Source organism: Arachis ipaensis, chromosome B10, assembly GCF_059453495.1.
Source record: "Arachis ipaensis isolate K30076 ecotype BB chromosome B10, ASM5945349v1, whole genome shotgun sequence".
In the NCBI taxonomy this organism is placed as follows: Eukaryota; Viridiplantae; Streptophyta; class Magnoliopsida; order Fabales; family Fabaceae; genus Arachis; species Arachis ipaensis.
In genome coordinates, this window is record NC_142435.1 from 55,618,247 (window position 1) to 55,690,335 (window position 72,089).

Here is a 72,089-nt window from a genome sequence, read left to right on the forward strand (position 1 = left end):
TACAAGGCTTTACTATACAGCGAGTAGACAGCAGATAGGACAATGTCTGAGTTAGCTACCGGATGTGTCGAATTCTGGCAAAGTAATTGACACGTGAGCTCATGGCTAGTAGGACAGACATGCATCATCTGAATTTGATTCAATTGTTTAGGTTTGCTACTTGTCATGGTTGTGCTTGTATTTGATAACTGAGAGGTCTCTCATACTGGTGTCGGTTGACGCTGAGGGCTGTCTTTGTTGATATGAAATGACGAAATGATTGAATAATAAAGATAAATATTGAATGAGATGATTTGAGATCCCTGGGTAGATGCAGTTGAGTGATTCCACTTGCTCCGGATGGAGAGTTGATGTGTTGATATAAAATCACTTAGTCGAATTATCTGAGGGCTGTTCTGGTTGAAGTTGGACTGGTGTGGAAATAAAGAGGAAAGTAAATTAGAGTAGAATCCCTTATGATTGTAACACCCTCACTATCATAATGTCACGCTTCCGACTGCGCCACTCTGATAGCAAGTAGTATTACGACAACTTCATATACTCAATAATAAAATATTAGCCTTTTACTCGAAATCATATTGCTAATTTCTTTGAAAAAATTGAAAAATACTTTTAAGTAAAAAAACAAACAGGCAAATAAAACTAGAACTCAATCACATTACTCATATACATATATACGTACTAGACTCCTTATACAAGTATTTACAAATAAAAATACATGCGTTTTATTACAAACAGGTTTCCTATCCCTCTTACAACAATATAATATTAATGGCGAGGGAAGAATAATATCTAAACTAAAACATCGTATAAGCAAAATGCAATGAAGCTCTTTGTAAGCTTCTTCCTCCATTTCTTGAAAAGATAAAGCTATAGGGGGTGAGAACCTAACCACACAGTCTCACCACGGAGTTTTAGAATTGTCATAATAAGATATTTAAAGAGAAATCTATCTTCAAGCTCAGTAATTATCGTTCGTCCTATGAATCTTTTAAAAAACAACGACTAGTCATCCAAACATCCTATTTGAAAATCAATATTTAAATATCCAAAAATCCAAAACCTTTCTTTTCTTATAAGAAAATCTTAATCGGTTTTTTAGACTGTATGAATGATCAACCTGTTCCAAGCATAGGTTCATTAAGTCTATGCTGAACCACCTTGATTTTTCATACTTAACTAAAACCTCAGTAAAAAACTAACCATGAAATCAACCAACACAATCATCAATTCAGCACTAAAACTCAATCTCAAAAGTAGCACACCAAGACAAACACAGGCAAAATAGACAAGGAAAGCACATGTTTAGATAGCAGTTATAGCAAATAGCTCAGGTAGTAGTTAATAACAGTTTAACAATTAGACAAACCAAAGCAAATTCAAACTCAAGCAAAGCATACAAATGCATATGATGCATGCCTATCCTATGGCTAATGAGCTCATCTGTCAGTTATACAGTCAACCCGACATGTCCTGGTAGCTAACCATTGGACAGAACACCAAACACGGAGCAAGTGGGACCTCGCCTCAACCTTTGCATCTTACCTGCGTACCCAGAGCAGGGGACAACTTCACCCTTCCTCTTACCCAGGTGGTATTACAGTTCTCAACCTGAAGCAAACGGCAACAGAAGTCAACCCTTGCATCTTACCTGAAGTCTCGAACTCTTATCCGGAGCAAATGGATAACACCACTGCATCTTACTCGGTTACATATATCTCAATCAAAATTCAATCTCATTTTCAAATCCATTCTTAATATCATTCAATTCAATTTCATAATTCAAACTCATTTTTCAATATTCTTATTTCTTATCTTTTTCCCGGAGCAAGCGGACAAACGCCACTGCCTCTTACCCCAAGTCTCAACTCTTAATCAAATTCACAAATCATCATTTTTGCAACCATAATTCATTCTTTACTGAATAACTCAAAATCAAATTACAAGATCCTAAATTAAAACCCAAATCCTTCTAGTAAGCATTTCAAATGAAACTTTCGATTTTTATAAAAATTTCGACAGCGTCTCCTCTAAAACTCGGATTCTGCCACCTTTTTTGGGTCTCATCCAAACATTCCTCAACCATTTCTAAATCTCAATCCTTTTCCAAAATTCAACCAATTCTAATATCAAATTATTTTCAAATAGAACCAATCCCAATAATAAATCTTTTTCAAAGTCAAACCAGCACCAATATTAAATCATTTATAAAATCAAACTGCTTCCAAAATCAATTCATTTCATGTCTCAAATCATTTCCAAAACCGATTCATTTACATTATTAAATTAACTCCAAAACCAAGAAAAATCACTTTTCATAATATTCAATCAGATGACTTTACAAATCAAGTTTTTATCAACAACCATACATCTCTTAGCAATCAGTATTTCAATCCAGCAAACAGTCCCATTCATAAGACAAATATACTCACAGAAATATATTTTTCATATAAATATCTATTTATAACAATTCTCTAATATAAATAAATTTTACGAAAAACCCCTACCTCAACTCGTCAAAACTCGAAAGCTATACAGCGCGTCAAAACCCCTTCTTCTCGGCATGTAACCTCGGCAGCCACAACCTCAACTCCAACCAAATTCCACAACAATCACAGCAACTCTAATCACAACATAGAATAACTGAGACTCAATCTTATAGAAATTAACGCCACAAAATCTCAGCGTAAGGTAACAGAATAATGACTAAAGGGCTTTTTGAAACAGAAACACTTACCGCAACCGAGAAGAAATAACTGAGCCAAGTAGCGGCAGCTCTAGTGTTGGTGTACAACAGAAAACTCACGATAACCTTAAACCTAGTACAACATCCTCATCAACACGCTCACGGTAACAACGGACTTAACGAATAGGGAGATTTGAAAGCAAGGTTAGAGCTTATCCAGACAGAGGCTTCAGATAAGCGGCGGTTTTTGACAGCCGGAACAGCGGCAATTCGTGACGGTGATGCGGCTCTAGCGGCGAGACAGTGGCGACGCAAGCAGCAAAATGGGTTCGACGGTGATGAAGGCGTGACGGCAATGCGCGATTCCCTGCTTCACGGTTCTATCTCCTCTCTCGTGTGTTCTCAGCGGCGGCAATGACGGAAGATGCGATGGCGGTGGAAGCTGGTAGCTACCTCGCAGGCTCGTGATGAAGACAATGGCGGTGGTGACTTTCCTTGGCGACGACTGTAGCGGTGGAATAGGACGCGTTGGCAACAACCAAACATGGCGGCATTTTCTCCATCTCGGCTGTGGCTCGTGTCTTCCTTTCTCCTCAGCGCCGCTCATCCTCGGCCTCCCTCCTACGTGTATCACGACGGCGCAGTGGCAGCGACGCTCGCCGGCGCCGTCCTCCCTCTTCTCTCCTCCTCCTCACAACCTTTCCTCCCTCTCTTTTCCGTTTTTCTGTGTGTGTATGTGTGTGTGTGGGGGGGGTTTGTTTTGCATGTGATTGAGGAAGAAAAGGGTAAAAGAGGGTGAATGGCGGCTGTGGTGTGTGGCGATGAGGTGTATGGGTGAGGATGAGGGTAGTGAAGTTAAGGTTAGGTTAGGGTAGATTAAGGTTAGGGATAGAGTTTTGATTTGGGAATTAGGGTTTAATTTGGGGCAAATAAAAATTAGAAATTTTGGGTAAATTGAGATTTGGTAATTTTTTAATCAAATCGGGATATAGAAAGTATTAATTAAAAATCTAATTTAATACCTTCAAATTATTTTTTTTAAAATATTATTTAATTATCAATTTTCTAATTGGCGTTTAATCAAGTATTCTAATTTAAAATTAGAGATAATATAATTTATTTTCTTTGTGTCTAAAAATTAAAATATTAAATTTCAAAATTTTAATTATTTAAACTAAATCATATAAAATTCTTATTATCTTACAACTATTAAGTTGTATAATTTAAATATATAAAATTATTCAATATTTATGAGATTAAGTAAAATTTCTAATTTAATTATCAAAAACTTGATTTAATTACTTTTAATAAAATAATTTCTAAAAATAAAGACTTTAATGAATAAATAAATTGAAATTAATTCATTATAATATTTTTCGAAAATTCTGGGTCTTACAATGATAGTTGCCTAATTACGAATTAGTGAGAACCCAGGATGGAAATATTGATGCATGGAGATTAAGATTTCTTAGTGAATTTCATATTGTCTTAGATTGTATTTATTTGGCATTTTTACTGTACTGGGAACCTATGGATTGGAGGTTCTCATTCTGTATATCTCTTTTATTTTTCAGATGTAGGTCTTAGTGCTCAGCAGTGAACTGTAACTCATCTGAAAGACAGTAAAGTTTACTTTGATTTCTGTTTTGTATTTTGTTTAGCATCTCTTTTCTCTTATTTTGGAAAACTTATATCATGTAGTTGTTTCCTATGAAAAGTTGCCTATAAAGGAGTACGATGTATTCGTGGAGAGACAGGTTATGTTTATCAACTGTTTTACTTCTGTAACTCTAGCTGGTTTAAACTCTACTGCCGAGACTAATAGATATTATACATATATATTTATACATGTCTCCTTATTCTATTCTTCCGTTAAGTTCTTATTTTTCTCTACTTTATCGATCGGGCGATGTTCGATACGTGTGTGTTTGTGCTCGCGATTTTATTTTGTTCCTTTTTCAGGCTTCTCGATTAATAAATTCATAATATATATATATATATATATATATATATATATATATATATATATATATATATATATATATATATATATATATATATATATATTTAAGTCGTACCACCTTGTTATCATTGACTTATAACTCGAGTCTAAGGATTTGAATGATAGAGTATTACACCATGAGTGTGATACATATATAATAAAGTATAAATTATATCTTTTTGTCTCTAATGTATCGAATTTCTTTAATATTTAATTTAAATAAAATTTTTTTAACTTTGAAATAAATTTTTTATTTTATTCTTTAATCATATCAATTTTTTTTACGATACATAGTTATTCAATTATTTTTTAATCACAACTAAGTAAATTACTCTTAATCACGTTACTTTCATTTTATGTAAATTTATCTTTTTTTTTTATTTTACTCTTAAAAATTTTTACTTATCATAAACTGTTTATAAAATGGCTAGTATATAAACTTGCAGAAAAGAAAAAAAGAGCAAAGTACATATACAGCAAAATATAAATGATACCATTTTGATTAAGAGCAATATTAAAAATAAATTGAATAATTATCTGTCATAAAAAAACTAAAATTATTGAAGAAAAATTAAAATTTATTTAAAAGTTAAAAATAAAATTTAATTAAACTAAATATTAAAATGTTTGATATATTAGAAATTAAAAAGTAAAATTTATATTTTATTGTATATATACCATGTTCTTTTTTTCTTTTTCTAAATATTTATATACTAGTCATTCTATAAGTATGAGTAAAAATCTTGAATCCATAATGTAATTTATTCGTAATGCAATATATACCATTAAAATTGATTGTCACTTTACTTGATTTGGTAATTTTTCTAAGAGTAATGTATAGTTTTTACCCCTAATATTTTTGTCCTATTTTCGTCTTAACCTTAGGGACCAAAATCATATTTAACCCTAAAAAACTATAAAAATTATATTTGTATAGTTGATAGTTTTTTATGATTGTGTTAGAAAAATAAAAAATATTTAATTTTTTTAATTTTACACGTACTGTCAATAAAAATTGATCAATTTTTTCTCTCACATTTTTTCAATAACTACTAACAAAATATAAAAAAAAAAAAAAGAGAAAAGAGATTTAAGGAAAAAATAACCTACAAAAAAGATATTTTTTCTTTCTTCTTTTTTATTGCCATTTTTGCTTGTAGTGATTAAGAAAATGTGAGAGAAAAATTAATCTATTTTAATTGGGAGTGTGTGCAAAAATGAAAAATTAAATCATTTTTATTTTCATTGGCACAGTTACTAAAAATCATACAAATTTGATTTTTGCAATTTTTGACTGTAAAAACAAAACTAAATTCACAAATTGATAAATTTTGAATTTTTAAGAAACCTTTTATTAAACCAATTATATTCGATATCTAATTAGATATTATCTGTAAGGTTATGGACCGAATTCAAGCCTAAAATATACAGGTATTAGATCCAATTTAATTTGATAATTTTAATCTAAATTAAATAGAGATTTTGACCATTTTTAATTCGATCCAATTTGCATATATTCCTACATACACACACCTATAGACAAACGAACGACACCAATTTTTGATACCTATATTAAAGTAATTCACACAACTCCTATTATGCTGCTATAATATATTTATTTATGCATCATATTAAAAATAATTTACCAAATTTTATTTTTAATAGTTGTGCTATCAATAGTGAGAGAGTGTCTTGAGAGCTAAGCTAAAGGGCTAAAGCTACGTCGACTTTTGGTTTGAGCTCTAAAAATAAAAATATTTTTAAAATAATATATTGTTGTTAGTACAACAATTCGACATACTGTGATTCGACCATGATAAAAAAAAAAAAGCGCCGATTGCACTATGCGTGACACGAGTCAAGTCGAAAAGTACAGAGGTTGAAGTTTACTAGTGACACTTGAAAAAAATTATTTAGCTCGTGGTAAATAAAGAACGTGAGGATAAAAGCTTAGTGACCAAGATAAAGCAGAAGATGTGGGGTTTTCGGCTTAGAGAACAAGGTTTATTATATTGGTCATCAAAACGAGATCATGGGTCACAAAAAGTCAAGGGAACTAGATCATGGAAAAGAGGAAAAAAATAAACAAATTAACATCATTACCAATAAATAGAAGACGTTTAGAAAAATAAGGAGACTTAAATCAGAATACTTCATAATTACACTAAAACTTTACAAAATATAAGTCACATTGACGTCAAAAAAAATTACTGAATGTAAGTGTATGAGTCAACTTTTAATTTATTTTTTATTTTTTTTCTTTTAATATTTTGTATTCTTTTAATTTCTATTTGACTTTCACATTTCTTTAAAGATTTCATTTATTTTGTGTATTTCTCTTTGTTACAATTATTTACAATATTTACCATAATCTAGTATCAGTAATATTTCATCTCTTTTTTATACAATTAACTTTTTAATATAAACACTTAGTAAATTTCAGAGCAAATTTCGAGTTTTAAGCAAAATCGTATTTACTTTTTGAATTGATGAGATTTTGATACAAATTTGATTGGATACTATGTCAAAATTGAAAAAAATCAAATAAAACAATTGTAAATATATAAAATTAGAAAAATAAATAAAAAAGTAAAATATAATAGTATAATATTATTTAAATTAAAAATTATTTTAGTTAATAAAATTATTAAATTTGAATGACTTATTCAAAATTACAATATCAAAAAAAATTAAAAGTTAAATTAAACTTTAACTATTTTATATTTAAGTATATAAATAAATTTTGGAGAATTCTCAAATAAAAGGATGGAAGATATTTTTGAATAAAATATTATAACCAAACAATAAAAAGATGAGATATTGCCAAACTTTTATTACACCTTGAAACCAAAGGGCAGAAATGACTAAACCAGTACAATAGCTTAATCAATAAAAGTTCTGAAAAAATAAAAAATAAAAAGTCCATTTTCTTGTTGCTTAGTTGTTGCTGGGTCACACGATGCTTCTTTCTAAAGGCATTTTCAAGTATGCACCACTGGCAACTTTTATTTGTTATAAACCGACGCTTCCTCCACCTACTCTCCTTCCTAAAACCCAAACACTAATCTTCTCTGCTCACACACAACACACAAAAATGGTCACCACCGCCCCACAAGAGAAGGAGGTAACACACGAGTTCCCCTTCTTCCGTGTCTTCAAAGACGGCACGGTGGAGGTCCTCCGTCCTCCACCGAAATTCCTTCCTCCCTCCGACGACCCCGCCACCGGCCTCCGCATCAAAGACACCGTCATTTCATCCGACCCTCCCGTCTCCGCTCGTCTCTTCCTCCCCAAAATAACCAACAATAACAAACTCCCTGTCTTCCTCTTCTTCCATGGCAGCGGCTTCTGTGCCAGGTCCGCCTTCTCTCCAGAATACAGCAACCACGTCGCCGCCGTCGCCAACGAAGCCAAAGTCCTCGCGGTTTCCGTCGAGTATGGCAAGTTTCCAGCCCGACCACTGCCCGCGTGCTACGAAGACGCCTGGAGATCCTTCCAGTGGGTCACGTCGCACGCGGACGGAACAGGGACGGAGCCCTGGCTGAACGACCACGGCGACTTCCAGCGTCTTTTCGTCGCCGGAAGCAGCGCTGGCGGGAATATCACCCACACGTTGGTTAGCCAAATCGGAAAAACAGGATCTCCGCCAGGAGTGAGGGTAGAGGGTGCGATTATGGTCCACCCTTTCTTTGGTGGAATAGGGGACGATGCGCAGTGGCTGTTCATGTGTAAGGATAACAAGGGGCCGGAGGATCCGAGGCTGAAGCCGGCGGAGGAGGATTTAAGGAGGCTTGGGTGTGAGAGGGTGTTGGTGTGTGTGGCGGAGAAGGATTCGTTGATGGTTGCCGGAAAGAACTACGTTGAGGCGTTGAAGAAGAGTGGTTGGGGTGGGAGTATTGAGCTTGTTATTCATTGGGGTATGACACATAGTCAACACGTTCACTTCCCAGATCAAGGGAATTCTCGTGAAGTTTTGCGAAAGTTTGCTTCTTTCATCCATCAACAACCATGAAGGTCATGAACGAAATTCTTGGTATGCTGCTACTAAATTACTATTGATGCGTATCCTTCCTTTCTTTTTATCTTTTTTCTCTAAGTGAGTATAAGGCCAATAGGAGACTACTCACTAAAATGACTAAAATTGATGGTTTGTCTATCAAGAATCTATAAAAAGCTATATAATTTTCATTCATATGTTACCTGGTATATCTCATTCTTTAATTTTACCCATATTAATTCATTGTAAAAATGTGTATGGTACGAATTACATGGTAAAAAATGAGTGTGTAGATCTAGTGTAGAAAATATAAGTGAAGATTCACTTGCTCAACAGTATTAACTTGACTAGTAACTAAGACATTAATTCGATTTTGTGATTTAAAATTGTGAGACTAAGTTGATAATTAGATGGATCTAAAGAACTAATTTAAGTGTTATTTCTTTTTTTTTTTTTAATTTAAAGGAGTGAAACTCGAACTGAAATTTATAAGTGAAGATAGAAAAATTATGTCTTGATCTATAATTCATTGGCTAATTTAAGCATTATTTCATGCACCAATTTTTTAAATAAATTATAAAAGAAAATTTATTGATTTACAAATTAATTATTATATTTAAAATATATTTAAAATGAGTAATTTCTCAAATAATTTTGTTAAATTATTTCATTTTTTATTTAATTGTATTTACATATATTTTATAAGAGTTTTGCTAACTTGTGTCCTAAACATATAGATTTAGCATAATCCTAATCATAAAAAGAAATGTTTTATAGGATAACTACCCACTAAATAAAACAAAATAAAAACTAAAATCTTACAGCGTTAAACTAAAACCACACGATCATCGCAATGATATAATGGAAGAAGAAAAATTGTTCTCTGATTAAATAATAGGGCAAGGATTAGATATTGATAATTGATCCACCAAGAGAAGAAAACTGGAACAAAAAGTTGTTGGGCGAGACACAGATTTAATGCATGAGTAGTTGAGTACCGTTACTATTACAAGAGACAAATATAAATTATCAACGCTCAAATGAATAAATTATGATTTTTGATTATAAATAATTGAGAAATAGTTTTAATTATAAAATAGGTTTTGCTATCGTATGCCCCTTAGAACATAAGTTAAGAAACATTAATTGTATTAATTTGTATCCACTAATTATAAATTTGTGTGTCATTTAGTAAGTAATTGACTTAATTAATATCATTTTTTTTCATATTTTTATGACTAAATTAATTCTTAAAATTTTAATTATATTATTAAATTTTTTTCAAAAATATTATGAGTACAATTTAATTTTTACTCAAATATATAAATTTTTTTTTTATTTTTCTTTTATCACAACAACATAATATCTATATATTATGAGTATAATTTAATTTTTGATTCAAGCTTAAGTATTTTTTTTAATCTTTCTTTTACACTACAACGTAATATCCATAAGGGAGTAATTAAAAATAATAATTTTACAAAAATTGATATAAATATATTAAATTATCATCTAGAAAAAATCTTTTAAAAAACATTATTATAAAGATTTATTTTGTATAGATTATATTTTTGTGGTTGAAAATAGCTACACGTATGTATCATTTATTAATAAGTGTCACTAGTATTATTAAATAATAATTTGTATGGTTTAAAATGAATATCTGTATTTTCTGCATAAATTTACATCTTTATACTATAATTGACCAAATTCTTAATATTACAGAAAAATAAACATAATCAGTGCAACATGATAACAAATAAGATTAGAGCTAAATGTAATTTAGTTAAAAAAATATAAAATAACAATAATTAAAAATATTACTTGATCTTTCAAATAGAGTATTGAATTTAAATTAATATCTTTTGAAGTGATTTTCTTTTTTTTTTTCAGGGGTTGAAAAATATGAAAAGGTCTCTAATTTGGCACTAATATTTTAGACGATAATTTTAAATGAAAGTTTATACATATGTTTGAGTTAAAAATTAAATTGTATTCATAATTTTTTGGAAAAAAATTTTAATAATGTAACTAGAATTTTAAGAGTTAATTTAACCATAAAAAATAAGAAAAAATCTTATTAATTAAGTAAACCAAAAAATTATTAATTAATATAAAAAAATTATAATTAATAGATATAATTAATATTTTTTAATCTGAACCTAATAACATAAGATAGCGAAATCTTTTTATAAACTCTTGTAAATTTTTACAAAAGTATTATTTATACTTTAAAATTAATCATTAAAATTAATTATTAATATATTTGTATATAAATATATATGTGATTTAATTTATTTTTAATATATATTTATATTTTAATATATATTTTATATTAATTTTTGATTTTAGTAGTTGATTTGAATGTACACGTAGTATTATTCAAATTTTTATGCTGTGTATAACTGTATATCACGTGTTCGAAGAGGGCCGCACCAACCACCCCATGTACCAAACATTTCTAGCCAATTATAAGTTGCCAGGTGTCTTGGAATTAATTGCCTCAAGAACTTTTGGATTCGCATATCTAAAGAAATGGATCCTTTTAATTTGTTTACAATTGAGAGAATAAAATAAAATTTTTTATTATTAATTTTATAAATAGAATAAAAAATAAATATGAAAAAAAATAAAAAATTAAAGATTATAGTTTATATTTTTAATTTTTTTTAATAATTGAAAAAATTTATTCACATAAATCTAATTATTCAATTGGGCTTTTAATGTATTCTATGCTTACTGTTACATTCTTAGATCATTTTCAGTAGAGAACTCATCTCAATCTCTATTTATACCCCACCTGCTATAAAAAATAATTTTACATAAGCTTTTGCGTCATAAACAGTAAATAGGAACTCAAAGCATCTCTCTCTTTTCTATTAGGAAGAACTAACTTTAGTCATATTGTGGTCCTACTTAATTAATTAATTAATTAAAATACTTAAAATTAATGTAATTATTTTTTTTAATAATATTATTTAAATTTATAAATTTAAAAATAATTCATTATTAAAAGATATTAATATAAAAAAAATCATATATAACAATAAATAGACAATATATAATTCGAAATTATACTAATTTATAAAATTACTTATACAAAAAATATAAATAATTAATATAAATTATTAATTAAATAAAAATTTAATTATTTAATCTAATTAATTATTATAATTATTAATATAAATTATTAATTAAATAAAAATTTAATTATTTAATTTAATTAATTATTATAATTATTAATACATTAATTATAATTTAATTATTTAATTAATTATTATTTAAATTATTAATATAAATTATTAATTAAATAAAAATATAATTATTTAATATAATTATTTAATTAATTAAAATTTTATATAATTATTTATTTTTATAATAAGTTACCAAATTACAAGTTATTATTGGACAATATGAATTTGGATTTAGATGGACTCATTCTCTTTAAAAGCTGTGCAGAAATTATTTTTTCATCTTTTCAACTGTAAATTTTTACTCCTATAAAAAATAAAGTCTCAACTTCTTGCTCATTGGAGATGCTCTTAAAATTCATATTTGCATTTCTAGAAGGAAGAACCAAGTTTTAAATTGCCTCAAGAAATCGTCGGACTCATAAATCTAACTCTTCTACTGGCTTTCAATGGGTGCTTGGCTTACTGTTACATCCTTAAAATTCAAATTTGCATTTCTTGAAGGAAGAGCCAAGTTGTTTAGAGAATCTTTTGCTCCTCGAATGTGACGTGGCTTTTGGCAGAGGTGTGGATGGATCCAATGAACTTGGATTTATTCTAATTTAGATTGCGCTTTTTTTTTTTTTCATGTGAGAGAGAGGAGTGTATTTTACAATGATGTGAGAAGAGATGAATTTTTTACGCTAGTATAGTTTAAATAATTTGGATCTTTCAATTTGTTTCATTTTTTAAACCAATTAGAAATCGGACGATTCGCTTTGTGATTTCGAAAATAAAAAAAAATTTAATGTTAAAATCGGATCGTCCGATTTTTATTTTAAAAAATAAAAAAAAATATAAAATACAAAACGGACATCTGATTTGTAATATATTTTTTTCTTCAAATAAATCAGACCCTCTGATTTGTAGTTTATTTTTTTCATTAAATAAATCAGACCGTCCGATTTAAATAAAACACCATATAAAAAAAACACCAAATCTTTCAATAACAATGTATTACGTATATATTTAAACAATATAAAAAAAATTAGCCTTTAGATTGACCTTAAAAATTTATTGGATTTAATTTTAGATTTGAATTCAACTTTAGATCAGATAAAATTTTATTATATTTGGATTACAATTATACCAGATTCAAATTAAATAAAAATTAAATCTAAAATTACTATAATTTATAAATACAAAATAAAATAAAATGAAATTTTAAAATAAACGGTATAAATGACAAAATCTAACCTAAAATAAACAAATATAAAAAACATTTAAGAGTGAAAACTCTAGAATCTAAACACTAATAAGAATTTATAACTGTTATAAAAAATAACAACACTAATAAAAATCCAACAAAATACATATTGTATTGTCATATACTCATAGCACAATTCATTAGCATTCCAAAATATAGAAAAGTGAGCAGGTTAGTTGTAAACAATAAAAAAAATAAATTTGGATTCTTAAAACCATGAAAAATACGTAACAACAATTCGAAGATATAAACTTAACAAAAAAGTGAAGAAGGAACAAAAAACCCTAGAATTCTTATACCTGGTCGGGTCTAGGTAGTTCGAGCTTTGTTCTAGACCTGATTAAATTGGTTTACGAAGTTGGTTTTTTTGTTTTTGGATTTAACCGGATTGCTCTTAACGGAACCAAAACTCCTCTAAATTCTTTAAATTCAGACTAAGTCTTTGTATCGGATCAGATCATGTACACCCTTCAAATGCACATTGAGGCCAAACTAATGTAGACATTTACTTTTACGTTCTTATATTTTGAGATATTAAATTAAATAATATATCAATACCTTATTTTAATTAATTTTTAAAATATTATTTTGCACATTTAAGAAATTATTATTAAATTTAAACAGACGTATTATATTTGTAGTTTTACTTTGTTGTTTATATACTTTTTGTATTCTTAAATTTAGTATGTGCGTAAGTATAATTTAATTTTGATTTTCAAATAAATTTATTATTAGAACATATATTTAGCAATCTTATTGTTAAAATTTAAATTTAAATACTCTTCAATCAAGTAGATTTTATATTTTATTGTAATTATTTTATAATACCAATACTAAATACTTATTCTAAAATTTTTTAATAAAAATGATTTTTTAATAAATTTATATAATTTTTTAAATGGTATTAATACTGTTTTACATAAATTGAAAAATAATATAATTTTACTTAAAGTAAATATGATTATTAATTGTATGCTTTTTGGAAATTACATAATATAAAATTTTTTATTTTTTAAACCATAAAATAATATTTACTTTTTAACATATTTCATTTTATTGTGAAAGGTAAATTACAAAAGTAATATAAAGAATAATAGAAATTATGTCAATTTAAAAAAATTTTGCATTCCAATGTAATTTTGGCTAACATAGTCTAAATAATATTCATTTTTTACTAATTATGTTTGACAAAAGGTATCTAAACATAAATTATATTGATTTTTTAATTTAGTTTTCATCAAATTTAATTCTGTAAAAACACATTTTTACCAACATCAGTTTGTAAACATTAATATACCAAATCTTCTTATTGCATTGATCAAACTGTTTTTTCTAATTTACTTAAAATTCAATGTATTATTATTATTATTATTATTATTATTATTATTATTATTTTCTCTTTGACTTTATAAGTATACTTAAACAATAAAAACTATTATTTTAGATTTTTTCATAGAATAAAGTAATACTTTGTAGTTGTTGGAGGGTGAAGTAATGTGTTGGTCTGCATGATTTTTGCTTAAATTCAAAATTGTTTCCAATAATATTTTATTTTTGATATCATCACTAATATTACAATAAATTTTTAAAAGGATCCTTCGATTTATAAACATTAATTTTGGGACTGAATTGCCCTTGGTGGCATTGTCGTTTTGTTTTCTTATTTCATTAGTATAAAATCTCCAATTTCATTCCCGTTTTCAGTTAACAAATCAACACACTTAGTCACTTGGATACATCAGTCATAGAAGAATGAAAACTTAAAGCCTTAGCGCTGGAGATGAACAGTACATATGAACTCCTGAAAGAGTACGATTAAAAACGTGTTTGGATGAATTTCCAAAAAAAAAAAAAAATTAAAAGTCTAATATTTATAAGAGTATATTTGGAATAAAATATTTTTTAATTGATTTAATTTAAAATAAATTAAGTTAAAAATAAATTTATTTAAAATTAATTATGTAAAATAAGAATTAATTTAAAAAATTGTTATAATATTTTAATTTTATATTTTGACTATTTATTTAACACACTTTTTAAGTTTTTATCAACACCACCAATAAACCGTAGTTGACTAAGGTCACTTGGGGGTAGGTCGGGGGCTCTCAAGTGCAAGCTGGTGGTTGGCTGGGGCTACTCGATGTATTAAAATATTCACAAATTTAAAATTTAAGATTCGTTCTAGATATAATTTTAAATTAAAATTCAGTGTTCTTCAAAATTTAGTAAAAGTGTCACACAATTTTAAAATAATAATTGAAAGTTTAATTTCGACTCATTCTTCTTAGAAATCACAATCAAGTGCATATCATTGCTTATGAAAAGGAGTTTGATCACGATAAACGAAAATATAAATAGCAAGAACTTAAAAGAGCAAACAATAAGTAAATATAAAAAAAATTAAAGTAGGAGCAAGTAAGAAATAATTAAGAATAAGAAAGCGAATATCAAATACTAAAAAGATTTTGACAAGGGCTAAGAGTTAAGGATCATTATCCTTGCTATTAACTACAACATAACCACAACATGATAATTACAAAAAATATAAATTTAATTCGTCAACCTCTACGAATGGAAGAAAGCAAATTAGGCTTAATTAATTCTAATCTATAAGTTCTAACTAACTTACTAATTAAATTAGTAAAAGATTAGTGTCAATAGAAATAAGATTAGTTAGCATCTCTAAATTATCAATCAACTTGGATATTAGCAACTCAAGATCGTCCAAGTTTTCAACCCAAGCTAAGAATGAAAAAATCTATTTTACGACTAAGAGAAGCATTTCATCAAACACTTGGTATACATAAACATCAAGTATATAAATTGTAAGAATTAGTAAAAACTACTACTACCAAATGCAAGAAAGCAAAAACAACATCTCAAATAAACAACAACTAACAAAACATAAAATATCAAACTGCTTTAATAGAAACTTGAAAATTCAACAATGGTTCATAAACTAAAATATAGCAAAAACAAAAAACTAACAAGAGAATCCTAGCAAACTAAGATAGTATGAACAAAAAAATATAAATAAAACTAAGCTAAAACAAGATTAAAAACTAAAACAAGAGAGAATTAAAATAAAAATCCTAAAAATTCTATAGAGAAGTTGGAGCTTCTCTCTCTAAAATTCACTAAAACATGCTAAAAACTAAACTTAAGACTATTTGGTGTCTTCTCCTTCAATGTTTGCTTTAAATGCTTCAGAAATGAGTTGGATTGCATCCAAAATGAGCTAAAAATCCCGAATCACGTGCCATTTTAAGTGAGGCACGCGTTGGATTTGGTGCTATACATCTTTGCAATTTTTTCAATTCTTCATTTTTTCATGAAATTTTCACTTTTACATGCTTTTCTTCTATCTTTTCAAGTCATTCTTGCCTCCTAAACCTTAAATAACTTAAACAAACATATCAAGACATTGAATGGACTAAAAGTAAAATTAATTTGACAATTTTAAAGGTCTAAAAATCATGTTTCAGTCAATTAAGTATAATTAGGAGAAAATTTACAAAAGCATGCATTTTTAAGAAATAAGTATAAGTTAAGTTGATAAATTTCACTCTTTCCAATCCAAAATCATAAAATATGAATTTATCAACTCTCCCACACTTAGACAAAAATATATCTTCATGCAAAACATTAAGAAAGACAAGATTAAGAGATGTCAACACTTATTAAGTGTAAGCTACATAACACTAATCAATTACTTTATCTAATCCGACCAGCTTTTATCTATTTGGTCAAAATGAATCAATTTTTAAGAATATATGTGAGCATAGAAGGCCGAAAGTAATATGTCAATCAGTTTAATGCCAGCAATCAATTTGAGTTCTAAAAGATTACAAACTTGCAAGATAAGGTTTTCATGATAGATGCAACATAGAATTAAGTAATTGACATCGGATGTGTTTATTCTCTAATCGCTCTAGTGTATAGGGTTGTTTCACTCCATTCTCTTTTAATCTTGCTTTTTAAAACTTGTTCTTCTTCGAACAATCAATAAAAATTCAATGTATGCTTATAAATATCATGAGAACTTTAGAGGATTGTAATAGGACTAAGGTAAAGTTGAGGATATATTTGGTCAAGTGGACTAAAAATTTGAATCTTTGATTAGCTTAAACCTCCACCTAACCTATAACAACTTATTTAATCTTAATTCATGAATCTAGCTACCTATGATTCACTTTTCACATACCCATACATTTTTTCAATTTACATCCTATATGCATTTACTTTTAAGTATTTTTTTCTCTGGGACAACATTTATCCCTTTTTTGTTTTTTTTTCTTTTTTTTTTGTTTTTTTTAATACATATATATATATATATATATATATATATATATAAAATGTATGTATTAAAAAAACAAAAAAAAGAAAAAAATAATTTCAAAAAATAAATGCATATGGTTCAAGTATTTAATGCACGTGTATGTACTTAATTTCTAAAAATTTTCAATAAATCCAAGACACATATTTTTATATACAAACCAAAACAAGATGTAATATAAACTAAAAGAAAACTCAAAGTAATAAAATAGCTAACATGAAATTTAAAAGACATAGTAATAACAAAAGTGAAATATGAAAGTGTTTGGAAAAAGCATTTTTACAACCAAATTGTTGCTCTAAGCCTCTCCTCACACTTGAATGTCACACAGTCCACTATGCGCTCACTATGATCGAGGGTCAGAAGCTTTCCCAATCAAGTTATTCGTCATGTGCATCCGCCGCATTTGTATCCATATCCTAACTCTCACTCTTTAGGTCGTCCTTAATAGTCTTTTGGCAAATCAGCAGGGATGGCGGGGTCTTTTTCTTTTCCGACCTATCTTAAAAACATAAAAGATAATATGTAAAAACATAAACACAGGTAGGGGTGGCAAAGCGGGCTGACCCGCCCGCCTAGGCCCACACCATAAATGGAGCAGGCTGGCCCGCCCCACCAACTAAAGTGGGTTTAAAATTTTAGCCTGTTCCACTTTATGGCGGATTGGCGGGTCGGCGGACTAACCCGTTTGACTCTGTTCTTTTTAAATAAAATTAATTAAAATTAACCAAAAAATAATAATTAAAAAAATTAAATACAAATAAACAATAGTCAAATTATAATATAATTTTTTCACTATCTTTTTTTTTTTAACTTCAATAAAATTGTTCAAATAATATTTGTCAATAGAGCCATCTTTATTTTAAAAAATAAGTCACCTAATTTGAACATATATACGAAATTGTAAAATAAAATAAATAAAGTTAATAATTAAAAGAAAAATAAAAAAATGAAAAAAAAGTATTCAAAAATTATATAATTATTAATTTTGTAGTAGTAATTACTCTTTTATTTAATAAAAAAAGGGAAAAAAAAATTTTTGGACCAGCAGGCCGGCCCGCCCCGCCAAAACCCGCAAATTTGGCGGATTATTTTAATTTGACGGGTTCCAAATCCTAGTCCGACCCGCCTTTTTTAGCGGGTTCGGCGGGTCGGCCCGACGGGTTTAATCCGTTTTGCCACCCCTAAACACAGGTGAAGCAAACAAGATGCGTACATTCTAAGACAAGGAATGATACACTACAAGAAAGTTGCTAGATACCGTTGGTATAAACCTCACTAGTGGCAGATTTTTTTGTTTGTCACTAATTACCGTCGAAAATTTTCTGTCGATAATTTTACTGTCGGATTTGTCCCTCGGTAAATCTGCTAGTAAACTTAAATTTTAGTTTTTTTAAAAAATAATTCGATTTAATCCGATCAAATTTCAAATAACAATTTTAACAACAAGAAAAAAGTCTCAATTCAAACATAAATCTTACAATGCTAAAAAATAACTCATTAATCATTATACTCATCATTTTAACATTGTAAAAAGTAGTGCCACACTGTCAAATAATCAACTATAGCTAGTTTAAAATAAAGAAGAATCTCAAAATATAACCAAATACAATCATACACAGCAGTACCAATCTTTTCACATGAGATCAGACAACTTAGCGTAAGGTAGTTTGGTGTCTTTAGGTTCACACACAAGCTCTGTATCCTCGGCAAGAAGGAGTATCTTCAGTAGTTAAGTCTTTTACCTTACGGTTCTAACTCTACACGAGGAAATGAAATTATCACTTACAATGGAGCAATTAGCTATCTACAATAAAAAATCACAAGCATGCATAGGAGACTAATTGGTCACATCACCCTGCAAAGATACAAATCTCAATGTAAAGAAAATAACTAAAACTATTTGAATATATTTTAATCCCCAACAACTAGATTAGAAAGGAAGAGACTCAACTCAAAAACTATAAAAACAAATCAAACTTAATGAATGAAGAATTAAGACAATGTCAGAAACAAGAATCAAGAACAATTTTCAATTTAACTTAATGAATAAATATTGAATAGAGATGAAAATAATTTAAGAAAACCTTGCTAGTTGTTACCTTTGATGTAAATAATGTTAGAATGAGATATAAGCCACATTTGGCAATTTTTCATAATCTAGTTTAATTAATTTGTGTCAAATACAAGAATCAAGAGCAGAACGCTAGAATTAGCTACAATCCTAGGAATTAGAATCAAATATTCTCTTTTAAAATATAACACCCTATTACCCTAAGCCTTATCTCAAACCGTAAAGTAAAAGATAACAAAGTGCCACGACAATTCTAAAGCTTATACAATAATATTCTCTTTCAAAGGTTTGGCCTAAAATTAGGCCAAACAGGCTAAAAACGCTAACGGGTTGGATCGGGCCCAAGTTGGGAGGGAGAAGAGAGAGCCACCATTAAAACAGTATTCACACTCTCACTCTTTTGCTTATAACTTGAGCTACAGTGCTCCGATTTGTGTCCCGTTTGTGGCTACGCAAAGCTCTTGCTGAGCCTGTCAATTATAGCTAGTCATTATAAGTAAGAACTCAAAATTTCTGCTGCATTCCTCAGCTCTAATAATTTCAAAAATATAGGTTGTGGTTTTGAGTAGATTTTTGTGTTTTGATTATTTAGGTGCCATCCAATAGTGGGTTACTATTGGTTTATGGCCCAAACACCATTGGAAAAGGTAAGATTCCTCTTTACCCCTGTGAATTTGTGAATTTGATGAACTCTAGGTGTTAATTGTGGTAATATTGGTATGTATAGCTTGAAATTGTGTTTTTGGAGTTGATTGGGAGCATTGGAAGTGGTGTTGGTGGTTAAAAGCTTATTGGATTCAAGATTTGGTGAATTTGTTCATATTGGAAATCGGCCAAGGTATGGTTTTGGTTTCCTCTATGTAATATGTAATGTTTCTAGACACTTAGACTAGTGGACCATAGGATAGGATTGAATTGATTATATGGTTGCTTAAATTGTGATTGTGTTATATGCATGTTGATGGAAGTTGAATAAATGGTACGGTTGAGATATGATTGTGGTGGAATGTTAATATGATGATGATAAATGATGATTGTATGTATGGAATATTATTGATCAATAAGGTTGTTGAGATTTGATTGAGGAATTGGTGAATTGAATGATAAATTAGGTGTGGAAATGATAGAAAAAATAGAATGGTAAGTGATGAAATATATGGATGTGATTGTGGGTGTTGAATGGTGAGTTTTGACATGATTTAGAATGCATATGAATTAGTTTGGTTTTGGAAGTTTTGGAAACTAGAGAATTTGTAAAACCTTATTTTTACTGAACTTTGGCAGATCATAACTTAAGCCTCAGACTTTGAAATTTGGTGATCTTTATTTTAACTTAATTATAATTTTAAGAGCTTTAAAATGGTATAAATTTTGAGAAAAATGGAATTTTGTAGAGGAAGTTATGAACCTTTGATGTTCAGTGCAAAAATCTGAAAATTTTGCAGCTTTAAATTTTTTTAAGTCTGCTAAAGGTTGCGTATGTTACACAGTGCATGCGACGCGGGCATTCTTCACTGTATGGGAGTCTCGCATACGCGGGCACTGCATGCGTACATGGAAGTTCAAATTTTACCCTTGCGTACGCGAATTTTTACACGCGACATGAGCATTCTATTCGGGTTGGAACACTTGCGCACACGAGCAGGGTGCCGCATATGTGGACACCCAAAATTTCAAGGCATGCTTATGCGGTACAAGGTTTTGCGTATGCAAGACCCCTATTTTGCTAAAAATGTGTTTTCTTCTCTTTAAAGGGTTTTCTAGCTTTCCAAACTTCTTTAACTTCTCATTAAGACTTGTGGCTAGTAATTAGACCCTAAGACTAATATAGATGGGTTTTGATTTGAGATTAGTGAATTTATATATGGGTTTAGAAGACAGTGATTTAGGCTTGGAAAGTTATGTGGATGGAATAGCTGGAGTGTCTGAGCAGAGTGTTGAGGTGACCATGACTTGAGAAACATGAATGATTATGTCTAAAAAGATGAGTATAAGCAGATTTGTGCTATGAGCAGTGATATTTGAGATTGAGTATATGATTATGATATGAATTGTTCTCTGTCATAGGAGCTGTGATAGTCTCCCACTTATGTTCAGATGTGAGAACTGTAGCAGTCTTCCGCTCATGTGACATACATTGATTTGGTAAGTGGCTATGCGCCTCGGGCAAGGGCTGTGGCAGTCTCCCACTTGTCGAGGTAGCGGTGCCGGCGTAGGGGCTGAGGTAGTCTCCCGCCTACGTTGATATGTAAGGGTTGAAGCTGGGCTCCCCACTCACATTTCTCTCTGGTTGCAAGGTAGTAGGGCATTATCCCACGGAATCATATGGCATCTAGAGGAAGGTGGTTGGGCACACTCCCGCAGAACGTTACCCTTTGATGGATATCGTGATACGGCACTCATCCCTCGGAATTATTTCTCCTGAGTATGTGCAACAGAGAGACTAATCTGGCAGTTGCCGACTGGATTTTGTGTCGGGATTGGCACTATAACCGACAAGTGATATCATGAGCCAAATAGGATAGATATTCATCATATGCATCTTCTACATGCTTGCTTGCTTTGATTACTTTAGTTATGCCTATTTGAATAACATTCCTAAATGCTAGTTGATTTAACTGCCATATATATACTACTTGTGTTTTATTTGCTTGCATTATCTGTGATTGACTGGTGGTAAGGAGGTTAGGTAGGCGGTGGCGATGGGATCGCGTGGAGGGTAGGTTGGTGAAGGCTGTGGGATATAGCAGTGTGATTTGGTATTAGTTAGAAATTCTCTAAGTTTAGATTACCCTGTTATGGTTTAAGTTAATTATTTATTTTAAGCTATGTGAAGTTTTAGGATTGCCTTTGGCGTCCTAGAACCTTATATCTTACATATTGGGCACTGTTACCATACAAAAACCTCCAATTCTCATACCATATATTGTTGTTATTTTTCAATTGTAGGTGGTAACCCACCTCGGTGAATTGCAAGATGGGGACGGAGCGGAGGATCTTTTATCATCTTTTGTACTTTTGGATACTTTGTTATAGTACTCTCACTTTTGTACTTTATACTTTGTTGCCTTAGAGGCTAAACTTGAGAGACAGGATACATATTCTATTTTAAATCAAAAACTCTGTCATGTCTGTATTTAACTAGTCGGCCTAAACTCTGCGGGCTACGGCTGGTATCCTTTTGACTATCATACTTATTGATGATTGGAGTTTCACTATATCACTACAATGAATTTCTTCGGCAAGTATACCGAATTGTCGTCAAGTAATAACTCACAAGAGTGAGGTCGAATCCCACGAGGATTAACGGATTAAGCAAACAATAGTTAATTGATTATCCTAGTTAGACGATTCATATTGGAGTGATAAGCAAACAGAATTGTAAATTGCATGAAAGTAAAGGAAAGCAATAAAGTGCAGGAAAGTAAATGACGTAAATATAAAGGACAAGAAAGTAAAGTGCTGGAAATGTAAAGTACAGAAAATGTAAATAACCATAAAGTAAATAAAAGAAATAAAGATAAAATAAGCATTGGGATCAAGAGATATTGCATTCTCCAGATTAATTGATTTCATTTCATCTTCAATCATGCAACTCATTAACCTCTTGGCAATCATGAGTGATTGAGTCCCAATTCCTTGGTAACTCAATCTCTCCAATCTTGATCAATAGCCAATTCCTTGGTCTAGTTGCTCATGAGATGAGGTGAAGCTTGGTCCTTGATTATACCACACACTTTCTTAGACCCAAATAATGGAGAGATTAAATGTCACCGTATCCCATCCATACCCAAATCTACTTAAGTGTGAGAAGGATTTTCAAGCATGGTTTTACGTTTCCTCTTCCAAGGTTCCCATAAAACCCAATTGCATTCAATCTCTTTTCCAAGATAATTGAATGCTAAGCATGAAGAACGAAAATCCTTCAAGTAAATCAAAGAGAGATGAAGAGAAGAAAAAGAATAAAAACAAATTAATCAATCAAATAGCAATAGAGCTCTCTTCCCCTATGGAAAGAGTTAGTAATTCATAACTAAAATATTTAATAAGTAAGAAAGAAAAGAGAAGAAGATGATGGTGAACAGAGAGGGTCCGAAGACTCCCCCTCAGAAATTCCCTCAATCCAGCCTTTTTCCCGTCTCTTAATTCTATGAAACTGAGGCCTTTATATAGGCTCTCCTAAAATACAAACTAAAATGAAAAGAAAATTACAATTGAATAAAAATTCCTATTCTAGATGCTTATTGTGCCTTTGATTGAGTGATGTTAATGGGCTCTGCTTGCTTGAGGTTTAAGTGGACTTGGAGTGAAGTTAATTGAGCAAAAATGAGGCTCCCAGGCTAGCGTAGCATTTTTGAGGAAAGCGTAGCGCTCTTGCACCCACGCGTACGCGTCGTCCATGCGTGCACGTCATAAGGCTTTTTGGCAATGGTCACGCGTACGCATCACCCACGCGTGCGTGTGGTCGTCAGCACTCTTGAGAAGAGCGTAGCGTTCGCGCCGAGGGCGCTCTTCCACGCGTACGCCTCATCCATGCCCACGTGTGGTCTTCCAAAAACATCACTTTCACGCGTACGCGTCACCCACGCGTACGCGTCACGCACGCGTACGTGTCACCAGCTAAATTTTCACTTTCACGCGTACGCGTCACCCACGCGTACGCGTCGCCAGCGGAATTTTGCAACTTCTATCGCAAGCGCTCTTGAAGAGTAATGTAGCGCCAAAGGTGCTCTCTTGTGCTGTGCAATGATTTTGAGAAAAAGCGTAGCGCCAAAGGCGCTTTCCCCTGCTTTTTCTCTTATCTTCTCTGCTTCAGCTTTTAAACTCTTTTCTTCTTTTTCTTTTGTGCTTTTTGCTTCTTTTTCCACCATTTTATACAAAATAGATAAAAATCAAAGGGATGAAAGTAATCTATGATTTAAGCACAAAAACACTTAATAATTAAGCATGATTAATGAAAATTAAAGGTGAAAAAACATAGAAAAACATAACATGATGCGCAGTCATCACAACACCAAACTTAAACTTTGCTTGTCCTCAAGCAAATAAAGAATCATGCAATAAAGTTTGATAATCCAAGGTGAGAACGGTGGCAATTTTTATGTTCATGGTTGGCTAGTTTCTTATGCATGCTACAATCACAAAAGAGATTCAAATGATTGATGCTTCTATTTAGCTCAATTTATGAAATCTTTTTCTTTATGTTCCTTCCTTGAAGCAAGCTTTTCATTCTTTTCTTAGCTTAGCTTCTTGGGTGCTTTGCACCATTTGTTGAAAGCTACGACTCTAAATTCTTTATTTTCAAGTATTACCACTTGATACATAAGCACCACAAGCATTTAATTAGAGGACTCTTTAAGCTCATTTGTTTCTTTTCTTTACTCTCTACTCATTGATGCTCAGAGCCTTAAGCTTTGAGGGAGTGATTTTACACTTGAGCCTAGCCTTGTCTCTAAGTGTTTTATTTTCAAGCTTTTTGCTTGATACATAAACACCACAAGTACTTCACAATTGAATTGTCATTGGTACTCAGAGCCTTCAGCTTTCTCATTCTTTCCCTTTTCTTTTCTTGCCTTATTTGCATTTGCTTCTTCAAGGTTTTCATGATTTCAAAAATTTCATAAAATGTCCTAGATGAAAACTTCAATCAAATAAATTCCAATGCAATTGAGCAACAATAATCATGCTATCTTCCCAATACTTATAAGCTCATGATAACTTCTTCTTTAATTACCTTGTTTATTTATGATCATGATTACTCACTTATTTCGACTCACAAAACTCAAGATGGTAGTCATAATGTCATAGCACATGTTATAATTCAGCAATCAAGCTATGCTTATTCACAACACATATGCATACAGAGAAATTAGAAAACAATCATGCAATTTAAAGTGCTAGAAATAAGTAAGAGGAAAAAGAAACATTACCACCTTGTAGTTCATCTTCATTGTTGTTGTCCTTTTCGTCCTATTCTTCCCCTTCCCACACCAAACTTAGAATGATTGCTTATCCTCAAGCAACAATTAAAACAGTGGTGATGGGGTCTATGATGGGTCATGAATGTCTTAAACAATGGAGTGTGAGTAATGCATGTGCTTAAGCAAGAAAAATTAAGGATACAATAAAGGCACAAGCAGTAAAAACAGAGATAATGTGATTGCATAAACAAATGGGGTGTGCATGATACATTGCATGAGAGATAAGTGGCACACCAAACTTAGTGTGACACTTTCACTTGGAATTGATGCAAGTATCCAGTGAAGATTGAAAATCAAATTGTTGCATGGCAACACCAAACTTAGAATGCAATCATATGTCAAATTATTGAAAATAAAAAAAGCAAAGAAAGGAAATATTACCTACGGTTGGGTTGCCTCCTAACAAGCGCTCTTTTAATATCATTAGCTTGACATGTTGTTCTCAACTTTCTTCCTCTTCTTCCAGTTGGTTAAGAGGAATGACCTCACGGGAAAAGAAGAGTAAGTTGATGTCCCCTGTTTTGAGTGCCTCCCAACAAGCTTTCTTTTGTTGTTAGCTTTCTCAAGCTTTTCACTTGACACCTTCATGCCACAAGCACATGGTTAGGGACAGCTTTGTTTAGCCACTTAGGCCAGGATTTTATTCCTGTGGGCCCTCCTATCCATTAATGCTCAAAGCCTTAGATCATTTTTACCCTTGCCTTTTGGTTTAAAGGGTTATTGGCTTTTTCTGCTTGCTTTTTCTTTTTCTTCTTCTTCTATTTTTTTTCTTTTTTTTCGCATATTTTTTTCTTTTTTTTCTCTTTTTTTTGCAAGCTTTTCACTGCTTTTTCTTGCATCAAGAATTAATTTTTTGATTTTTCAGATTATCAATAACATTTTTCCTTTTTCATTATTCTTTCAAGAGCCAACAATTTTAACATTCATAAACAACAAATTCAAAAATATGCAGTGTTCAAGCATTCATTCAGAAAAACAAAAGTATTGCCACCACATCAAAATAATTAAACTAATTTCAAGATAAAATTTGAAACCATGCATTTCTTGTTCTTTTGTAGTTAGAAACATTTTTTTCATTTAAGAAAGGTGACAGATTCATAGGACATTCATAGCTTTAAGACATAGACACTAGACACTAATGATCATGTAATAAAGACACAAACATAGACAAAACATAAAGAATAGAATTCGAAAAAAAATAGAAAAATAAAAACAAGTAAATTAAAGAACGGGTCCACCTTAGTGATGGCTGCTAGTTCTTCCTCTTGAAGATCTTATGGAGTGCTTAAGCTCCTCTATGTCTCTTCCTTACCTTTATTGCTCCTCCCTCATGGCTCTTTGGTCTTCTCTAATTTCATGGAGGAGGATGGAATGCTCTTGGTGCTCCATCCTTAGTTGCTCCATGTTAGAACTCAGTTCTCCTAAGAAGGTGTTAATTTTCTCTCAATAGTTTTGTGGAGGAAAATGCATCCCTTGAGGAATCTCAGGGATTTCTAGATGAAGAACTTCCTCATGCTCTTGTTGAGGTCCATGAGTGGGCTCTCTTGTTTGCTCCATCTTCTTCTTAGTGATGGGCTTGTCTCCTTCAATGAGGATGTCTTCCTCTATGACAATTCTAGCTGAATTGCATAGGGTACAAATGAGATGGGGGAAGGCTAACCTTGCCAAAGTGGAGGGCTTGTCCGCCACCTTCTAGAGTTCTAGGGATATGATCTCATGAACTTCTACTTCCTCTCCATTCATGATGCTATGGATCATGATAGCCCGGTCTATTGTAACTTCAGAACGGTTGCTAGTAGGAATGATAGAGCGTTGGATGAACTCCAACCATCCCCTAGCCACGGGTTTGAGGTCAAGCCTTCTTAGTTGAACTGGCTTACCTCTTGAGTCTCTCTTCCATTGAGCTCCTTCCACAAAGATGTCCATAAGAATTTGGTCCAACCTTTGATCAAAGTTGACCCTTCTAGTGAAAGGGTGAGGATCTCCTTGCATCATTGGTAAGTTGAATGTCAACCTCACATTTTCCGGACTGAAATCCAAGTAATTCCCCCGAACCATTGTGAGCCAATTCTTTGGGTTCGGGTTCACACTTTGATCATGGTTCTTAGTGATCCATGCATTGGCATAGAACTCTTGAACCATTAAGATTCTGACTTGTTGAATGGGGTTAGTGAGAGTTTTCCAACCTCTTCTTTGAATCTCATGTCGGATCTCCGGATATTCACTCTTTTTGAGCTTGAAGGGGACCTCGGGAATCACCTTTTTCTTGGCCACAACTTCATAGAAGTAGTCTTAATGGACCTTTGAGATGAATCTCTCCATCTTCCACGACTCGGAGGTGGAAGCAATCGCCTTCCCTTTCCTCTTTCTAGAGGTTTCTCCGGCCTTAGGTGCCATTGATGGTTAGGGAAAAACAAAAAAGCTTAGCTTTTTCCAGACCAAACATAAAAGGTTTGCTCGTCTTCGAGCAAAAGAAGAAAAAAAAGAGTAGAAGAATAAAAAATGGAGGAGATGGAGGGAGTAGTGGTTTCGGCCAAGGGGGTGGTAGTGTGTATGATGTGTGAAATCGAAGGTAGTGAGGAGGGGTATTTATAGGGTAAGAGAGAGAGGGAATTTGGTCAAGAAGGGATGGGTTTGGGAGGGAAATGGTTTGAATTTGAATGGTGAGGTAGTGGGGTTTATGATGGATGGATGTTAGTGGTGAAGAGGATATGGGGAAGAGGGTAGGATTTGATAGGTGAATGGTGTTTGGGGAAGAGATATTGACGTGATTGGTCAAGGGTATTTGGGGAAGAGTGTTATGGAGAGGTGTGAAGAGGAGAGAAGAAAAGGTGGGATAGGTGGGGATCCTGTGGGGTCTACAAATCCTGTGGTGTCAAGGAATTCTGCTCCCTGCACCATTCTGGCATTCAAACGCCAACTCTGCTACCTTTCCTGGCGTTAAACGCCAGCTCTGCTACCTTTCCTGGCGTTAAACGCCAGTCTGCTGCCCCTTTCAGGCGATTAACGCCAGCCAGATGCCAGACACCCCTTTCTGGTGTTAAACGCCCAGAGTGCTGTCCATTCTGCATTTAACGCCCAGAATGCTACTAGGCTGGGCGTTAAACGCCCATTCTGCTATCCTTACTAGCGTTTAAACGCCAGTAAGTCTGTCCTCCAGGGTGTGCTATTTTTTATGCTATTTTTCATTTTGCTTTAATTCTGCAGTTGTTTTTATGACTTCACATGATCATTGATGAGAGGATAATTTATACCCTTTTTGGCATTATTTTTACATAGTTTTTGGTATGTTTTAGTTGCTTTTTATTATATTTTTATTAGTTTTTATTCAAAAATCACATTTCTGGACTTTACTATGAGTTTGTGTATTTTTCTGTGATTTTAGGTATTTTCTGACTGAAATTGAGGGGCTGGAGCAAATATCTGATTCAGAGGCTAAAAAAGGACTGCAGATGCTGTTGGATTCTGACCTCCCTGCACTCGAACTGGATTTTTTGGAGCTACAAAAGCTCAATTGGGGCGCTCTTAATTGCGTTGGAAAGTAGACATCCTGAGCTTTCCAGCAATATATAATAGTCTATACCTTGCTCGAGATTTGATGGCCCAAACTGGCGTTTAAATTCAGTCTAAAAATTCGGGCATAAAACGCCCAAACTGGCACCAGAATTGGAGTTAAACGCCTAAACTGGCACCAGAGCTGGTGTTTAACTCCAGGAACAGCCTAAGCACAAAAACGCTTCAATGCTCAGCCCAAGCACACACAAAGTGGGTCCCGAAAGTGGATTTTTGCACTATTTGCACTTAGTTACTCATTTTCTATAACCCTAGGTTACTAGTCTAGTATAAAAACTACTTTTAGAGATTCATTTTACAACTTATGATATTTTTACACTTCAATTGTACCTTTGACGGCATGAGTCTCTAAACCCCATAGGTGGGGGTGAGGAGCTCTGCTGTGTTTCAATGGATTAATGCAATTACTACTGTTTTCTATTTAATTACGCTTGATTCTATTCTAAGATATTCACTCGTACTTCAATGTGGAGAATATGATGATCCGTGACACTCATCATTATCCTCAACCCTATGAATGCGTGCCTGACAACCACTCCGTTCTATCTGAACTCAACGTAGTCATTGGGCGACAGCTTGAGTGCGTATCTCTTGGGTTTCTAATCCACGGACCGAGTCCGGAGGTTAGAACCTTCGTGGTATAGGCTAGAATCATTGGCAGCATTCCTGAGATCTAAAAAGTCAAAACCTTGTCTGTGGTATTCCGAGTAGGATCTAAAAGGGGATGACTGTGACGTGCTTCAAACTTGCAAATGTTGGGCGTAGTGACAGTGTGCAAAGAATAATGGTCCTATTCCGACGCTAGTGAGAACCGACAGATGATTAGCCATGCGGTGACAGCGCCTGGTATTTCTCATCCGAGAGGATCATACAGCCTGCAATGGAAGGAAACCATGCATGTTTGGAGAAGAAGACAGTAGGAAAGCAGAGATTCAGATGACAGAGCATCTCCGGAACCTCAGCCTGTTTCTCATTACTGAATCACAAGTACTATTTATTTTATGTTATTTGTTTTTTATAAATATAATCACTCTTATCATTAATCTCCTGACTAAGATTTACAAAATAACCATAGCTTGCTTCAAGCCGACAATCTCCGTGGGATCGACCCTTACTCACATAAGGTATTACTTGGACGACCCAGTGCTCTTGCTGGTTAGTTGTGCGGAGTTGTGAAAAGTGTAATCACAATTTCGTGCACCAAGTTTTTGGCGCCGTTGCCGGGGATTGTTCGAGTTTGGACAACTAATGGTTTATTTTGTTGCTTAGATTAGGAAAAAAATTGTCTTTGTGGTTTAGAGTCACTAACATTGAGTCTTCTATTATTGTTTTTGGTTAAAATTTTAAAATCCTTATTTTATTTTTCTAAACTATTTTCGAAAATTTTTAAAAACCAATAACTTCATAATTTAGTCTTCTGTTTGAGTTTAGTTTCATATTTTAAGTTTGGTGTCAATTGCATGATTTTATTTTTCTTTCGGTTTTTGAATTATATGTTCTTAGTTCTTTATTGATCTTCAAATTGTTCTTGATAATTTTCCTTATTTGATCTTTAAAATTTCTTGTTTGGTGATTGTTGCTGTTTATCTTATACATTTTTGAATTATTAGTGTCCAAATTATAAAAATTTTTAAGTTTGGTGTCCTTTTTGTTTCTATCTTCTTAAATTTTTTTTTAAAATTTGTTCTTGGTGTTCATACTGATCTTCAAAGTATTGTTGGTGTTCATCTTGACATTCAAAGTATTGTTGGTGTCAATCTATTGTTTTTCTTTTTCCTTATTAAATTCAAAAGTTTCAAAAATTTGGATTTTTATTTTAAAATTTTTATTTTATCTTATCCTAGCTTTAAAATTCCAAAATTCAAAATCTTCTTCAAAAATCACATCCAAAGTTTTTCAAATCCTCTTAATTAATTAATCATTTTAGTTTTCGAAATTTATATTTTAATTTCCAATTATTTTATTTTATCTTATTTTTTTATTTATTCGGTTTGTTTTTAATTAAATAAAATAAAAATAAAAATATATTTTATTTGCAATCCACATCATCTCCCTTTCGCCATCATGGACCTAAGTGGAAATGAACAGTCCAGAAGGACTCTGGGGTCATATGCTAACCCCATTACTGCTGCATATGGGAGTAGTATCTGTATACCCCCCATCAAGGCCAGCAGTTTTGAGCTAAATCCCCAGCTCATTATCATGGTGCAGCAAAATTGTCAGTATTTCAGTCTTCCACAGGAAGAACCTACTGAGTTTCTGGCACAATTTTTACAAATTACTGACATAGTATGTGATAAAAAAATGGATCAGGATGTCTACAGATTATTACTGTTTCCATTTGCTGTAAAAGATCAAGCTAAGAGGTGGTTAAATAACCAACCCACAACAAACATAAGAACATGGAAATAATTGTCAGATAAATTTCTGAATCAATATTTCCCTCTAAAAAGGATGACACAGCTAAGGCTGGACATTCAAGGCTTTAAATAAGAGGATCATGAATCTCTTTATAATGCCTGGGAGAGGTACAGAGGGATGCTAAGGAAATGCCCCTCTGAAATGTTTTCAGAGTGGGTGCAGTTAGACATCTTTTACTATGGGCTTACAGAAAAAGCTCAAATATCTCTAGATCACTCAGCTGGTGGATCTATACATATGAGAAAGACAATTGAAGAGGCTCAAGAGCTCTTTGATATAGTTGCTAGAAATCAGCATCTGTACTTGAGTAATGAGTCCTCTCTGAAAGAAGAGGCTAAAGCAATATCCACTGAACTTAGTCCTCAAGAACAAGTTGCTGAACTCAATCAGCAATTGCTTATTATAACAAAATAGTTCACAAAATTCAAAGAGATGCTCCAAGACACTAAAAATGTCAACCAAAATATGGAAGCACAATTGGATCAGACAAGATAGCAGCTATCTAAATATATAACAGAAGAATGCCAAGCTGTTCAATTAAGGAGTGGGAAAACACTGAATGTATCAATTCAAGGTAGCAGGAAGCCAAGAAAGGAATAGCTAATAAAGGATAACCAAACCACTACCCAAAATCCCTCTGAGGGCAGTAAGAGCCCAGAGAGGAATAATTTTGGCGTTCAAACACCAGAAAGGGGTGAAAAGGTGGCGTTAAATGCCCAAGGGACAGCCAATTCTGGCGTCCATATACCAGAAAAGGGTGGCAATCTGGCGTTAAACCCCCATGCAGCCCCCAATTCTGGCGTTCAAACGCCACAAAGGGGTCAGACACTTGCAAGTGCTGATAATAACCCCCTTAAATAGGCTTCTCCAACCACTTTTGTTGGAAATAAACCTGTAGCAACCAAGGTTGAAGAATATAAAGCCAAGATGCCTTATCCTCAGAAACTCCGCCAAGTGGAACAGGATAAACAATTTGCCCGCTTTGCAGACTACCTCAGGACTCTTGAAATAAAGATTCCATTTGCAGAGGCACTTGAGTAAATACCCTTTTATGCTAAGTTCATGAAAGAGATCTTGAGCCATAAGAAGGATTGGAGAGAAACTGAAAAAGTTTTCCTCACTGAAGAATGCAGTGCAGTCATTCTGAAAATCTTACCAGAGAAGCTTAAAGATCCCGGAAGCTTTATGATAGAGGATGCTTGTACCAAGACAGTTCTGTGTGACCTTAGGGCAAGTATCAACCTAATACCTGCATCCACTATCAAAAAGCTTGGTTTGACTAATGAAGTTAAACCAACCCAGATATGTCTCTAACTTGCTGATGGCTCCATTAAAATCCCGTCAGGCATAATTGAGGACATGATTGTCAAGGTTGGGCCATTTGCCTTTCCTACTGACTTTGTAGTGCTAGAAATGGAGGAGCACAAGAGTGCAACTCTCATTCTAGGAAGACCTTTCCTAGCAACTGGACAAACCCTCATTGATGTCCAAAGAAGAGAGATAACTCTGAGAGTCAATGGGGATGAGTTTAAGTTGAATGCTGTCAAAGCTATGCAGCATCCAGACACACCAAAAAACTGCCTGAGTGCAGATGTTATTGACTCCTTGGTGGAAGAGGTCAATATGACTGAGAGTCTCGAATCAGAGTTAAAGGACATTTTTAAAGATGTTCAGCCTGATATGGAGGAACCAGAGAGAATAGAAGAACCTCTGAAATTTCCTCAGGAAGAGGATAAGCCTCCTAAACCTGAGCTTAAACCACTACCACCATCCCTGAAATATGCATTTCTGGGAGAAGGTAACACTTTTCCGGTGATCATAAGCTCTGCTTTAAATCCATAGGAAGAGAAAGTACTAATTCAGGTGCTAAGGACACACAAGACAGCTCTTGGGTTCTCCATAAGTGATCTTAAGGGTATTAGCCCAGCAAGATGCATGCACAAGATCCTATTGGAGGATGATGCTAAGCCAGTGGTTCAACCACATAGGCGGTTAAATCCAGCCATGAAGGAGGTGGTGCAGAAAGAGGTCACTAAATTAGTAGAGACTGGGATTATTTATCCTATTTCTGATAGCCCCTGGGTGAGCCCTGTCCAAGTTGTCCCCAAGAAGGGAGGCATGACAGTGGTTCATAATAAAAAAAATGAACTGGTTCCTACAAGAACAGTTACAGGGTGGCGTATGTGTATTGACTACAGAAGACTCAATACAGCCACCAGAAAGGATCCTTTTCCTTTACCATTCATAGACCAGATGCTAGAGAGACTAGCAGGTCATGAATACTACTACTTTTTGGATGGCTATTCAGGTTACAACCAAATTGCAGTAGATCCTTAGGACCAAGAGAAAACAGCATTCACATGTCCTTCTGGAGTATTTGCCTACAGAAGGATGCCATTTGGTCTGTGTAATGCACCTACAACCTTTCAGAGGTGCATGCTCTCTATCTTCTCTAATATGGTAGAAAAATTTCTGGAAGTCTTCATGGATGACTTCTCAGTATTTAGAGACTCATTCAGCTCCTGTCTTGACCATCTAGCACTTGTTCTGAAAAGGTGCCAAGAGACTAACCTGGTTTTAAACTGGGAAAAATGTCACTTTATGGTGACTGAAGGAATTTTCCTTGCGCACAAAATTTCAAACAAGGGAATAGAGGTGGATCAAGCTAAGGTAGAGGTAATTGAAAAATTACCACCACCTACCAATGTTAAAGCAATCAGAAGCTTTCTGGGGCATGCAGGATTCTATAGGAGGTTTATAAAGGATTTTTCAAAAATTGCAAAACCTCTGAGAAATCTGCTAGCTGCTGACACACCATTTATCTTTGACACGGAGTGTATGCAGGCATTTGAAACTCTGAAAGCTAAGCTGGTCACAGTACCAGTTATTTCTGCACCAGACTGGACATTACTATTCGAACTAATGTGTGATGCCAGTGACCATGCCATTGGTAAAGTGTTGGGATAGAAGCATAACAAGCTTCTGCATGTCATTTATTATTCTAGCCGTGTTTTAAATGATGCACAGAAAAATTACACAACCACAGAAAAGGAGTTGCTTGCAGTGGTCTATGCCATTGACAAGTTCAGATCTTATTTAGTAGGATCAAAAGTGATTGTGTACACTGACCATGCTTCTATAAAATATCTCCTCACAAAGAAAGATTCAAAACCCAGACTCATAAGATGGGTGTTACTTCTGCAAGAGTTTGATATAGAATTAAGAGACAGAAAAGGGACAGAGAACCAAGTAGCAGATCACCTGTCCCGGATAGATCTAGTAGCAGGAGCGTCCCTCCCTTCTACTGAGATCTCTGAAACCTTCCCGGATGAGCAACTCTTTGCCATTCAGGAAGTACCATGGTTTGCAGACATTGCAAACTATAAAGTTGTGAGATTCATACCCAAAGAGTACAGCAAGGTGCAAACGAAAAAATTGATTTCTGATGCAAAATACTACTTATGGGATGAACCATACCTCTTTAAGAGGTGCGCAGACGGAATGATCCATAGATGTGTCCCTAGAGAAGAGGCATATAAGATCCTATGGCATTGCCATGGATCACAATATGAAGGACATTTCGGAGGTGAGCGAACAGCCACCAAGATTTTCCAGTGTGGCTTCTACTGGCCTACTCTCTATAGAGACTTCCGAGAGTTTGTACGTAACTGTGATAGTTGCTAGAGCGCTGATAATCTACCTCACAGTTATGCCATGCCTCAACAAGGGATCTTAGAGATTGAGTTGTTTGATGTATGGGGTGTTGACTTCATGGGGCCTTTCCCACCTTCATACTCAAACACTTATATTCTGGTGGCAGTAGACTATATATCTAAATGGGTAGAGGCAATTGCAACACCCACTAATGATACTAAGACAGTGATGAAGTTCCTCCAGAAGCATATCTTCAGCAGGTTCAGTGTCCCTAGGATACTGATCAGTGATGGAGGAACTCATTTCTGCAATAAACAGCTTGACTCTGCTCTGGTATGATATGAAATCAACCATAAAGTGGCAACTCCATATCATCCCCAGAAAATGGGCAGGCTAAAGTATCAAATAGAGAACTAAAGCGAATCCTGGAGCGGACTGTAAATGCCTGTAGAAAGGATTGGGCAAGAGGTCTCGATGATGCTCTGTGGGCATACAGAACAGCATTCAAGACTCCTATAGGGACCTCTCCATACCAGCTTGTGTATGGAAAAGCCTATCATCTACCAGTGGAACTGGAACACAAGGCCTACTAGGCAACCAGGTTCCTAAACCTAGATACTAAGGTAGCTGGAGAGAGGAGATTACTCCAGTTGAATGAGCGGGAAGAATTCAGACTCAATGCTTTCGAAAATGCCAAAATTTATAAGGAGAAAGCAAAAATATGGCATGACAAAAGGCTATCATCTAGAGTCTTTGAGACAGGACAGAAGGTCCTGCTATTTAACTCTAGGCTCAGATTGTTCCCTGAGAAATTGAAATCCCGGTGGAGGGGCCCATATGTGATTACAAGTGTGTCACCATATGGCTATGTAGAACTTCAAGATATTGATTCTGACAAAAAGTTCATTATTAATGGACAAAGAATCAAACATTATCTTGAAGGCAATGTTGAGCAAGAATGCTCAAAGCTGAGACTAAGTTAAAAGCTCAGTAAAGTCCAGCTAAAGACAGTAAAGAAGCGCTTGCTGGGAGGCAACCCAGCCATTATCAATAATTAGATGTTTGTAACAATTATATAAGTCTTTTTAATTTTGTTTTCCTTGTTAATTAATATATTTTCAGTGAAAAAGTCAGGAAAATGGAGGTTCAAGACATAAAACAGAGAAATCACAGAGGAAAGGAGCTCACTGGCATCAAAACGCCAGTAAAGAGGCAATCTGGATGTTAAATGGCAGAATAGGCAGCATTCTGGGCGTTTAATGCCAGAATTGGCAGCATTTTGGGCGTTCAGAAAAACGCCCAGTGAAGAAGGATTTCTGGCGTTTAACGCTAGTCAGGGTACCCTGGCTGGGCGTTAAACGCCCAAAATGGCCACCAGATGGGCGTTAAACGCCAGAATGGATATCATTCTGGGTGTTTAACGCCAGAACAGATAGGGGAGAGGTACTTTCGTTTTCAATTCAAATTTTTTCAAATTTTCATGTTTTAATTCAAAATTTTCTGCATCTAAACATTATAAACATTCAATTTCTAACTTTCATTAACAAAAATTCATGATCTTATAAATTATTTTTAATTCTCCTTCAAATTCTTTTCAAATCTTTTTCAAAAACTCATTTATCTTTCCAATTTCTTTTCAAATCTTTTCAATTCAATGATATTATTTTTTATTTCTTAGATGCATAAACAAAAATTCTGATTTAACTTTCTCATATCTTCTTCATATCTCTTAAATTTTGAAAACAATCTTCTCTTTTGCATATCATGTTTATCTTTTATCAATCATATCTTTCAATCATATCTTTTTCTTTTTTTTTTAAATTTTCAAACCCATTCCCTCCCTCCCCTTTATTTATAAATTTGGCCACCCCCTTTGGTTCATCATTGGAATCCTTCTCTCCATATATTAATCTTCTTTCTTTCTAATTTACTTGAGGGCAAGAAAAGCACTAAGTTTGGTGTGATTTCCGTGATCCCTAAGCCAAAACAAACAAAGCTCATGGCTGCCAAAGAAAAACAAACCACTTCAAGAGGCAAAAAAGAAGGCAACTCAAAGCCACTTTGGATGCATGAGAAATTCTGCACCAAAGAACATGCAGACCACTACCTCAAAATAGTATGCAGAAGATCAGTGATCCCGGAAGTTAGATTCAATCTGAAAGAAGATGAATACCCAGAGATCCAAGAGCAGATTCAAAACAGGGGTTGGGAAGTCCTGGCTAATCCTGAGATACCTGTTGGAAGAAACATGGTACAAGAATTCTATGCAAATCTGTGGCTGACAGAGAAGCAAAGATTAGAAGGAACTGCTTTCTACACCTTCCAGACTATGGTCAGAGGGAAGATTATTTACTTCCACCTGGACAAAGTAAGAGAAGTTCTTAAACTCCCTCAACTGCAAGATGATCGAGAGTCTTTTAATAGGAGGATGGCCAAGGATAAAAGGCTGGATCAAGTTCTAGAAGACATATGCCTCCCTGGAACCAAATGGATTACCAATTCAAAAGGTGTCCTAAACCACTTAAAGAGAGGAGATCTTAAACCAATTACCAGAGGTTGGCTGGATTTCATTGGGCGCTCTATACTCTTAACCAACAACCGATCTAATGTCACGGTTAAGAGGGCAGTGATGATTCATTATATTATGCTAGGGAAGGAGGTAGAGATTCATCAGTTGATCCCCATTGAAATTTACACAATTGCAAACAAGGAATCCACTGAGGCCAGATTGGCTTACCCAAGCTTGATTAGTCTGCTATGCAAATATGCGGGGGTACAGATGGCTGTGGATGAATTTATCCCAGTTGAATGTCCAATCACCAAAAAATGATGGATGGACCTCAAATTCAAGATAACCCCACCAAGAGGGGGGGCACCTGAACTCCTTCCAGAAATTCCTCAATTTGACTATTGGGCTCGCTTAGAAGCAGAATTAGAACAGCAAGCTCTGCAAACTGCTCAGAGAACAAGAGAAGCAAGGGCGTGAGCTACAGGAACTAAAGCGCCAGAAGCTGTCCCTTGAAGAGCTAGGCATCCTACAGATTGAAGGAGCACTTGCCTCTCCCAATGCAGGTTGTTGAGTCCTAACTCTGTGATAACTTTTGTTATTAAAGATCTGTTTTAAGAGTTACATGAGCATTAGTATTAGAGTCATTTATTTTTATGTCTTTAATTTCCTTTCTTTTATTATTATCTGTTTGCTTTTATGCTTATTTCATGTCTTATTTCTATTCTATGATCAATAAAATTTAGAGCATATGTCTTAAAGCTATGAATAATCCCATAAATCCCTCACTTTTCTTAAAAGAAAAATGTTTTTATTTGTAAAAGAACAAGAAGTACATGAATTTCGCATTATATCTTGAAAATAATCTAATTATTTTGATGTGGTGGCAACACTTTTTGTTTTCTGGATGAATGCTTGAACATTGCATATTTTTGATATTGTTGTTTATGAATGTTAAAATTATTGGCTCTTGAAAGAATAATGAAAAAAGAAAAATGTTATTGATAATCTGAAAAATCATAAAATTGATTCTTGAAGCAAGAAAAGCAGTGAATACAAATCTTGCGAAAAAAATGGCAAAAAATAAAAGAAAAAGAAAGAAAAAGAGAAAGCAAGCAGAAAAATCCAATAACCCTTTAAACTAAAATGCAAGGGTAAAGAGGATCCAAGGCTTTGAGCATTAATGGATAGGAGGGTTCAAAGGAATAAAATCTTGGCCTAAGCAGCTGAATCAAGCTGTCCCTAACCATGTGCTTGTGGCATGAAGGTCCAAGTGAAGAGCTTGAGACTGAGTGATTAAAGTCGTGGTCCAAAGCAAAAAGAGTATGCTTAAGAGCTCTGGGAACCTCTAATTGGGGACTCTAGCAAAGCTGAGTCACAATCTGAAAAGGTTCACCCAGTTATGTGTCTGTGGTATTTATGTATCCGGTGGTAATACTAGAAAACAAAGTGCTTTGGGTCACGGCCAAGAATCATAAAGTAATTGTGTTCAAGAATCAACATACTGAACTAGGAGAATCAATAACACTATTTGAATTTTGAGTTCCTATAGATGCCAATCATTCTGAACTTCAAAGGATAAAGTGAGATGCCAAAACTGTTCAGAAGCAAAAAGGCTACAAGTCCCGCTCATCTAATTGAAACTGAGTTTCATTGATATTTGAAATTTATTGTATATTCTCTTCTTCTTATCCTATTTTGTTTTAGTTGTTTGGGGACAAGCAACAATTTAAGTTTGGTGTTGTGATGAGCGGACAATTTATACCCTTTTTGGCATTGTTTTTACATAGTTTTTGGTATGTTTTAGTTACTTTTTATTATATTTTTATTAGTTTTTATTCAAAAATCAAATTTCTGGACTTTACTATGAGTTTGTGTGTTTTTATATGATTTCAGGTATTTTCTGACTGAAATTGAGGGACCTAAGTAAAATCTGATTCAGAGGCTGAAAAAGGACTGCAGATGCTGTTGGATTCTGATCTCCCTGCACTCGAGCTGGATTTTTTGGAGCTACAGAAACCCAATTGGCACACTCTTAATTGTGTTGGAAAGTAGACATCCTGGGCTTTCCATCAATATATAATAGTTCATACCTTGCTCGAGATTTGATGGCCCAAAATAGCGTTCAAAGTCAGTCTAAAAATTCCGGCGTAAAACGCCCAAACTGGCACCAGAATTGGAGTTAAACGTCCAAACTAGCACCAAAGCTGGCGTTTAACTCCAGGAACAGCCTAAGCACGAAAAAGCTTTAGTGCTCAGCCCAGGTACACATCAAGTGGGTCCCGGAAGTGGATTTCTGTACTATTTACACTTAGTTACTCATTTTCTGTAACCCTAGGTTACTAGTCTAGTATAAAAACTACTTTTAGAGATTCATTTTACAACTTATGATATTTTTACACTTCAATTATACCTTTGACGGCATGAGTCTCTAAACCCCATAGGTGGGGGTGAAGAGCTCTGCTGTGTTTCAATGGATTAATGCAATTACCACTGTTTTCTATTCAATTACGCTTGATTCTATTCTAAGATATTCACTCGTACTTCAATATGGAGAATATGATGATCTGTGACATTCATCATTATCCTCAACCCTATGAACTCGTGTCTGACAACCACTCCGTTCTATCTGAGCTCAACGTAGTCATTGGGCGACAGCTTGAGTGCGTATCTCTTGGGTTTCTAATCCACGGACCGAGTCCGGAGGTTAGAACCTTCTTGGTATAGGCTAGAATCATTGGCAACATTCCTGAGATCCAGAAAGTATAAACCTTGTCTGTGGTATTCCGAGTAGGATCTGAAAGGGGATGATTGTGACGAGCTTCAAACTTGAGAATGTTGGGCGCAGTGACAGTGTGCAAAAGGATAATGGTCCTATTCCGACGCTAGTGAGAACCGACAGATGATTAGCCATGCGGTGACAGCGCCTGGTATTTCTCATCCGAGAGGATCATACAGCCTGCCATGGAAGGAAACCATGCGTGTTTGGAGAAAAAGACAGTAGGAAAGCAGAGATTCAGATGACAGAGCATCTCCGGAACCTCAGCCTATTTCTCATTACTGAATCATAAGTACTATTTATTTTATGTTATTTATTTTTCATAAATATAATCACTCTTATCATTAATCTCCTGACTAAGATTTACAAAATAACCATAGCTTGCTTCAAGCCGACAATCTCCGTGGGATCGACCCTTACTCATGTAATGTATTACTTGGATGACCCAATGCACTTGCTGGTTAGTTGTGCGGAGTTGTGAAAAGTGTAATCACAATTTCGTGCACCTATCATCAACCTAAAGAAAACATAAAATAACAATGGAATATAAAATAAATATAATTAAATAACATTGGTTTGCCTCCCAATAAGCGCTTCTTTAATGTCAATAGCTTGATAGTGAGCTCTTAGAGAGCTTTACTGAGATTCAGAGCTTAATGGTGGCCTCCCAACACCAAACTTAGAAGTTGAGTGTAGGGGCTCTGTTTGACTCTGTATTGAGAGAAGCTTTTCATGCTTCCTCCCCATGGTTACAGAAGAAGATCCTTGATCTTTAAACACAAGGTAGTCCTTATTCAATTAAAGGACCAACTCTCCTCTGTCCACATCAATCACAGCTCTTGCTGTGGCTAGGAAGGGTCTTCCAAGGATGATGGATTCATCCTCATCCTTCCCAGTATCTAGGATTATAAAATCAGCAGGGATGTAAAAGCCTTCAACCTTTACTAAGACATCCTCTACAAGTCCATAAGCCTGTTTCCTTGAATTGTCTGCCATCTCTAGTGAGATTCTTGCAGCTTGTACCTCAAAGATCCCTAGTTTTTCCATTACAGAGAGTGGCATGAAGTTTATACTTGAACCAAGGTCACACAGAGCCTTCTTAAAGGTCATGGTGCCTATGATGCAAGGTATTAAGAACTTTCTGGGATCCGGTTTCTTCTGAGGTAATTTCTATTGAACCAAGGTATTTAGTTCATTGATGAGCAATGGAGGTTCATCCTCCCAAGTCTCATTACCAAATAACTTGGCATTCAGTTTCATGATTGCTCCTAGATACTGAGCAACTTGCTCTTCAATAATATCTTCATTCTCTTCAGAGGAAGAATACTCATCAGAGCTCATGAATGGCAACAGTAAGTTCAGTGGAATCTCTATGGTCTCTTTATGAGCCTCAGATTTCTTTGGTTCCTCAATGGGAAACTCCTTAGTGGTCAGTGGACGTCCATTGAGGTCTTCTTTACTGGAAATCACTGCCTCCTCCTCCTCTATAGGTTCGGCCATGTTGGGTATATTGATGGCCTTGCACTCTCTTTTTGGATTCTCTTCTGTATTACTTGGGAGAGTACTAGGGGGAGTTTCAGTAACTCTTTTACTCAGTTGACCCACTTGTGCCTCCAAATTTCTAATGGAGGACCTTGTTTCAGTCATGAAACTGAGAGTGGTCTTAGATAGATCAGAGACTATGGTTGCTAAGTCAGAGGGGATCTGCTTAGAATTCTCTGTCTGTTGCTCAGAAGATGATGGAAAAGGCTTGCTATTGCCAAACCTATTTCTCCCACCATTATTATTGAAGCCTTGATTAGTCTTCTGTTGATCATTCCATGAGAAATTTAGATTATTTTTCCATGAAGGATTATAGGTGTTTCCGTAGAATTCTCCCATGCAGTTCACCTCTTCCATTGCAGGATTCTCAGGGTCATAAGCTTCTCCTTCAGGGGAGGCTTCTTTAGTACTGCCTGATGCAGCTTGCATTTCAGTCAGACTCTGAGAAATCATATTGACTTACTGAGTCAATATTTTGTTCTGAGCCAATATGGCATTCAGAGTATCAATCTCAAGAACTCCTTTCTTTTGAGTTATCCCATTATTCACAGAATTTCTTTCAGAAGTATACATGAACTGGTTATTTGCAACCATTTCAATGAGTTCCTAGGCTTCTGCAGGCATTTTCTTCAGATGGAGAATGACATCTTGGACAATTCAGACAGACCATCAAAGAATATACATAAGATGCTCCATTCTGAAAGCATGTCAAAAGGACACTTTCTGATCAATTGTTTGTATCTTTCCCAAGCTTCATAGAGGGATTCACCTTCCTTCTGTCTGAAGGTTTGGACTTCCACTCTAAGCTTGCTTAACTTTTGAGGTGGAAAGAATTTGGCCAAGAAAGCATTGACCAACTTTTTCCAAGAGTTCAGGCTTTCTTTAGGTTGTGAATCCAACCATGTCCTAGCTCTGTCTCTTATAGCAAAGGGGAAAAGCATAAGTCTGTAGACCTCAGGATTAACCCCATTGGTCTTAACAGTGTCACAGATTTGCAAGAATTCAGCTAAGAACTGATGAGGATCTTCCAATGGAAGTCCATGAAACTTGCAATTCTGTTGCATTAGAGAAACTAATTGAGGCTTAAGCTCAAAGTTGTTTGCTCCAATTGCAGGAATTGAGATGCTTCTTCCATAGAAGTCAGAAGTTGGTGCAGTAAAGTCACTAAGCATCTTCCTTGCATCTCCACCATTGTTGTTATTTTTGGCTGCCATAACTTCTTCTTTTTCGAAAATTTTTGTTAGGTCCTCTCCAGAGTTTTGTGCTTTAGCTTCTCTTAGCTTCCTCTTCAGAGTCCTTTCAGGTTCAGGATCAGCTTCAACAAGAATGTTCTTATCCTTGTTCCTGCTTATATGAAAAAGAAGAGAACAGAAAAGAATGAGTCCTTTATGTCACACTATAGAGATTCCTTTATGTGAGTAGAAGAATAGAAAAAATAGAATGAAGAAGGAAAAAGAAGAATTCGAACACAGAGAGAGGGAGAGGGTTCGAATTATAAGTAGAGGAGAAGTGTTAGTAAATAAATAAAATAAATAGAAAGAGATGAGAGAGAGAGTATTCAAATTTTAATTTAAAAGAAAAGAAAAATATTTTTATTTTTATTTTAATTATTGGTTAGTATTCGAAAATATTAAAAGAAATAAATTAAAATTAGAATTTAAAACAATTAGTTAATGAAAAAGAATTTTGACAAAGGGGTTAGTTATTTTCGAAAATTGGAGGGAGAAAAGTAGTTAGGTGATTTTGAAAAAGATAAGAAATAGTAAATTTTTTAAAATCAAACAAAAAAAAGTCAAGTAGTTAATTGAAAAAGATTTGAAATTCAATTTTGAAAAAATAAGAAGTTAGAAAAAGATTTTGAAATTAAGTTTTGAAAAAGATATGATTGAAATCTATTTTGAAAAAGATTTGAAAAGAAAATTAAAAAGATTTGATTTTGAAATTAAAGTTGATTACTTGACTAACAAGAAATTAAAAGATATGATTCTAGAAATTAAAGATTGATCCTTTCTTAATAGGCAAGTAACAACTTGAAATTTTTGAATCAAAATATTAAATGTTAGCAATAATTTCGAAAATATGAAATAGAAATTAAGAAAAAGATTTTGAAAATTAATTTTAAAATTTTCGAAAAACATGAAAGAAAAATGAAAAAGATTTGAAAAGATAGAAATTTTAAATTGAAATTTTGACTTGACTAACAAGAAACAACTAAATTTTTAAAATTTTTTGACCAAATCAATTCAAAATTTCGAAAATTATGAGTAAACTAAGGGAAAGATATTTTTTTATTTTTGAATTTTTAATGAGGAGAGAGAGAAACACAAAAAATGACACAAAACATAAAAGTATAAGATCAAAACTTGGTGCACGAAATTGTGATCCCTGGTAATGGCTCTAAAAACTTGGTGCTCTAATCTTAATTTATAATTTATCACAACTTCGATACAACTAACCAGCAAGTGCACTGGGTCATCCAAGTAATAAAACCTTACGTGAGTAAGGGTCGATCCCACGGAGATTGTTAGTATGAAGCAAGCTATGGTCATCTTGTAAATCTCAGTCAGGCGGATATTAAATGGTTATGGAGTTTTCGAATAATAATAGTAAATAAAACATAAAATAGGATAGGGATACTTATGTAATTCATTGGTGAGAATTTCAGATAAGCATATAGAGATGCTTTCGTTCCTCTGAACCTCTGCTTTCCTGCTGTCTTCATCCAATCAGTCCTACTCCTTTCTATGGCAAGCTGTATGTTAGGCATCACCATTGTCAATGGCTACATCCTGTCCTCTCAGTGAAAATGGTCCAATGCGCTGTCACTGCATGGCTAATCATCTGTCGGTTCTCGATCATACTGGAATAGGATCCATTGATCCTTTTGCGTCAGTCACTACGCCCAGCACTCGCGAGTTTGAAGCTCGTCACAACCATCCCTTCCCAGATCCTACTCGGAATACCACAGACAAGGTTTAGACTTTCCGGATCTCAAGAATGGCCATCCATGGGTTCTAACTTATACCACGAAGATTCTGATTAAGGAATCCAAGAGATACTCATTCAATCTAAGGTAGAACGGAAGTGGTTGTCAGGCACGTGTTCATAGGGAATGATGATGACTGTCACGATCATCACATTCATGTTGAAGTACGAATGGATATCTTAGAAGCGGAATAAGTTGAATTGAATAGAAAAATAGTAGTACTTTGTTTTAATTCATGAGGAACAACAGAGCTCCACACCTTAATCTATGGTGTGTAGAAACTCTACCGTTGAAAATACATAAGTGATAAAGTCCAGGCATGGCCGAATGGCCAGCCCTCTATGATCTAAGAACTAGACGTCCCAAGATGATCCGAAGATTAAACTAAAGATGTAAATACAATAGTAAAAAGTCCTATTTATACTAAACTAGTTATTAGGGTTTACAGAAGTAAGTAATTGATGTAGAAATCTACTTATGGGGCCCACTTGGTGTGTGCTTGGGCTGAGCTTGAAGTTTACACATGCAGAGGCTTCTTTTGGAGTTGAACGCCAAGTTGTAACGTGTTTTTGGCGTTCAACTCTGGTTCGTGACGTGTTTCTGGCGTTTAACTCCAGACTACAGCGTAGAACTGGAGTTCAACGCCCTTTTGAGTCGTCTAAACTTGGGCAAAGTATGGACTATTATATATTGCTGGAAAGCCCTGGATGTCTACTTTCCAACGCCGTTGAGAGCACGCCATTTGGAGTTCTGCAGCTCCAGAAAATTCACTTTGAGTGCAGGGAGGTCAGAATCCAAGAGCATCAGCAGTCCTTCTTCAACCTCTGAATCTGATTTTTGCTCAAGTCCCTCAATTTCAGCCAGAAAATACTTGAAATCACAGAAGAACACACAAACTCATAGTAAAGTCCAGAAATGTGAATTTAACATAAAAACTAAAAAAACATTCCTAAAAGTAACTAGATCCTACTAAAAACATACTAAAAACAATGCCAAAAAGCGTATAAATTATCCGCTCATCACAACACCAAACTTAAATTGTTGCTTGTCCCCAAGCAACTGAAAATCAAATAGGATAAAAAGAAGAGAATATACGATAAATTCCAAACTATCAATGAAACATAGCTCCAATAAGATGAGCGGGACTTGTAGCTTTTTGCCTCTTGAATAGTTTTGGCATCTCACTTTATCCATTGAGGTTCAGAATGATTGGCATCTATAGGAACTCAGAGTTCAGATAGTGTTATTGATTTTCCTAGTTCAGTATGTTGATTCTTGAACACAGCTACTTTATGAGTCTTGGCCGTGGCCCTAAGCACTTTGTTTTCCAGTATTACCACCGGATACATAAATGCCACAGACACATAACTGGGTGAACCTTTTTAGATTGTGACTCAGCTTTGCTAAAGTCCCCAATTAGAGGTGTCCAGGGTTCTTAAGCACACTCTATTTTTGCTTTGGACCTTGACTTTAACCGCTCAGTCTCAAGTTTTCACTTGACACCTTCACGTCACAAGCACATGGTTAGGGACAGCTTGGTTTAGCCGCTTAGGCCAGGATTTTACTCCTTTAGGCCCTCCTATCCACTGATGCTCAAAGCCTTGGGATCCTTTTTATTTACCTTTGCCTTTTGGTTTTAAGAGTTATTGGCTTTTTTCTCTTGCCTTTTGGTTTTAAGAGCTTTTGGCTTTTTCTGCTTGCTTTTTCTTTTTCTTTCTATTATTTTTTTTTGCCATTTTTCTCTTTTTTTTCGCAAGCTTTGTATTCACTAATTTTTCTTGCTTCAAGAATCATTTTTATGATTTTTCAGATTATCAAATAACATGTCTCCTTGTCATCATTCTTTCAAGAGCCAACATATTTAACATTTATAAACAACAACTTCAAAAGAGATATGCACTGTTCAAGCATACATTCAGAAAACAAAAAGTATTATCACCACATCAATATAATTAAACTAAGTTCAAGGATAAATTCGAAACTCATGTACTTCTTGTTCTTTTGAATTAAAAACATTTTTCATTTAAGAGAGGTGATGGATTCATAGGACATTCATAACTTTAAGACAAAGTTACTAAATACTAATGATCATGTAATAAGACACTAACATAGATAAGCACTTAACATAAAGAGAACGAAAAACAGAAAATTTTAAGAACAAGGAATGAGTCCACTTTAGTGATGGTGGCGTTTTCTTCTTGAGGAACCAATGATGTCCTTGAGCTCTTCTATATCTCTTCCTTGTCTTTGTTGCTCCTCCCTCATTGCTCTTTGATCTTCTCTAATTTCATGGAGGATGATGGAGTGATCTTGATGTTCCACCCTTAATTGTCCCATATTGGAACTTAATTCTCCTAGGGAGGTGTTGATTTGCTCCAAAAAATTCTGTGGAGGAGAGTGCATCCCTTGAGGCATCTCAGGGATTTCTTGGTGATGAGCTTCTTCATGCGTCTCTTGAGATCCATGAATAGGCTCTCTTGTTTGCTCCATCCTTTTCTTAGTGATGGGCTTGTCCTCATCAATGAGGATATCTCCCTCTATGTCAATCCCAGCCGAATTGCATAGATGGAAAATGAGGTGAGGAAAAGCTAACCTTGCCATAGTGGAGGACTTGTCAGCCACCTTTTAGAGTTCTTGAGGTATAATCTCATGAACCTCCACCTCTTCTCCAATCATGATGCTATGGATCATGATGGCCCGGTCTATAGTAACTTCAGACCGGTTGCTAGTGGGAATGATTGAGCGTTGAATGAACTCCAACCATCCTCTAGCTACAGGCTTAAGGTCCAGTCTTTTCAGTTGAACCGGTTTGCCTTTTGAGTCAATCTTCCATTGAGCTCCTTCCACATATATGTCCATGAGGACTTGGTCCAATCTTTGATCAAAGTTGACTCTCCTTGTGTAGGGGCGTGCGTTTTCTTCCATCATTGGCAAGTTGAACGCCAACCTCACATTTTCTGGACTAAAATCTAAGTATTTCCCCCGAACCATGGTGAGATAATTCTTTGGGTTCGGGTTCTTACTTTGATCATGGTTCCTAGTGATCCATGCATTAGCATAGACTTCTTGAACCATTAGAATTCTGACTTGTTGGATGGGGTTTGTTAGAACTTCCCAACCTCTTCTTTGGATCTCATGTCGGATCTCCGGATACTCATTTTTCTTGAGTTTGAAAGGGACCTCGGGGATCACCTTTTTCTTGGCCACAACATCATAGAAGTGGTCTTGATGGGCTTTGGAGATGAATCTTTCCATCTCCCATGACTCGGAGGTGGAAGCTTTTGTCTTCCCTTTCCCTTTTCTAGAGGATTATCCGGTCTTAGGTGCCATCAATGGTAATGGAAAATCAAAAAGCTTTATGCTTTTACCACACCAAACTTAGAATATTGCTCGCCCTCGAGTAAGAGAAGAAAGAAAAGATGAAGAAGAAGAAATGGAGGAGAGGGAGAGAGGTTTGTGTTTCGGCCAAGAAGAGGAAGAGAGGGTTGTGTTGTGTGAAAATGAAGAAGAATAGAGGGGTTTATATAGTGGAGGGAGAGGGGTTAGGTTCGGCCATTTAGGGTGGGTTTGGGTGGGAAAGTGATTTTGAATTTTGAAGGTAGGTGGGGTTTATGAGGTAGGTTTATGGAGAAGAGTGGATGGATGTGAGTGGTGAAGGGGTAGTTAGGAAGAGAGTTTGAGGTGATTGGTGAAGGGTTTTGGGAAAGGGTGTTTATTGGGAAGAGAGGATGAATGAGAAGAGGGAAGAGTATGAGTGGAAGTAGGTGGGGATCTTGTGGGGTCCACAGATGCTGAGATGATCCTGTGGGGTCCACAGATCCTGAGGTGTCAAGGAATTGCATCCCTGTACCAATTAGGCATGTAAAATGCATTTGCATGCAATTCTGGCGTTTAAACGCCGAATTGGTGCTTGTTCTGGGCGTTCAGCACCCAGATACAGCATGTTTCTGGCGTTGAACGCCAATTCTATGCTTGTTTCTGGCGTTAAGCGCCAGCTTTCCTCAGTGTGCATTCCTGGCATCTGAACGCCAGGATGCTGCTTGTTTTGGGCGTTCAACGCCAGATCCATGCTCTGTTCTAGCGTTGAACGCCAGCCAGATGCTCCTTACTGGCATTTAAACGCCAGTAAGCCCTTCCTCCAGGGTGTGATTTTTCTTCTGCTATTTTTGATTCTGTTTTTAATTTTTGTATTTATTTTGTGACTCCACATGATCATGAACCAAATAAAACATGAAAGAACAATAAAATAAAATTAAAATTAGATAAATAAAAATTGGGTTGCCTCCCAACAAGCGCTTCTTTAATGTCAATAGCTTGACAATGGGCTCTCATGGAGCCACACAGGTGAATCAGGTCAATTTTATAGACTCCCAACACCAAACTTAGAGTTTGGATATGGGAGTTCAACACCAAACTTAGAGTTTGGTTGAGGCCTCCCAACACCAAACTTAGAGTTTGACTGTGGGGGCTTTAGTTGACTCTGTACTGAGAGAACCTTTCTATGCTTCCTCTCCATTGTTACAGAAGGAGATTCTTGAGTTTTAAACACAAGGTTGTCCTCATTCAGTTGAAGGATCAATTCTCCTCTATCTACATTAATCACAGCTCTTGCTGTGGCTAGGAAGGGTCTTCCAAGAATGATGGATTCATCCTCATCCTTCCCAGTATCCAGGATTATGAAATCAGCAGGGATGTAAAGGCCTTCAACCTTTACCAACACGTCCTCTACTTGTCTATAAGCCTATTTTCTGGAATTTTCTGCCATCTCTAATGAGATTCTAGCAGCTTGTACCTCAAAGATTCCCAGTTTCTCCATTACAGAGAGTGGCATGAGGTTTATTCCTGACCTAAGGTCACATAGAGCCTTCTCAAAGGTCATGGTGCCTATGGTACAAGGTATTAGGAACTTTCCAGGATCCTGTTTCTTCTGAGGCAATCTCAGTTGATCCAATGCATTTAGTTCATTGGTGAACAGGGAAGGTTCATCTTGCCAAGTCTCATTACCAAATAAATTGGCATTTAGCTTCATGATTGCACCAAGGAACTTGGCAACTTGCTCTTCAGTAACATCCTCATTCTCTTCTGAAGAGGAATACTCATCAGAGCTCATGAAGGGCGTAAGGAGGTTTAATGGAATCTCTATGGTCTCTAGATGAGCCTTAGAGTCCTTTGGTTCCTCAAAGGGAAACTCCTTGTTGATCAATGGACGTCCCAGGAGGTCTTCCTCCTTGGAATTCACGTCCTCCCCTTCCTCCTTGGATTCGGCCATGATGGTTATATCTATGGCCTTGCAATCTCTCTTTGGATTCTCTTCTGTATTGCTTGGGAGAGTACTAGGAGGGGTTTCAGTGATCTTCTTACTCAGCTGGCCCACTTGTGCCTCCAAATTTCTAATGGAAGACCTTGTTTCATTCATGAAACTCACAGTGGCTTTAGATAAATCAGAGACTAAATTTGCTAAGCTAGATGGATTCTGCTCAGAATTCTCTGTCTGTTGCTGAGTGGATGATGGAAAAGGTTTACTATTGTTAAACCTGTTTTTTCCACCATTATTAAAGCCTTGTTGAGGCTTTTGTTGATCCTTTCATGAGAGATTTGGGTGATTTCTCCATGAGGGGTTATAGGTGTTTCTATAAGGTTCACCCATATAATTTACCTCTGCTATTGCAGGGTTCTCAGGATCATAAGCTTCTTCTTCAGAAGATGCCTCTTGAGTACTGTTGGATGCGACTTGCATTCCATTCAGACTCTGAGAAATCATATTGACTTGCTGGGTCAATATTTTATTTTGAGCCAATATGGCATTCAGAGTATCAATTTCAAGAACTCCCTTCTTCTGAGACGTCCCATTACTCATAGGATTCCTCTCAAAAGTATACATAAACTGGTTGTTAGCAACCATGTCAATAAGTTCTTGAGCTTCTGCAGGTGTTTTCTTTAGGTGAATAGATCCACGTGCAGAAGTATCCAATGACATCTTAGCTAATTCAGACAGACCATCATAGAATATATCCAGAATGGTCCATTCTGAAAGCATGTCAGAAGGACACTTTTTGGTCAGTTGCTTGTATCTCTCCCAAGCTTCATAGAGGGATTCACCTTCCTTCTGTCTGAAGGTTTGAACATCCACTCTAAGCTTACTGAGCTTTTGAGGAGAAAAGAACTTGGCTAAGAAAGCCGTGACCAGCTTATCCCAAGAGTTCAGGCTATCTTTAGGTTGAGAATCCAACCATATTCTAGCTCTGTCTCTTACAGCAAATGGGAAAAGCATGAGCCTGTAGACTTCAGGATCTACTCCATTAGTCTTAACAGTATCACATATATGCAAGAATTCAGTTAAGAACTGAAAAGGATCTTCAGATGGAAGTCCATGAAACTTGCAGTTTTGTTGCATCAGAGAAACTAGTTGAGGCTTAAGCTCAAAATTGTTTTCTCCAATGGTAGGGATGGAGATGCTTCTTCTATGGAAATTGGAATTTGGTGCATTAAAGTCACCCAGCATCTTCCTTGCATTATTATTATTTTCAGCTGCCATCTCTTCTTCCTTTTCGAAAATTTCTGTAAGGTTGTCTCTGGATTGTTGTAATTTAGCTTCTCTTAGTTTCCTCTTCAGAGTCCTTTCAGGTTCAGGGTCTGCTTCAACAAGAATGTTCTTGTCCTTGCTCCTGCTCATATGAAAAAGAAGGGAACATAAAATAATAATAGGGATCCTTTTTACCACAGTATAGAGGTTCCCTTGTGTGAGTAGAAGAAAAGAAGAAAGAGAGTGAAGAAGAGAAGAATTCGAACTCATAAGAGAAGAAGGGGTTCGAATTTTTGGGTGAGGAGAAGTGTTAGTAGATGAATAAATAAATAGAAGGATATGAGAGAGAGAATTTCGAAAATTAAATTTTGAAAAAGAGTTAATGATTTTCGAAAATTAAAGGAGAATTGAAATTAAAATTAAAATTTAAACAATTAATTAACTAAAAATAATTTTTGAAAAAGAGGGAGGTATTTTCGAAAATTAGAGAGGGATAGTTAGTTAGGTAGTTTTGAAAGAGATAAGAAACAAACAAAAAGTTAATTAGTTAGTTGAAACAAATTTTGAAAATCAATTTTTTAAAAGATAAGAAGATAAGAAGTTAGAAAAGATATTTGAAAAAGATATGATATGAAAAGTTATGATTAAAAAGATATGATTTTGAAAAAGATAAGATAAAAAGATATTTTTGAAAAGATATGATTAAAATTAGTTTTAGTTTTGAAAAAGATTTGATTTTTAAAATCACAATTAATGACTTGATTCACAAGAAATCACAAGATATGATTCTAGAACTTAAAGTTTGAATCTTTCTTAACAAGTAAGTAACAAACTTGAAATTTTTGAATCAAAACATTAATTGTTGATGATATTTTCGAAAATATGATGTAAAATTAAGAAAAATATTTTTGAAAAATATTTTTAAAATTTTCGAAAATAAATAAGAAAGATGAAAAAAAATATGATTTTTGAAAAAGATTTTGAAAAAGATAAGATTTTTAAATTGAAAATTTGATTTGACTCATAAGAAACAACTAAATTTTAAAAAGTTTTGAAAAAGTCAATTCAAATTTTCGAATTTATGAGAAGAAAAAGGGGAAGATATTTTTTTGATTTTTGAATTTTTAATGATGAAAGAGAAAAAACATCAAAAAGACTCAATGCATGAAAATTTTGGATCAAAACATGTGATGAATGCAAGAACACTATGAATGTCAAGATGAACACCAAGAACACTTTGAATGTCAAGATGAACTCCAAGAACTTATTTTTGAAAAATTCTCAAGAAAAGAAAACATGCAAGACACCAAACTTAAAGATTTTTAATTTTTAGACACTAAGAATTCAAGAACGCATATGAAAAACAAGAAAAGACACAAAACAAGAAAATATGAAGATCAAACAAGAAGACTTTCCAAGAACAACTTGAAGATCATGAAGAACACTATGAATGCATGAGTTTTCGAAAAATGCAAAAATTTTTAGAAAAAATGCAATTGACACCAAACTTGAAATTGACTCAAGACTCAAACAAGAAAAACAAAATGATTTTATGATTTTTTTGTATTTTCTTTTAAATTTTTTCAAAAAACATATAGGAAAAAGAAGATAAGAAGTTCAAAATTTTTAATAAGAATCCTAGGAATCTTTCAATGTTGGCCTAAAGCTCCAATCCAAGGGTTGGGCATGGCTTAATAGCCAGCCAGCTTTAGGATATAAATCAGGCATGCAACAGCTGATATTCCAATTAACTTGCCTCTATGCTGATGGTTGGAACCACAGTCCAAAAGAATTAGACATGGCTTTACAGCCAGCCAGGCTTCAACATGCTTCATGAAACACTAGAATTCATTCTTAAAAATTTAGAATAATTTTCGAAAACAGATGAGAAATTTTTTGAAAGATTTTTGAAAAATTTTTGAAAATAAAACAAAAAGAAAATTACCTAATCTGAGCAACAAGATGAATCGTCAGTTGTCCAAACTCGAACAATCCCCGGCAACGGCGCCAAAAACTTGGTGCACGAAATTGTGATCCTTGGTAATGGCTCCAAAAACGTGGTGCTCAAATCTTAATTTATAATTTATCACAACTTCGATACAACTAACCAGCAAGTGCACTGGGTCGTCCAAGTAATAAAACCTTACGTGAGTAAGGGTCGATCCCACGGAGATTGTTGGTATGAAGCAAGCTATGGTCATCTTGTAAATCTCAGTCAAGCGAATATTAAATGGTTATGGAGTTTTCGAATAATAATAGTAAATAAAACATAAAATAGGATAGGGATACTTATGTAATTCATTGGTGAGAATTTCAGATAAGCGTATAGAGATGCTTTCGTTCCTCTGAACCTCTGCTTTCCTGCTGTCTTCATCCAATCAGTCCTACTCCTTTCTATGGCAAGCTGTATGTTAGGCATCACCGTTGTCAATGGCTACATCCTGTCCTCTCAGTAAAAATGGTCCAATGCGCTGTCACTGCATGGCTAATCATCTGTCGGTTCTCGATCATACTGGAATAGGATCCATTGATCCTTTTGCGTCTGTCACTACGCCCAGCACTCGCGAGTTTGAAGCTCGTCACAGCCATCCCTTCCCAGATCCTACTCGGAATACCACAGACAAGGTTTAAACTTTCCGGATCTCAAGAATGGCCATCCATGGGTTCTAACTTATACCACGAAGATTCTGATTAAGGAATCCAAGAGATACTCATTCAATCTAAGGTAGAACGGAAGTAGTTGTCAGGCACGTGTTCATAGGGAATGATGATGACTGTCACGATCATCACATTCATGTTGAAGTGCGAATGGATATCTTAGAAGCGGAATAATTTGAATTGAATAGAAAAACAGTAGTACTTTGTATTAATTCATGAGGAACAGTAGAGCTCCACACCTTAATCTATGGTGTGTAGAAACTCTACCGTTGAAAATACATAAGTGATAAAGTCCAGGCATGGCCGAATGGCCAGCCCTCTATGATCTAAGAACTAGACGTCCCAAGATGATCCGAAGATTAATCTAAAGATGTAAATACAATAGTAAAAAGTCCTATTTATACTAAACTAGTTACTAGGGTTTACAGAAGTAAGTAATTGATGCAGAAATCCACTTCCGGGACCCACTTGGTGTGTGATTGGGCTGAGCTTGAAGTTTACACGTGCAGAGGCTTCTTTTGGGGTTGAACGCCAAGTTGTAACATGTTTTTGGCGTTCAACTCTGGTTCGTGACGTGTTTCTGGCGTTTAACTCCAGACTGCAGCGTAGAACTGGCGTTCAACGCCCTTTTGAATCGTCTAAACTTGGGCAAAGTATGGACTATTACATATTGCTGGAAAGCCCTGGATGTTTACTTTCCAACTCCGTTGAGAGCGCGCCATTTGGAGTTCTGTAGCTCCAGAAAATCCACTTTGAGTGTAGGGAGGTCAGAATCCAACAGCATCAGCAGTCCTTCTTCAACCTCTGAATCTGAATTTTGCTCAAGTCCCTCAATTTCAGCCAGAAAATACCTGAAATCACAGAAAAATACACAAACTCATAGTAAAGTCTAGAAATGTGAATTTAACATAAAAAATAATAAAAACATCCCTAAAAGTAACTAGATCCTACTAAAAACATACTAAAAATAATGCCAAAAAGCGTATAAATTATCCGCTCATCAAAAACAAAAATGCATGCAAGAACACTTTGAATGTTAAGATGAACACCAAGAACACTTTGAAGATCAAGATGAACATCAAGAATATATTTTGAAAATTTTTAAGAAAAAAAAGACATGCAAGACACCAAACTTAAAAATTTTTAAACTTTAGACACTAAGAATTCAAGAATGCATATGAAAAACAAGAAAAGACACAAAACAAGAAAAATTTAAAGATCAAACAAGGAAATCATCAAGAACAACTTGAAGATCAATGAAGAACACAATGCATGAATTTTCGAAAATTTAAAGAAAAGTTAAAACATGCAATTGACACCAAACTTAAAATTTGACACTAAACTCAAACAAGAAACACAAATTTTTTTGGTTTTTATGATTTTATTAATTTTTTTGTAATTTTTTGAAAATTATTTTGGAAAAAGAAAATAAAGGGATACAAGATTTTTAATAAGAATTCCAGGAATCATGCAATGTTAGTCTAAAGCTCCAGTCCAAAAGATTAGACATGGCCAAATAGCCAGCCAAGCTTTAGCATAAAACATGCAAGCATGTCAATGAGAAGTAGAAGCCTCAGTCCAAAAGATTAGACATGGCTAAACAGCCAGCCAGGCTTCAACATATCTCATGAAACTCTAGAATTCATTCTAAAAAATCTTGAAGAACACACGTTTTTTTTTGAATTTTTTGAAAATTAAATTAAAAGCTTAACCATAAAATAAATTACCTAATCTAAGCAACAAGATGAACCGTCAGTTGTCCAAACTCGAACAATCCCCGGCAACGGCGCCAAAAACTTGGTGCACGAAAATTGTGATTCACACTTTTCACATCTCCGCACAACTAACCAGCAAGTGCATTGGGTCGTCGAAGTAATAAACCTTACGTGAGTAAGGGTCGATCCCATGGAGATTGTCGGCTTGAAGCAAGCTATTGTCATCTTGTAAATCTCAGTCAGGCAGATTCAAATGGTTATGAGGTTTTGATAATTAAAATATAGATAAAACATAAAATAAAATAAAGTTACTTATGTAATTCATTAGTGGGAATTTCAGATAAGCGTCTGAACCTCTGCTTTCCTATTGCCTTCTTCCAACCATGCGTGCTCCCTTCCATGGCAAGCTGTAGGATCCTCTCAGTGAAAATGGTCCTCTACAGTTTCTGCACGGCTAATCAACTGTCGGATTTCTCGTCTCAGATGAAAAATACCAGGTACAGCTACCGCATGGCTAATCATCTGTCAGTTCCCGCTAGCGTCAGAATAGAATCCATTGATCCTTTTGCACACTATCACTTGCGCCCAACATTCACAGGTTTGAAGCTCGTCACAGTCATTCCTTCCCGGATCCTACTCGGAATACCACAGACAAGGTTCAGACTTTCCGGATCCCAGGAATGCTGCCAATAATTCTAGCCTATACCACGAAGATACTAATCTCACGGACTCGGTCCGTGTATTAGATATCCAAGAGAATATACTCCGGCTGTCGTCCAATGACTATGTTGAACATCATGTAGACCGCTATATGGTTGTCAGGCACGCGGATCTTGGCTAAGCGAGTAACGAAGATTGGGTGATTGTCACGGGTCACCCCTTCATTATGACTTAACTGAATTAAGTATGGGAATATATCTTGGAGAAGAAGTAGGCGTGAATTGAATAGAAAAACAATAGTACTTGCATTAATTCATGAAGAACAGCAGAGCTGCCCACCTTAGTCTATGGGGTGTAGAAACATAAGTGAAAAAAGGTATAGGCATGGCCGAATGGCCAGCCCCCAAACGTGAACAATGGTCTCAAAGATCAAAGTGATCAAAAGATATTCCAAAGATGTAAAATAAATCTCTAAAAGTAGTTTTTATACTAAACTAGTAACCTAGGTTTATAGAAAATGAGTAACTAAGTGCAGATAGTGCAGAAATCCACTTTTGGGGCCCACTTGGTGTGTGCTTGGGCTGAGCATTGAGTTTTACACGTGCATAGGCTTTTCCTAGAGTTAAACGCCAGCTTTGGTGCCAGTTTGGGCGTTTTACGCCAGAATGTTTTAGGCTGGCTTTCAGCGCCAGTTTGGGCCCTCAAATCTCGGGCAAAGTATGGACTATTATATATTGCTGAAAAGCCCAGGATATCTACTTTCCAACGCAATTGAGAGTGCACCAATTGGGCTTCTGTAGCTCCAGAAAATTCACATCGAGTGCAGGAGGGTCAGAATCCAACAGCATCTGTAGTCCTTTTTTAGCCTCTGAATCAGATTTTTGCTCAGGTCCTCAATTTCAGCCAGAAAATACCTGAAATCACAAAAAAATACACAAACTCATAGTAAAGTCCAGAAATGTGATTTTTGAATAAAAACTAATAAAAATATAATAAAAAGTAATAAAATCATACTAAAAACTATGTAAAAACAATGCCAAAAAGGGTATAAATTATCCACTCACCAGTGAACTTACTTGTTGGAGTAGGGGTTGGATTGTTCTTTAACTTTCTCTTTTTCATGAATGTTGTCTTTCGTATCTTGGTCACAATCCTCTTTTTGGTGTTTTTGTTGATTGCCTTCACTTCTTTAATTTCAAGACTTGGTTGTTGTGTGCTGGTTAGAGTGTATTTTTCATCAAGAGCTTCTTGAATTGGTGGTTCAATGAACTCACCCTTTATGCAACTCTCTGTTTCATTAGAATGTGAACTCCTTTGATTGACTTCCTCCTTTTCTTCTTCATGATTTTGTATTGCTTCCTTTGGGAGTGAGTTTGCATGTTCGTTTGTCACCTTTAGTAGCCTCTGTGGGTATGGAGCCCTACGCTTATATACTCTCACAACCTCCTCCTTCTTCATTGGAATCTCACTTGGTATGGGTGCCTCTTTTTATTGTTCTTCCAATTTCTCCTTTTCACCCACAAATTGGTCTATATGCACTTCAATGTTCTTGAAAGTGATATCTTGTTCCTCTCTAAATTTTCTAGACCATTGGATGAAATCCTCCATACTACTTTCCATCCTCTCTCCCCTCTCTCTAATGATTTTTATATTCTCTCCAATACTTTCAAGGAGGGCTTCAATCTTGGAGAATCTTTGGGTGTCTAAGGAAGATTGTGTAGGTTGGTTAGAGTTAGCTTGTGAATGAAATTAGTTGTTTTGTGGTTGCATGTTCTGGGAGTGGTATGAGCTTTGTGGGTGATGGGATGAGTTTCGTGGACTGTGAAAAAAATCTTGTGTGTAGTGGAATGAATTTTGTGGATGATGAAATGGATTTTATGGATTTGGGAAGGAATTTTGTGCTGAGGCATGCTCAAGTGATGAAGAATTTGGACATGTAAAACTAGGAGGTGAGGTTGGATAATTAAGATGTGATGACTCTTGACGAACGGGATATGAATGAGTGAAATCTCTTTGATTTTGATCTTCCCAATCACAATTTGGATAGTTATTCCATTCATAGGAGTATGAATCATTTTGAGACCTTGGGAAGTTTCCCATTTGGTTTGATTGCTCAAACCTCATCATTTTTTGTTGATATTCCATCCACTTGAATCATTTTGTGGCGGTGGAAAATATCCCATATGATATGATTGATTGAGATGTGAGGTAAACTCCATTTAAATTTTTGTAAAACACAATCACCAAGAATAATTGAAATTCCTTATATCAGAGATAAGGAGTTCTTAGTGAGGCAATAACACAAACACCTTAGTAGCAAGAGAAAATTAAAAGAAATTAAATGGCAAAAACAAAAAGAAAGAAAGAAAGTGTCTAATCTAGGTAATCAACCACCGGTAGTTTGTTAATTACAATTAATCCCCGGCAATGGTGCCAAAAACTTGATCACTAGAATTTTACTATATCACTACAATGAATTCCTTCGGTAAATATACCGAATTGTCGTCAAGTAATAACTCATAATAGAGTGAGGTCGAATCCCACGAGGATTAACGGATTAAGCAAACAATAGTTAGTTGATTATCCTAGTTAGACTATCATAATTGGATGATGAACAACAAGAATTGTAAATGACATGAAAGTAAAGGAAAGCAATAAAATGCAAGAAAAGTAAATGACGTAAAAGTAAAGTACAAGAAAGTAAAGTGCTGGAAATGTAAAGTGCAGAAAATGTAAATAACCATAAAGTAAATAAAAGAAAGAAAGATAAAATAAGCATTGGGATAAAGAGATATTGCGTTCTCCAGATTAATTGATTTCATCCTATTTTCAATCATGCAACTTATTGACCTCTTGGCAATCATGAGTGATTGAGTCCCAATTCCTTGGTAACTCATTCTCCCCAAACTTGATCAATAGCCAATTCCTTGGTCTAGTTGCTCATGAGAGGAGATGAAGCTTGGTCCTTGATTATACCACATACTTTTCTAGACCCAAATAATGGAGAGATTTAATGTCACAGTATACCATCCATACCCAAATCTACCCAAGTGTGAGAAGGATTTCAAGCATGGTTTTATGATTCCTCTTCCAAGGTTCACATAAAACCCAAATACATTCAATCTCTTTTCCAAGATAATTGAATGCTAACATGAAGAACGAGAATCCTTCAAGTAAATCAAAGAGAGATGAATAGAAGAAGAAGAATAAAAACAATCAATCCATCAAATAGCAATAGAGCTCTCTTTCCCAATGGAAAGAGTTAGTAATTCATAACAAAATATTTACAAAGTAAGAAAGAAAAGAGAGAAGATGATGGTGAGCAGAGAAGGTCCAAAGACTCCCTCCCTACGGGGGATGATCTTCATCAGTCCAGTCTAAGGCCTTTATATAGGCTTTCCTAAATTACAAATTGAAATGAAATTGAGAGAAAATTACAATCAAATGAAAATTAACTATTCTAGATGATTCTTGTGGCCTTGATTGGTTGACAATTGTGGGCTTGCTTGCTTGAAGTTTAAATGGACTTGGGATGAGATTAATTGAGCAAAAATGAGGCTCCCAGGTTGGCGTAGCGTTTTTAAGGAGAGCGGAGCGCTCTTGCACCCACGCGTATGCGTCACCCACACGTGCGCGTAATCACTGTTTTTAGCACTTGTCATGCGTATGCATCACCCACACATATGCGTCACCCACGCATACGTGTCACCTTCAGCATTGGCATCAAAGGCGTAGCGTTGGTGTCAAAAGGCGCTCTTCCACGCATACACATCACCCATGTGTACGCATGGTTTTTCAAAATTATCACATTCACGCATACGCGTCACGCACGCGTATGCGTCACTGGCGAATTTTCCAGTTTCCATATCGCAGGCGCTCTTGGAATAACGTAGCGCCAAAGGCACTCTTCTAATGTCATGCAACACTTTTGAGAAAGCGCAATGCCAAAGGCGCTTTCCCCTGCTTCTTCTTTTCTCTTCTCTGCTTCAGCTTTTAAACTCTTTTCTTCCTTCATGCTTCTTTTGTGCTTTTTACTTTTTTTTCCACCATTTTCTACAAAATAGATAAAAATCAAAAGGATGAAAGTAATCTATGATTTAAGCACAAAACACTTAATAATTAAGCATGATTAATGAAAATTAAAGGTGAAAAAACATAGAAAAACATAACATGATGCGCAGTCATCACATATATATATGTGTATATATCTATCTTGATTATTATTGTACTACATCATATTTTGTGTCTTTACGTGTGTAGTTATTGTGTGTGAACATTTTGAGTTTTGTAATTGCGCTTCAGGCGACTTTGAGCTTTTACTCCTTCATCGGACTTCTAGTATTATTATTTCTTTCTATATATATAGTATGGTATGAACTTTAGAACTGTCATGGCACTTTGTTATCGTTTGCTTTATGACTAGAGGTAAGGCTTAGGGTAATAGGGTGTTACACAAACCAACAGATAACTTTCAAACAAAGTTTAATTTGTTTGTCACTTAAATCAAACCAATAAAAATACCGAGAGTATTAGAGTTTTGAATGTAATAACAAGAAATGTAAATTGCAATAAAGTAAAGAGCAAACAAAGAAATCAAATGCTAAAAGACACTCCTGGTAAGGATTAAGAGTTAAGGTTTCCTATCTAGATCATTGACCACAACATAGCAATTACAAAGGGTTAATGCCACCTAGCTTTCCTCTAACATTGGACGGAGAAATCAAATGGACATAGTTGATCCTGAAACCAACTAACAACCCTAAATTGCCAATCACATTGGACATCAATGACATCAAGGCACCTAGGTCCTCAATACCAAACCAAGAGTGCTAAAAATCTACCATAAAACTAAGTCAAGAATTTTATCAAACACTTGGTGTGCATAAAAAAAAGAGCATGGTAAATTATAAGAATAATAAAATCTAAGACTACCAATTGTAAGAAATCAATAACAACAACTAAATTAAACCACAAGAAAACATAAAAGATTAAATTGCATTAAAGAAAAAGGAATTAACAATATTGTTCATAAAACTAAAATTGATAAAATAAAGAGATTAAGAAGTAAAACTAAGAGAATTAAGACAATAGAGCAATGAAATATAAAGAGAATTGAACTAAAACAAGAATTACACCTAGATCTAAGAAAATTTGACATAAACTATCCTAAATTCTAGAGAGAAGTTAGAGCTAACATGGCTAGAACTAAAAAAATGACTACTTGCTTTATTCCCCCTCAATCCCTGGTTCAATAGCATCAGAAATGGGTTGGATTTGGCCTAAAATGCGCCAAAAATCGCTGGCCACGAGCTCATTAAGTGAGTCACGTTTTTTATGTGACGTGTATGTGGGCTTTGGATGCATACGCGGGTCCCTTAATATAATGTCCATTAGATAATTGCATATCATTTTGAAGCCCCGGATGGCAGCTTTCTAATGCCACTAGAACTGCCTCATTCGGAGCTATGTAGCTCAAGTTATGATCACTTTCATACGAAGAAGTCAGGGCTGACAACTCTACACATCCTTCATTTCTTCATGAATTCTCCACTTTTGTATGCTTTTTCCTTACTTCTTCAATCCATACTTGCCTTGTAAACCTGAAATCACTTTAACTAACACATCAAGACATCGAATGGGATTAAAGTGAATTAAATTTAGCAATTTAAAGGCCTTAAAAGCATGTTTTTACTCTTAAGCACAATTTAGGAAGAATTCACAAAACCATGATATTTTAATGAATAAACGTAGGAAAAGTTGAAAAAATCCACTCAATTTAACATAAGATAAACCATAAAATTGTGATTTATCAACCTCCCCACACTTAAACATAGCATGTCCTCATGCTAACCAAATAAAGATACAAGAAAGGGGGTATCAACATTTATTCAATGTAAATTATCTATATGCACTTTATCTATATGCATGCAACTATTCTTCCTAATACCATCTAACTATCTATATGTATTTACTTTGTCAATACACTATGAGAATTTGACAAATTAGTGACGAATTTTTGCGAGAAATATTTTTTGTCGCTGATCTGTCACTAATTTACAAGGAATTAGTGATACATTAACGATAAAATTAATGAGCGGTCACAAAATATCCGAACTTGAGAAAAGCGACTGATTAGCGAGAGATTCATGAGTAACTTTATTTCTCAAAAATTGACTTTTGTAGCTAAAAGAAGAGCGGGAAAAATTTTCTCGCTAATTTGTCACAAATTAATTAGCGAGTGACAATGTTCTAGCAAATCAGTCACTTAGGGGTCCAATCGAATAAAAGTAAAGTAGCGAGGGATATTGTTGTCACTATTCCGTTGCAAGCATTTGATATACAATTAGCGAGAAATAATTCACATACTAGTTCGTCGCTAAATAAACTTTGTGCAAAAAGGCTAATTAGTGAGGAACAATGTTACTAGCTAATTCGTCACAAAGACTTGAAATGAATTTTGCGATGGTTAATTTCCTAGCTAATTTGTGACCAAAATTTTTATGTTTAGCGAGCAACTAGTTTCTCGCTAATTTGTCGCATAATATTGTAAAATCAAAACTAGGGCAGCGGCAGAAAATAGTCGTCGCTAACTCGTCGCAACGGATAAATCTCTCAGCGAGAGAAGTGTTCCTTGCTAATTAGTTGCTAAAGTGAAAATACAGATGTTGAGTACCTAGGACTTAAGTAGCGAGAAAATTGCGACCGTTTAACAGCTGACACACTTTGTTCGCCGATTTTAAGTCATTGATTAGCGGGGAAAATATATTTGTCGCTAAGTTATCGCAAGTTTAATTTAGCGAGCGACTTGGGAACTGCAATCTTATCGAAAAGAAAAAGCTATATCCTACCTATTTTGTAGCAAATTACTAGCTAATCTCGTTGGAAATCTATCGCAGAGTTATAACAAATCCAAAGCTAACCGCGAAAATGTTAGAAGTAACTAGTCACAATTGAGTCACTAATCAAAAGCTTATTTAGTGAGGAATTAGTGACTGCTTAACAACTGATAGACGTTCCCCACTTATTTCATGTTGCTACTAATTTGTGAGAAAAAATATTAGTTGTTATTCTGTCCTTATTTCATATTACTACTAATTGCTAACCTCTACATAAATCTATAGAAAATTCATGAAAAGTTTGAAGCAAATTTGCCAACCATGATAATATAATTTGTCACAATTTTGTCACTAATCTAAAGCTATTTTAAACGAGAGAATAATTAAGTCCCAAAGTCGTGTGTATTTAACTCTAAAATCAAACTCGTAAAAATGCAAGCCTAAGCGACTTAGCTCGATTAACAAAAAAAAATAGCGAATTAAGCTGGCTGACATCCGGGCCAAACGGATGCTTTTTTTTAAATAAGCTAGTATATATATTTTTTATTTTGTGGACTCGACTTAAAATTCGACTAACCTCTAAAAAAAAAGTAACACGCACTATAAGAAAAGCACGCATTCAGCAACACTTTTTTTAAGCTACATTTAAAAAGAGTAGCCTATTCATAAAATAGGTTACGCTTTTCTTTGTGTTACCCTTTTATAAGAGAATAGCGATGTGCGAACTTTTGTTGATATAGAATTTTCTCAATTGGATGAATTCTCGTTGCAAATATAGTTCTACACCAACAAAGAATCCTCACATGCAAAAATTTTAGTTGTCACAAGTACAAACCCCAATGAAAATTTACCGAAGTATTTAGACTCTGGGTCGTCTCCCGAGGAATTGCAATGAAGTGTATGCGTATTGGCTTTGAAGGGGGTAAAAAGGGGGTTTGGTTGATAAAAGCGGCAATAAAATAAATGGCAGAAAAGTAAATCAAACAAGCCATTAAAGAGGACAAGTAATAAAGAGAAACAATTATTAAAGAGAGATATTCATGGCAAGAATTGAGATCATAGGCCTTCCATCCTAGTCATTAATAACAATAATTAACAAGAATTCATCTTATTACGTCATCCCCAATGATGGAAAAAGATATAGGTTATCTTCCATGAGAGAAAGTCTAACAAGACTAGCTAATCTCAATCCAAATGTCCTAATTAACTCACTAATTGGATTAGGAAGAGATTAGACTTAATGGAGATGATATTAACTAACAATTCTAGATCACCAACATAGGTTGTTTTCATGACTCAAGATTGCCTAATTACTCTTTCCAAGCCAAGAATTCTCAAAGTCTACTCAAAAGCCCAACCAAGCATTTTATCAAACACTTGGTGGGTAATAAAGGAGAGCATGGTAAATATGCAAAAATAATAAAATCTCACAACTGCCAATTGCAAGGAGAGTAAATCAACAGCTTAATTCATCAATGAAAGAAACATCAACATCAAATTGCATTAAATGTAAACCAAATCCAACATGAGTTCATCATCACCAAAGAAAGCAAAATGAGAAATTAACATTACAACTAAGAAAATCAAGATGTAGACATGAGAAATTATAAAAGAAACAAGATGAAAGCAAGGAATTAAACATGGATCTATGACAATTTAACCTAATCCTAACCTAATTCTAGAGAGAAGAGGGAGCTTCTTTCTCTAGAAAACTAACTAAAGGCTCATGTTGACTAACTAATTGCTCCCCCTTTGCTTGGACTTCAATTCTGCATGAAATACACTCAGAAACAAGTTGGATTTGGGCCTGGACAGCTCAGAAACCGCCCCCAGTATTTTGCCTTTAAGTGGGTCACGTGATAGTATTGGCGCGTACGCGCCATGTGCGCGTGCGCGTCGATTGGCTATTTCTTCAGCCGTGCGGATGCGTCTTGTACGGGAGCGTCTCTATGCAAAACCACTTTTGCGCGCGCGCGCGTCTTGTACGCGTGTGCGCCGATTGATGCATTCCCAATCTTTGTTTCTTCATGCATTCTCTACTTTGTATGCTTTTCTCCTCATTTCTTCCATCCAATACTTGCCTTATGAACCTGAAATCACTCAACAAACATATCAAGGCATCAAATGGAATTAAAGTGAATTAAAATCACCAATTTAAGGGCCTAAAAAGCATGTTTTCACACTTGAGCACAATTCAAGGGAGAATTACAAAACCATGCTATTCCATTGAATAAATGTGGGAAAATGTGGTAAAATCCCTTAAAATAAGTACAAGATAAACCACGAAATTGGGGTTTATCAAATCTCCCCACACTTAAACTAAGCATGTCCTCATGCTAAAATCAAGAAAGAAGCAAAGGGTATCAACATTTATTCAATGCAAACTAACTAAATGCAATCTATCTATATGAAACCTATCTACATGAATGTAATGGCTTAGTCAAAATAAATCAATCTCCAAGAATACATATGCAAGCACAATGGCTAATGCAATAGCAATCAAAGCAAACCACAATTGAATTCAATCATTGAAAGATTTTATAAACTTGCAAGAAAAGATAATCATGGTTGGAAACATGTAATTGAGCGATTGAACCCTCGCGGATGTGTATCCGCTCTAGGCACTCAAGTGTATGGGGTTGATTCACTCGATTCTCCCCCAATCATGCTTTTCCAGATTTATTTTTCATCTAACAATCAACAATATTCTATGCATGTATACAAATATCATGAGGGCTTTCCCATAGGTTGTAATGGGGCTAGGGTCAAGGTAGGATGCATATGGTCAAGTGAGCTTGAAATTTGAATCTTTGATTAATTTAAACTTCCCACCTAACCTATGACAACCTATACAATTCTAAACAATCCTAACTACCCATTCTTCACTTTTACATACACTCATGCATTCCCTTTTTATCACCACACATATGCATCGATCATTATTAAGCTTTAAACTTGGGGGCATTTTTGTCCCCTTTTTATTACAATTCTTTTTCTATTAGTTATTTATTATTATTATTATTATTATTTTTTTTTTCAAACATAGAAACTTAAAATATATACAAGAACATCAATGCATACGGTTTACACATGATTAATACATGAGTATGTACCCAATTCTCAAGATTTTCAACACAATTATGAAAACACACTTTTACCTCTACCCAATGTTCCCAAGTTTTCCAAAATCAAATGATAAATACTCTCACTAGCCTAAGCTAATCAAAGATCCAAATTAAGGACATTTATTATTTTTCACTTATGCTTGTAATGTGCTTCAATTAAGAATAAGTGGTTTAAGCATAAGCTCAAAATTGGCTAGCAATGGAAGATAAAAAGTTGGCTATTTGGGTAAGTGAGCTATTTGAACGATGGCCTTAATCATATAAATGCATGTATACTCAAAGTAATGGACATAAAGAATCAAACAAATCAAAGATTACAATCATAGGAAGAGAATAATTCACACAAGAATGAAAATAAGTGGTTATATAATGTAACCACACAATTAGGCTCAAAACTCTCATGCTTGTGTTCTTGGCTCAAAACATGATCCACAAGGTGTATTAATCAAGCAAGTTCTAAAAAAATTTTCAACCAATTGGAATGATGCTCTAGAAATGGAATTCTTGAAAATTTTTCATCATATTGACTAAGATTATTCTAATGCAAGGTTGTGATTTAGAAAATTTTAAAAAATTTTCCCTAGTTTACCCTCTTTTTAATCAAAACACAATTCTTATATAAAAAGAGTCAACTAGGTTTCAACAATCCAAAATATTTTTCTAATCACAATCAAAAACCAAAATACAATATACACATATATAATAAAAGTGTGCAACAACCAAAATAAGGGTACCCACAATAGCAAATATGTACAATAATCCAAAAATGATCTCAAAAATAAAGTGCAAGAATAAAATGCGAAATAAAATAAAGTAGCAGAAACTAGAAAATAAATGTCTGACAGTTTACCACATAAATGCTATCCACCGGTCACGAACGTTGACCTCCCCACACTTTAGGATGAAGCATCGTCCTCGATACTACTGCTGAAGCTCGGGATGGGGGTCAATAGTCGCGCTGGGCTGTGGCTCGGGCTCAGGCTGTGGCTTAGGCTGTGGCTCAGGTTGTGGTACTGGTTGTGAGTCCTCAGGGGGCTGCTGAACCTCTGTGGTAGCCTGCGTCTCTGGTGGTGCCTCTTTCTGAGTCGGCTCCTCAACATGCTCCCCCTCCTGATCCTGCTCATCGGAGGCGGGAGTGTCCAGAAGCAGAGGTAGCTCAATACCCTGTGAGACAAACACCTAGTCTATGCGGTCGAGATGTCGCATGATACGACGCTCGCGACGCTCCATGAAGCAAAATAGGCGATGTACCAACAGGTATGTCGGCTCAGATACAGGTGGTGGTGGCAAGGACGCTGCAGCTGCTGTAGAGGAGGGTCTTGCTGCTGCTGATGATGATGAGGGCTGAGCTGCCTCCACCACTCCTCTGCCTCAAGAACGGCGTCTGGGTGGGGGCTTCTCGTGCACCCACCCACCCCACGGAATAGTAACCTCGTTATCGTCCTCATCTGGGGGTGGTGGTGTCACATCATCGTCCTCCCACGGGACATCAGCTAGCTCGATCATACTGGTGACCAGTGTAGGAAATGGCAGTAGGCCACGAATGTGTGCGCGCCACATGCTCTGCCGGATCAACCGGGGGAAGTCTATCTCCTTCCCCTCCATGACACAGCCAATAAGAACTAACATATCCATCGGGATCTCTGAGAAGTGAGTGGTGGGCAAAACATAATGGGCGAATATATGCTGCCAAGTCTTAGCCTCTCTCGACAGATAAGTGAAAAGCATCCCCTTGGGCTTCTTGTTCCCAGAATCCATCACCCAGGGGGCTTCAGGTGTGGCAATCACGTGCTTCAGCACCTCATAATCAAAAGTCATGCAGTGGATAGCTACCTCTGCCTGCTGATAGGCACATGAGTCACCAGTACGAGGTCGGCAAAGCAATGCCTCCCCAATAGCGGCCTCGGTGATCAGAATCTCTCTACCCCACACTTGGACTGAATCAAGAGTGGCACGAAAGAAGTTGCAGTTGAACTCCCTCACCCACGAAGTGTTTATCCTCCCCAAATCTCTATCAACAAAGTCCAAGCCCAACTTTAGAATACGGCTGTTGATGGCGCTTCTCACATCATTAGGAAGGACCAGTTTCTTCTCAATATTCATGTTCGTCTTCCGATATTTAGGGAAGCGAAGCTCATAGTAGAGGTTGGGGAACTTGATTGGGTCAGTGGATGGGAGTAGCTGATTCTCTTTGTCCACATCATTCAGTGGATTCTTAGCATAATTAGCATAAGGAGAAGGGGCAGAGGCTTTAGAGTGCTTTCTCTTCTTTGAAGTAGTGGCTATAGCTTTTCCTTTGTCTGACATCCTGAAAAACAGATATAATATGGTATAAGCAATTAGCCAAGTAGATGTATAGCACTCAAGGTAAGACATACTCATGAAGTGAGTAAAGAGGAGAGAATTCTTGGAATGCAAGTAACAAAATTCGGAATTCAAACCAAATCACAACTAAGAATTCAAACCACAATTGTACATTGCTTATTCATTGAGCCCAAGAAATGTCATATTCAGAAGAATGATTAAAGGAGTTAAGTTCAAAACAAAATAGAGGAATCAGTTGGTTAATCAAGTTAGAGTTAGCAATTAGTTCAGAAATCAGTGATATGATAGTTATCGGCTCAATTAAAAAAAGTGTACAAAATAGGGGTTAAGCATATTCACAACCATGAAATGCACATAGTCATTGATGATGAAATATGATATTGCCAAAATGCAACCAATGTGAAAACAAGTCATCAATCAATGTAAAGATCACTAGGGTTGTATGAATTGGTGTTGGTAAAATCAAAACTTTGAAAAATAAGTTAATCAGAAACATTCAACACCGAATCCAACGAGGTATAAAAGTCACAAGTTGAGACAAGAATGGAAAACCTTATGATCTATGTGACTTAATGCAAATTAGGTATGAATAAAATGAATCAAATCATCCACATAGATTAAAAACCTTCAACTTGTGTGTTTATGCAAAAGAGGCACAAATTCTCCAAGGAATTTCAAGTTCATGGTCAAGTTGAAAATTCATTTAAACTATTCAATGCATAGAAGTAAGTTGACATCACAAGTAAGCAAAGAAAGTTATAAGCATGACCAAAACTTGCAGGGAAGCTCAAGAGAAAATTTCCAAATCCATTTAACAAACAAGATTCTATTGACACAGAATTTCGTCAAATAGAAGCTTGTTGCATCAATTAAAACAATGTTAGTTCATGAAACATGGTTAGGGAAAAATCCGGCAGCATTTCAGCAGTAAATTGGCCATTTTCTAAATTTAAACAATCAATTCAAATTCCATATGAATGCATTACAATTAAAAACACAAAAACCATATGTGAGTTCATATGAATGGAACAAATAAGCCAATCTTTCAGCAGCAAAACATCAAAAGCAATTGAAACTAAACTAGCCAGCAACAAATAACATTCTTTCCTTAAACAATGAACAAAAATACTGGCTTAAAATACAGCACTAAATCTGCCAAATGAACAAGGACAATGGATTCAGGCAGCATGCTTATTCATTGAATTCAACTTGCAAATACCATTTCAAGACAATAATCATTCCACTTGCAAGTAGTATGAATTCAAACAATTAAGCATAATTGAATCCAACAATGGAGTGAAAATTGGAGAAGAACTCAACCCACAACACTCAGCAAGATCAAAGTAATAATGAACAGCTAGGCAACAGCATCAAGCAAACTAAATCAACACTGGGCAAGTCATCCAGCAACAAACAAGCCAAGGAAAACCATAGAAGCAGCAGCACTTTCAATCATCATCATTATTCAAAACAAACCTAAATCCACTATCCAGCTCAGGTTCTCTAACCACCTAATCAACTAACATGCATTTCTAACTAACTAAGCTAATTAACAAAATTAACATAAGGCAGTAAAGAAAACAGAACAGAGGAAAGACAGAGACCTAGAAGCAGAGCAGAACCAGGAACGGGAGAAAGGGACAGAGGGGGGCAGCTAGGTGGTGCTGCTAGTGGCGGTGCTCACGGCGGTGCACTTGGTCGCGGCGGCGGGGTAGGTTGCTGGTGAGAGGGGGCAGAGGGGAGACAGGGCAGGGGCGAAGTAAGAAGGAGAAAGTGAGGAAGGGGGAAAGAAGAAGGGAGGGAAGGAAGAGAGGTGAGAGCGATGGCGGCGGCGATGGTGTAATCGGAGGTGACTGGGTGGTTGATGTTGAGGTTGAGAGGAGATGGTTATGGAGGAAGAAAGGAGAGGGAGAGACGTTGGGGTGAGGGAGTGCGCGTCTGTGCTAGGGCTTTCGCGTCTCTGGGGTAAGTAGAATTTTGAATCCACGCGAGCGCGCACCGTGCGCGTCCGCATGGGTGGAGGATTAAGGAAGGGGCACGGAAGCGCCATAACCATCTGCGTGTGGATGGGAGAATTGGGAAGGGGCGCGGACGCGTACGGTGCGCGTCCGCGTCGGTGACCTGTGCCAAAGGCACAAAACTGTCCCAAAGTTGGCATAACTCTCGGGTCTTTGGCCTGGGTGATGAAAAACCGCATCGACGCGCGCGCGCACTTTGTGTAGATTAGTTGATTGATAATGGGGCGCGGAAGCGCCAGGTGCGCCTACGCGTGGGTAAGGCAACGCAGAAAGGACGCGGACGCGTACAACATGCGTCTGTGCGGGTTAAGGCACAGAGTTGGCCCAAAAGTGCCACAACTCTCTGGTCCTTGGCCCAGAAAGCTTAGATGTACAGCCGACGTGCGCGCGCACTGTGCGCTTGCGCGTGGCTGGCGTTCTTTTTTTTTTTTTTTCAAGAGCACCAAGAAGAGCTCAAAATCCTTCCAATCTCCTCTAAGACTCTAAAACCAGCTAAGATGAAAAATTAAACATATTTTTGAATTTTGGGGATTTTTCAAACAAATTGAGGAAACTTGCAATCCAAGCAAAAACTCAAATTCAAAGAATCACCCTTAATTAAGCCATAGAATCTATAAACACCTTAGTAAGCAAAGCAAAATATACTAAGAAGTAAAGAAACTATATACAATGGAACCCAATTCATTCATTCATTATATCTACAAGAGAATGGAAAGAGTTTAGCATGGTGGGGTATCTCCCACCAAGCACTTTTGGTTTAAGCCCTTAAGTTGGACATTTGGAAAGTTCCTTGTCAAGATGGTTTATGCCAGTATTCATCCTTGAACCTCCAAGAGTGCTTGTCCTTCAATTGGTTGTCAGAAGTTCCAACCATTTTCACCAAGCTTTGGTGAGGTTCTCTCCAAGATATGAGCTCCCAAAGTGGATTTCCATGGTGTGATCCAGGATCCTATATCTAGTTGATCGCCTTGATTCTGTCCGAGTGATAAGAAAGCTGAATTCTCATGAAAGCACCAAACTACCCTCCTAGACCCATTTAATTGAGCAAGACACCAATCCACGCTCTTCAATTTTGAGCTTCCAACCATAATGAGTTTAGATTTACAACGCCAACCACTAAACATCCTCCTCTTTCGCTTAATTCCACAAAGCGCCCTAAGTTGGCCATTCGTCTCAAGCAAACCATACTCAAGTGGGATAATAAATCTAAGAGTTAGAAGTTTTACCCACTCAAATGAGAGATTGGATGATAACC

The 72,089-nt window shown here is 35.3% G+C and overlaps 1 protein-coding gene and 2 non-coding genes across 4 annotated transcripts; all 3 read left to right on the forward strand.

Annotated features, from left to right (window-relative positions):
- The first annotated feature begins 7,591 nt into the window (after positions 1-7,591).
- Positions 7,592-28,922, forward strand: LOC107622913 (2-hydroxyisoflavanone dehydratase). Of its 2 annotated transcripts, none has more exons than XM_088508392.1 (2): positions 7,592-8,721; positions 28,899-28,922. In XM_088508392.1, exon 1 carries the CDS (start codon positions 7,648-7,650, stop codon positions 8,698-8,700), a length of 1,053 nt encoding a protein of 350 aa, XP_088364518.1. In that variant the 5' UTR covers positions 7,592-7,647; the 3' UTR covers positions 8,701-8,721; positions 28,899-28,922. The 2 variants fall into 2 exon arrangements, with proteins under 2 accessions (XP_088364518.1, XP_016180475.1); XM_016324989.3 differs by lacking the exon at positions 28,899-28,922 and adding an exon at positions 22,482-22,750.
- Positions 28,923-42,689: 13,767 nt separating this feature from the next.
- Positions 42,690-42,797, forward strand: LOC148580124 (small nucleolar RNA R71). The gene has a single exon (XR_015896306.1). It is a non-coding gene; the product is annotated as a small nucleolar RNA R71 (small nucleolar RNA).
- An 8,208-nt stretch (positions 42,798-51,005) lies between these two features.
- On the forward strand, positions 51,006-51,113 carry LOC148580125 (small nucleolar RNA R71). The gene has a single exon (XR_015895707.1). It is a non-coding gene; the product is annotated as a small nucleolar RNA R71 (small nucleolar RNA).
- The last annotated feature ends 20,976 nt before the right edge of the window (positions 51,114-72,089 follow it).

Excerpts from the sequence above, each read along its gene's own strand:
- LOC107622913 (XM_088508392.1), top strand. The coding sequence starts at position 7,648 with ATGCTTCTTTCTAAAGGCATTTTCAAGTATGCACCACTGGCAACTTTT.